The sequence below is a fragment of the Phocoena phocoena genome, chromosome 10 (assembly GCF_963924675.1).
Source record: "Phocoena phocoena chromosome 10, mPhoPho1.1, whole genome shotgun sequence".
In the NCBI taxonomy this organism is placed as follows: domain Eukaryota; kingdom Metazoa; phylum Chordata; class Mammalia; order Artiodactyla; family Phocoenidae; genus Phocoena; species Phocoena phocoena.
In genome coordinates, this window is record NC_089228.1 from 76136222 (window position 1) to 76208310 (window position 72089).

General features: G+C 42.4%; 1 protein-coding gene across 1 annotated transcript; it reads right to left on the minus strand.

Annotated features, from left to right (window-relative positions):
• Positions 1 to 8675: 8675 nt before the first annotated feature.
• On the minus strand, positions 8676 to 34806 carry ADGRF1 (adhesion G protein-coupled receptor F1). Its single transcript, XM_065885473.1, is given in 15 exon segments — positions 8676 to 8749; positions 9274 to 9340; positions 11413 to 11472; positions 12679 to 12720; positions 14498 to 15871; positions 17946 to 18134; positions 19762 to 19925; positions 21068 to 21219; positions 24627 to 24685; positions 25714 to 25814; positions 27794 to 27967; positions 28934 to 29077; positions 30975 to 31032; positions 33154 to 33282; positions 34777 to 34806. Coding segments are annotated over 15 exon segments (2817 nt in total).
• Positions 34807 to 72089: the final 37283 nt, after the last annotated feature.

The following is a 72089-nucleotide window of genomic DNA, read 5'->3' on the forward strand; positions in this document are numbered from 1 at the left end:
TTGGCAATGCTTTGTCTGTGATTCCTACCCAGCGAGATAAGGTCTTGCCAAACCCACTTGGTACTCTTTGGTGATAAATTTCTCTTCTCCCAGGGTGTTACCTATGAAGAGACACAGAATCAAAGAAAGTCAGGACTGGAAGGGATCTCTGAGCTTATCTAATTAATGCAGATCTGTGGTTTTACTGATGGGAAGTTGACACACAGAGGAGTGATGGAGGCAAGCTAGAGGTGGGCCTCCCAAGGACTCCATCCCAGAGAGAACCTTCTACATAAGCCCCATGGAGCACATCAAGGAAACGTACATGGGCACTTTTTTTTTTTTTTTAGGATCAAGCAGGTGAAATGGAGACAAATTACAGAAGAGTTTGTGGTCACCAGTGGACTCTTCCCCCATCACTTGTCCTTTTCTCAAGTTCTAACCCTTCCCTGACCTTGCCCGGGTTATCAGGAGAATCTGGAGTCGAGTGTCTGGATAAATTACTTCATGGTACAGCCTGAGGGTCCAATGTTTATCCCAAAGCAATAAATCTCTATTCACAAAATATTAGGAATGGTTGCTGCTTGCACAGAGGGAAGCGAGGAGGCTTTCTGAACAAGGGAAGTGAGGCAGAGTGGAGTGCTCTGGACCCTCCCTGCTGTGTGAAGGAGCTTACCCAAACTCTCCGAGTCCCGGCTTCCTTATCTACAGAAGGGGGAAAATAATACGCAACTTACTGTGTTGTTTTGAGGATTAAAGGGCATGATCTATGCTGAGTCTAGCACAGAAACTGGAATCCTGAGGGCTTTGGTCACCTCTGTTCCCTTTCCTACCCTTTCTGTCAATAATGTAATAGGGAAGAACAAATCTGACTCCATATTGGATCTGTCTCTTTTATTTTAATCTTTGTATTCTATTGCTTTTGCTACAAGTTAATCACTAAAGGGATGTTGCCTAAGGCTTAAAGTATACATAATGGCCCATCCTGGGGAGCCCTGCCTCCCATGCCTGAGGATGAAGCTAAAATACCTTTGTTTAGCTCACAGGAAACATCCTGACCAGGCCAACCTATGAATGGCTGCAGGAAAGAAGAAATCAACACATCCCCTCTGAGTCTGGCCTGAACCGGGAAATATCTGCAAAACTTAACACTTTTTTTAACTTTACCTCCTCACCTTCCCCTCTCGGCTCTATAAAAGAAACTAGCACCCAAATCTGGGCAAGATGGCTCTTTGGGACACTAGTCCACCAACTTCTTGGTCTGCTGGCTTTCCAAATAAGGTCCCTATTCCTTGTCCCAACACCTCGTCTCTTGATTTATTGGCCTGTTGTGCAGACAGCAGTATGAACTTGGACTGCATAACACTAACGCAAGCCCTGGCAGCAAGGGGAGGGCTGAGGAATAAATTGCAAGCAGCCCTGATCTTTCCTGATTAATCTTTGAGGACCTAGTAAATCTTTGCTCTGAATGAAGTCACTATTTTATGTTTCTTTTGTTTTGTTCCCTCCGCCCTGAAGAGTTAGGGTAATTCGTTCATGGAAGCTCATGTATGACAAAACTGTACAAAATCGGCCAAACCATTTTCCCCCAAAGTAAACAATGCATCCAAAAATCTAGGAATATCGGGCTTCCCTGGTGGCTCAGTGGTTGAGAATCCGCCTGCCAATGCAGGGGACAAGAGTTCAATCCCTGGTCCGGGAAGATCCCACATGCTGCAGAGCAACTAAGCCTGTGTACCATAACTACTGAGGCTGAGCTCTATAGCCTGCAAGCCACAACTACTGAGCCCGTGTGCTGCAACTACTGAAGCCCGAGCACCTAGAGCCTGTGCTCCACAAGAGAAGCAACCACAATGAGAAGCCCGTGCACCGCAATGAAGAGTAGCCCCCGCTCACCACAACTAGAGAAAGCCCGTGCACAGCAATGAAGACCCAACACAGCCAAAAAATAAAAATAAATAAATTTGTTTAAAAAAAAAATCTAGGAATATCCCCAATCTATTTGGTGCCTCATACTTGAATTAACTTGCATTTACCCAAGTTACTCAAGGTATATCCTGTTAAGACAACCTACATTTTAAATAAAACACTGGTTTTCTAGCAGGAAAAATCCCCTGCCAACCATGGCTGATTCCTGCTTTGCTTAAAAGCAGCCTTCAACTGTTGGTCAGCACCCTTGGGCTTAAACCCAGGAAACAGAGGTATTGTTTCCCAGCCCCAAACAGAGTTATTATGTTCTTAGCTCCCTAATCTCTTTTACTAGACAAAACAGTAGCAACACTGTAAATCGTTCCTAATTAGAGTAGTTGGATTAAAACGCCTTTCACCTCGCCACATTCTAGGCTGGATCTCAGGTGTATTTAAGCTTTGAGCAATTTGTCCAGGATTTATTTCTTGGTCAGAGCCCGCCCCCTGAAGTTTAATAAACGTAAGTACAGCACAGTTTTGCTGCCTTCTTTTAACAAAAGGCACATTGTCTTTCCTCATAAGAATCATTGAGAAAGAAATAGATTTGGGACGTTTACCAAAATCTGCATCAGGCTGGGAAACATTCTAGGTGCGACAAAATGACCATCCCTCAGCCCCTGCATTTGTTCTGGAAGCATCCAAAAAACAGGGAGAAAATTAATCTTTCTAAAATAGCTAGTTGCAGATCTGGAAGAGCTTATCCAGTATGAGGGATGGCAACATCTAAACACGATTCCGTTCTCTGTGTTCAATGTGAAACTCTCCGCTAGTGGAATTTCTTACTCTGAGTGCCTATTATATTCATACATTAATGACCTTCACATTCAAACTGGAATGGGCAAGTCGGGCTCTTTATCTTTCTTGACTCTCAGCAGTAGTTAACCCAGTTGCTGTCCTTGAACTCCTTCTTGAAATGCTTTTCTTTGCTTCTGGGTCTCATTGTCCTGGTTTCCCTCCTACTTCACAGGCTGCCCTTCTCCTTCCTCTTTACTGAATCCTCGTCTTCTCCCTACTTCTAAATGATGGGGTACCCTCAAAGCTCAATGCTTGGACCTACTCACTTCTTTCCCTGTACCTGCTAGGTGATTTCATCTGGTCCCATGGCTTTAACCATAATCTCCAGGGTGAAGACCCTAAGAGTGTATCTCTGTCCCAGATTTTCCCTTGAACAATAGATTGGTATGCCAAGTGGCCTACTGGACATTACAAATTGAAGGTTTCATAGGCATCTCCAAGAACTGAAGCAGCTGACCAAGGCTACATAAGCTTGTGGCCAATCAAATCAATCAAGGTGACTTCCTAGTTCAGGATGTCCCATGCTGTCTCCAATTATACACACACACACACATTAAACCAAAGTCACATGGATATGATTTCAAGAGTCAAATAACTCTATAATTCCCTGCTTCTCAGAGACAAACTCTTTTAACTGATTTAGCTGATTCTTTTGGTATTTATTTCTATGTTTCTAAATAACATGACTATAATGCTACTTCTTGGTTTCTCAGTTTTATTGATTTCCAAAAACAAAGAATGAGTATTTAGATCTCTTTTCCTATCCTCTCAGATACACTTCCTATTCTCCACCTTCCGAATACATCGTTATTATTTTGGTTATATCAAAATCATTTCACATTATTGGCACTCTGTATGCTCTATTCATAGCTGAGCCAGGTAGTATGCTAATTGCTCTTCCTTTTTCGCACAACATTTTATTTCTGTTAGGTGTAACTCTTTTTACTTGCTTAGATTTCTGTGTTCTTATAAAAAAATCCATACCCAACCTACCTCAAAGTATGTAGGTCTCTTCTAAATAACACTCAAGTATATCAGGTATCCTATCATTTTCACCTTGTTGAGCAGTCTCTGCTGTGGGTCCAGCCTGGACCGGCCCCACGGCTGCTGTCTGGCTAGCGACTCCCTTATTCCCACCCTAGAGGTTCCCTCTCTCTCTCTCCTCTACTGCATCTTGTGTCCCAAGTCTTTCTGGGCTTATTGCTGCCTTTGGCGTAGTCTATTCCCCAGTAACCTTTGGGAAAGGCAGTATTGCAGGAAAACGTGTCAAGAATTTCTTCGTCTGAAACTATCTTTATTCTTCCTCACACTTAATTGCTTTTAGGTTGCAGTCTTTTCTTCTCAACATTTTGAAGACATTTTCCATTGTTTTCTAGCTTATACTGCTGCTGTGAAGAGTCCTGATAATATTCTGATTTGGACCCTTCAGGTAAATCCCACTTTTTCTCTCTGAAAATATTTGCATCTTCTTTTTTTTTCTTCTGTGACCTGAAATTTCACAATAATGTTGTCTCAGTCCATTTGGGCTCCTATAGAAAAATACTATAGACTGGATGCCATATAAACAACAAATACTTATTCAACACAGTTCTGGAGGTGGGAAGTACAAGATCTGGTGAAGGTTCTTCCGGGTTGCAGACGTCCGGCTTCTTGCTAAATCCTCGGGTGGTGGGAAGGGCTGGGGAGCTCTGTGAGACCTCTTTTATAAGAGCCCGAATCTCATTCATGCAACATCCACCCTCATGGCCCAAACTCTTCCCAAAGGCCCCAGTTCCTACCACCATCACCTTGGGGACTAGGTATGAATTCATAACATATGAATTTGGGGAAGACACAAACATTCAGATGATAGCATGTCTAACTGTGGGTCTGTTTTCACTTATCATACTGGGCATTCTGTGGGCCTTTTCAGTAGAGAAACTCATGACCCTAAGTGACCAAAAATTGTTCTCTGTTTATGACTTTAATGATGCCTTCCTTTTGTTCCTCTAGTCTTTCTTTCTGAAAATCCTACTATTCAAATGGTGAAATTCTGGGTCTAGTCCTCTAATTTTTTTTTTTCATTTTACATCTTTTTCTTTTATTTCTATTTTCCAGGTCATTGCCTCAACTTTATCTTCCATCCCCTCAGTTGAAGTATTTTAGTGGTTATGTTATTCTATTTTTAGTTCCAAAGATTCTTTTTGTGGCCCCAGTATGCCTTTTTATAGCACTTGTTCATAAAGGCAATGTTCTGTTGGAGGTTAGTATTGATCCCTGCCCTTCCCCTCTTTCTAGTCACATCCCCCCACCCCCCTGCCCCTGCCCCTGCCCCAGCTTCCTTTCTCTGTTTTCTCCTTCATCTTCTAGTCGAGCTCACAGAACTGGATTCTAGGTGACACCATACTGGCTCTTTCTGTTTGTTTTGGCTTCTGCATTTAATACTGGGTGCTTTCCTTGAGAGCCTAGTGGGCTGTGACAGTTTGGCTTTACTTTTCAGAGTAGGACATTGAAGAGCTGATTGGAAGGTCTGTGAACAAAGTGCGTAGGATGGTTCTTGGCTTCACTGTAGGTGTGAACATTTCATTAGCAAACACCCAGAGTCAGTATCTTTCAGTGTTTTCTCCTGGTGATCAGATTCTCCAGAGAGGACCATCCCAGTCTCTTGCCAGGAGGAAGTAAGCCTCGCTGCTGGTGTTATATGTTAACTCTCACTGAATCTCTCTGTTTTGGAGATGGTAAACTCTCCCTCAAACGCTTCTGGAGTCTCTCAGTCCCCAAATCCCATGTTTTCCCCACATATCCATATATTCTATTGCTAGGGTGGAGGAAGGGATGGTTACTTGGTTGCTTGGGGTGAGGGAAGCATCTGAGAGTCTGTTTCCTAAACTGACTTTGAACAACCGTACGGTTTAGTTCCACCTTCACTTCACTTCTTATGGACACTGGGGCTGCCAAGTCTCAAGTCTCTTGGGGGACTCTGCAGGGTAAAGCAGCTTGCTTCTTGGCTTCCCTCGCTTCTGGCTTCATATTTAGCTTTCTTAGGCCAGCTGAGTCAGTTTGCACTCACCCCACCTGCTTTCCAAAGTTCTGTTGCTGTTGCTTCCTCTCTCTCTCCTTATCCTTAATAATTCAGGTCTGATAATCCCTTCCTGCTGCTGTTCACACCTTTATAAATCCCCTTCCCTTGAGTGTGGCCAGGACTTGTGACTCACTTCTAGCCGATAGAATATGGAAAAAGTTATAGGATGTCACTCCCCTGATCACCTTATACTGTACAAGACTCTGTCTTAAAAGCAGACTGGACTAAGAGACTCTCCTTGCAGGCTTAATGACATAAGTGGCCATTTTGGAAAATCCCAGTGGCAGGGATGTGTAGGTGACCTCTAGTGTCCCAAGGTAGCCTCTGGCAAATAGTCCGTGAAAAGCCAAGGTTCTCTTTATCACAGCTGCAAGGAAATAAGTTCTGTCCATAAACTGAATGAGTTGGAGGTGGGTTCTTCTCCAGTCGAGCCTCCAGATAAAGAGGTAGACCAGCTAGCTCCTTCAGTCTTGTGAGACCCTGAGCAGAGGACCCAATTAAACTGTGTCTGGACTCTTGACCCAGGGAAACTGTGAGAAAATAAATGCAGGTTGTTTTAAACCCCAAAGTTTGTGGCAGTTTTTTACACAGCCATAGAAAATATTCCAATGTCTTTCTCCTTTTTTAATTCTTTTATTGCTGTTTCAGTAGCATTCTGGAAGGGAGCTGAGCTGAATGTGTAGTCAGTGGGTTAGACAAACATGATATATGGTATGTGATCCAACACACTTTTAAAACACCCTAATTTCAATTAAACAGGCAAATAAAAATTCTAGCTACTTGTTATGGACTGAATAGTGTCCCTGCAAAATTCATATGTCGAAGCTCTAACCGCCAATGTGATTATTTGGAGACAGGGTCAGTAGGGAAGTAATTAAGGTGAAATGAGCTGATAAGGGTGGGGCCCTAATCTGATAGGATCGGTGTCCTTATAAGAAGAGGAGGAGACACCAGAGAGCTCTATTTGAATGTGTATGGAGAAGAGGCCATGTGAGGACACAGACAAGACAGAAGAGCAGTCTCACTAGAAAACAAGCCCAACGGCAGCTTCAACTTGGACTTCCTGGACTCCAGAACCATGAGAAAATAAATTTCTGTTGTCTAAACCACAGGCCTCTGATGTTCCATTATGGCTGTCTGAGCTGACTAATATACTCCTACAGATAGCAGTAAATGTGGACTTGGCTTACTTTTGTAATCACAGGCTGCTGTGACTTAGGACATCAGGGCTACTCGTAAAATAGTAGCTAGATGATGCCTGAACTCCTTTGCAGACCAAGTAGTCTAGGATTCTAATTACAATTAAATTAGCAGTTCCAATCCTGCTAGGCTGACTTATATAACCCTCTTCTTATTGTAATTCAACTTCCATAACTACTACCCTGGCATAGCCATTTGCCATCCATGTTGCCCTGCTCACATCTCACCTCTCTGTGCCTTAGTTTCAGCAGCTGTAAAACAGGGATAATATTATTCCCCCTTCACAAGCTTATTGTGAAGATTACGTGAGTTAATAGATGCACAGCACTTAGAATAATGCCTGACACATAGTGAGCACCCTCTACATGTAGCTGCTTCTTTTATGACTTCTTACCACCACCACCATCATCATCATCACTGCAATTGTTATTGAAAGAAATCAACACTTGCTTTAAAAATGCCACAGCAGATTTTTAGGAGACTCTGGAAGCAAGGATGAATCAAAGGGCTTAGTTCTTCTGGGCACTGTGGTCAGGACTGAAACTCAGGTGAGCCCAAAGTGATGGCAGTATGGAAGGGAAATGTTGCTTCCTACAGTGCCTTCACCTGCTGCTCTCTATCTCATCCAGAAGTAGCATTGGCCACACATGTAAATGACTTCCAAAAGTGCCAACAGTGTATTATGAAAGAAAAGCAGGTGTTTTAAGGTCTCTCTGGATGCTGACGACCAAATTCTCCCTCAATTTTCCTCTTACATAGAGAGAATTCTGGGAGTGATGAATCTCGTATCTAACCTCATAAGGCTTGCTTAGGATTGCAGGTAATTTTCAAGGCTGTTACGAGGCTGTAGAAATGGACTAGGAACCAAAAGTCCTAAAAGCGCCCTTTACTGGCTTCACTTTGGGAAGTCACTTCACCTGTCCAAGCCTCTATTTCATCATGTCTGCACTAGGTCTGCCTGGACACCTCACGTCATTGGATGGGGGACCAGATGAAAGTGCCTTGTAAACTGAAAAATAATGCATTTTATATATATATATATATTATATATATTTATATATTATATATATATATATATAAATACTGCTTTATACTTCCTAAGTAACGGCTATGAAGCTATCTGAAATGGACACTTCTATTTTGTTTCTGATTAACTTTCAAAGTTCAGTGACTGTACCTAAAAAACAAAAACAAGCATAAAATCCAACTGGAAGTTTTTGGAGGAAAACGCCTTTTCTCTAGGAAATTTCACCAGTGACTTTTTTTATAAGAGAGTGAACATGGTCCGTCAATGCATCCAAAGTGATTTCATGACATTTCCTTACTCCAATTCAGGTGATTAGAAATGTCACATGAATAATGCGATTTTATGAAAAAGGAAACCATAGTTTGTGGTAGTGAGAGGCTAGTACAACTGACATAATTTCCGACAAAAACTTAACCTTCTACGTTTATGAAGCAATTCCTTTGAATCAAACCCCATGGAAGTAAATCTCTCCATTTAATTGAAGATAAAGATGGCTGTCATGAAACTGCTGAGAGTTTCTTATTATATTCTCAGACTCCGAAATCAGAAAAATCCATTGAATATTGAGCATGATTTCTTCACTGACATTGAGCTCTAATGTCAATTTGCTCCAAAAAATTTTCCTTGATTTTAGGGTTCCCTGTCTTATTCAGTTGATGAAAACTGAGTTAGCGTGATATCGTTTGAGGACTCTCCAGTATAAGAAAGTACATAGTTGCCTGAAAGAGGAAAAAGAGGATAAGAATTATTGCTACTATGTTGGAATCGAGCATAAGACCAAAATGAAAATAAGCCTATGCAATTCCTTACAATTCTGGACAGTGTTAGGAAGAGGTTAGGGTGTACAGCATCTTATTAATGCCATGGAAGCTTACATTTGTCAGATAGCTCTCATCTGAGAAGAGAAGCACTGTATTTTCAGACGTTGGGGAATGAGATTGGTTTGAGATCACTGAATGTTACTGCTGGAAGGAAGCTTAGTGATCTCTTAGTTTTTCTTTTTACTGATGAGGAACAAAGGTCCAAAAAGGTAAAGAGATTTATTAAAAGCCCTCAGGCTGGTGGCAGTGATAACAGGACCCAAAGCGTCTGGATGAGCCCATTGAGCATTTGGGGAGGGAAATATGCTTTTTCAAGTTCCGACACTTGAACTTTATCTGAGATCCAAAGAATTTTGATTGCCCATGATGGATTCATGTTCTTTCTTCCTACCCCTTAGAACCTTTGGTTTGTCGTAACTCACGTTTGTGTTGGAATGGGTTGAAAGTCTTTTTGAATCTGGGTTTGAGAGATGAATCTGATGAGTTTTACTGAAACTCAAGTCACTTAGGCACCAAAGTATTCTTTTAGGTGCCTGCTTTTTCACTCAAACTCCCTCAGAAGGTTACAAATACTCAATGTTTCTTCTGCCAAATGTGCATTTACTTTAAAGCAAATGAGCCACCTACCCAGAAAACAAAATCTCATTTTTGTCACCTAATTTGAAAGTGAAACTGGAGAAGGGGTACAAATCCAGAAGATGCAAAGCCCTCACTGACCACTGCTGCCTTCTGAAAAAGGTCAACAATTTACATTAAAAACAGGGAGATAGGGCTTCCCTGGTGGCGCAGTGGTTGAGAATCTGCCTGCCGATGCAGGGGACACGGGTTCGTGCCCCGGTCCGGGAAGATCCCACATGCCGCGGAGCGGCTGGGCCCGTGAGCCATGGCCGCTGAGCCTGTGCGTCCGGAGCCTGTGCTCCGCAACGGGAGAGGCTACAACAGTGAGAGGCCTGCATACTGCAAAAAAATAATAAAAATAAAAAAAATAAAAACAGGGAGATAAACCACTGTCAGGCGTCTTTACTTTTGGTTTTGGTGTATTTTCCTTTTCAGTGTTTTTCTCTCTTTGGCCTTCCAGTGAGAAAAATTCTGACTTCCTGCTTTGTAGGGTGGGGAGTGTCCTGTCTTGCTTTACTAACTAAAGGTTTGACTTTAATGCAGTCACACATGCTGTAACTCCCTCCTTTTCTTTTTTTTTTTTTTTTTTTTTTTTTTGTTTTTTTTTTTTTGTTTTTGCGGTACGCGGGCCTCTCACCGCCGTGGCCTCTCCCATTGCAGAGCACAGGCTCCAGACGCGCAGGCCCAGCGGCCATGGCTCACGGGCCCAGCCGCTCCGCGGCATGCGGGATCCTCCCGGACCGGGGCACGAACCCGCGTCCCCCGCATCGGCAGGCGGACTCCCAACCACTGTGCCACCAGAGAAGCCCCCTCCTTTTCTTAAGAGTAGAGAATGATTCATTAGTTTCACATTTTCTGGTTCAAGGGATTTTAGTTCTTCAAGACATAAAATCAAAATCACAGAATATTAGAATTTCTGCTTTGAGTAACTAGTCTAACACTTAATTTTTACATCTTGAGAACATTGAAACCAAAAGGTACTAAGTGACTTTCCCGAGGTCACACAGCCAATTGGTCACTGAGTCAGAAATACAGTCAGGTCTGCCAGCTCCTGGGGTCACAGCTTCCTAACCCACAGCCCTCTCCTATGAAATGCAGACCCAGGAAAATTATTTTATAAAAATGCCAGAGGCTAATTTCCTCACTGTTTTTTTAATTTCAAAACGTTATATTATCCTTTGTTAAGAATCTCTAAATATCCATGTAGTTTTTCATGCACTTAAATCGGCTGATTTTTATCACACACAGAAATTTCTGCTTTAGAAACCCTTTCTGAAAGGCCCTCCGTGTCTTGCTAAAAGACGAAAGTCTGAGTTAACGTCAAAAATACAAAACCGAGAGGCAAGTACTTTTGCTCCTAACTATACTGTTCCTTAAGTGGATTGCACTTTTGTGGCAAAGAATGAAAACAAGAATCCTTTGTTTCCATACAAACTTGTCAGTTTGTAGACTGAAGAGCTAAAATTGCAAGTGACAAAGTCAGGTACACCAGCATAAGGGAAAATTCATAAAGATCATTTTACATATTAGAAATTAATGAAGGCTTCCCCGTCTGATTTTCTGGAGAAGGAAAAGTGGTCTGCAGGAGATCTAGACAGGCAGGTAGAGAAAAGGACCCTACTGATTCTAGATATTGGGAGACAAGTCAGACTATAATAAGCAACACCGTTGAAACGTACTTGCTCACAAGAGCACCACAGACCCCCATGCCTGAGCATCCTTGAAGCTTTCCACACCCTTGCATCCATTCATCCATTCACTCATTCATTCAACGGCTCTTTAATGAGTATTGACCACGTGCTGGACATCATGCCAGATACCAGGAATATAACGTGACAGAAACTCAAGGGGTTTACACAAAAGTGGGCTTGCCGCGGGACTGTGTAAAAAAGTGCAAAACTGGAACTTCACGAATTGCCTCCACGGCTGCAGGAGATGATTACCTTTGATGCTTGGTTCCAAAAGCTTAAAGGAGACAACTTGTTGAGTAGCAGCTGTTGCAGCTACAGGGCAAAAAAGAAATAGTGAGGAGCTACACATAGGCAATCGTACAGAGGCAAATCAAGAGCAAAACAACAGAAGGGCTTCCCTGGTGGCGCAGTGGTTGAGAGTCCGCCTGCCGATGCAGCAGACACGGGTTCGTACCCCGGTTTGGGAAGACCCCACATGTCGCGGAGCGGCTGGGCCCGTGAGCCATGACCGCTGAGCCTGCATGTCCGGAGCCTGTGCTCCGTGGCGGGAGAGGCCCGCGTACCACAAAAAAAATTAAAAAAAGAACAAAACTGAAGAGTGTAATTGTTATTTAGTAGTAGTATTTCCCGGAAGCATTTAATAGACGATAAGCATGTGGGTCTGATGAAAGGATTTCTTTTCTTTTCTTTCTTTTCTTTACCTGTAAACAAATCTAGAATGAAACAAAGAGCAACAGTCCCCAAAACCATAATAATTCAGATTCTAGACATTAGTAATTGGCAATAATGGCTAAATCGAAGTTTGAAGTGAAGAGTGTCCTCATCAAGTGAATGGTGCAAACAACAAGATTATTTGGTCCAATCAAGAAGGAGGCAAATTGCTTCTTTGTAAACAGGGGTTTGGAGGCATGGGCAACAATTATGATAATTATAAAATATCCTTATCTTATTAAAACAGAGGCTACATCTTTTAGCTTATTGTCTTTACCTCTCTGCAGAATTGCTCAAAGCTTGGAAAAATAATGAAAGAAGTGGAAGTATTTTTCTCTTATCTTTTACTTACATTGGTCATCCTTCATTAGGAATTCTATTTAATGTTAGAGGCGATGTAATATTTACTACATAAAATTCTAGAAACATACAAATAGATAGGCCTTTCAGCATATTCTAAGTGAATGAATAAATTACGTAAAGGAGCAAAAAAGAAATTCACCCCTAAGGAAAGTTTTTCTGCTGGTTAATTATGCCAAATCATAATTTAAAAGTAAAAACAAGTTTCCCCTTTTTTTCTACAATGTTCACATTATACGTTGTGGTTAGTTCTCTACAGCTCTATTTTCAGCAATGAGTGTTTAGTTTCTTTGTCTCCTGACGGAACCTGCCTTTTGTGAAATTATAGAATTTTATTATGCAGGTACCCATGGTCTAACTTCTTATATATGAATAAGGGCCCTAGAACTGAAGGGGAGGGACTAGGTGCCTGGGTTAAAGGAGAAAGAGAGAAATGAATACACATACCTTACTATCCAAGAGCATTCCAAAACATAAGATGAAAAAGCCCTTAAAAAAAAGAATAAGGCACATGTATTATCTTTTCCTTTTCCAGTAAAGAAAGCATTTATATGTATTACTATTCTATTATATCCCCCAACATTGAAATTATTTCCTTGTCTGTCCCCCTGTTGACTGTGGGTCCTTGAAGGTAAGGATACTGTGTAAACTCCACGATGCCTGGATTAACACAAAGTACACAAACATTTTTTTTTTGGTTGAACATATAATTAAATTATTGTGTGAATAAAGTCTGAAACACACGTGGAGCACCATTTTCCCCTTTGTGTTATCCTAAACCCAAAACAAAGAACTTCCATTTGCTTCTATGTCTTAGTCTTTCTTTAGGCATTAAACAAACATTAACTAAGCGTCTATGATGTCAGCAGTCACTGAAGTCCGACCCCAAGGCCAAGTAGAGGAAGTTGACTGTATCAGCATCCTTTCCATCAGGTCCATCCAGCCCTTGGGTAACCCTTGGCAGAGCCTTTCTTGGACCTTGAAATTCTCCTCCCAGGCAGAGGACCCTCAGTTGGTGCCTGTTCAGACAGCGTGTCACCAAGGGCCCTGGACAGCATTTCCCTAAACCTGCCACCATTAGGTGTGTGCTCTCCGTGATTGCCCTCTGTGCCACCACCTAAGTGTAGCCTGGTTTGTTGCAGTAGGTGGAGAACCAACTGGATTCAGGAGATACCTACTGAGCACTTACTCTGTGCCAGGCACTGCACTAAGTGCTAAATGATCTCATTTAATCTTCACATTTACTCTAAGATACAGGTAATACTATTATCAGATAATTAATATTAATAATATTAATTAATATTAATAATATTATCAGGTACTTAATATTACAGGTAATTAATTAATTAATGAGAGAATTAAGGTATAGAGAAATTAAATAATTGAGAGAATTAAGGTATAGAGAAATTAAATAATTTGTTAGCAGTCACACAGTTGGATAGCATGACTCATTTGAGCCCAGAGCTATTTAACTCCAGAGCTCAAACGTTTAACCACCACTACCCTCAGTCGTTGTCCAGAGGAGACCCAGCAAATATTTCTTGAACCAGGACTGAAGGCTCTCTTCCAGATTCACCAAAACCTAAGGATTGCTTTGCCCACCTACTCTCTGAATACTCTCTGATCACGGCATGTAAAACCCATCCTTGGCAGCAGAGTTTGGCAAACTTTTTCTGTAAAGAGCCAGAGAGTAAATATTTCAGGTTTTGCAGGTCATCCAGTCTCTTACAACTGCTCAGTTCTGCCTGTGTAAGGAAAACAGCCACAGGCCCTATGTAGATGAATGGGCATGGCTGCGTTCCAATAAAACTTTATTTACAAAGACAGTGCTGCCTACAACTGGCCAGGCCCTGCTTTATGGCACATTAGGGACTTCCTCTGCACCATTCAGACTCAAAAAGCACTCTGGGTTTATTTCCCTTTCCCTGTGTGCTTTAACAGACGTCAGCACAAGACAAAGAGGACTGGGTCAACGGCAAGAGAGATCAGTGTTAGCTATGTGAACTCTAACAGATTTAAAACCCTGGAACGGATTACTGAAGAAGCCCAAAATTCTGCTTCGGTGTGAGAATCACTGTTGGGAAGACTGGATCTTATTTTATTTTATTTTTTTCTATTCACTGTTGCCAGGCAATTTGGGTTATAATAGTCCTGCTAGAGGCAGGGAAATGAGATCGATCGCCCCCAGAGTGGTTTTCCCATCCTCAATTCTCTATAATTATTCCAATTACCCGATGATGTAATAGGTTGTTCTCACCGCTCTCACCTGGGATGCATTGAGTGATGCGAAGATAACGTGCCAGGCCACATTCCGGCTGTCAACCATTGTTCCTATGCCAAACCCCCAGGTGAGCCCTAGAAGGGGGGTCAGAACGAGAAGGCTCCTCCCCACGCGGACGACAGTGGCCTTGCTGTCCTGAGCCAGCCTTTCTCCAACAGCGGGCCTCCAGAGCTTCGTGAGAACTAACAGGACCACCACCAGATTCACAGCCACAATAGTCAGGGCGGGACCCGCAAAGGCCAGGAGAGGTTTGCTCCCATCGGACCAGTTAAGCCAACACACATCTTTCCTTTCATAGCCATTGCTGGGTTGTGTGACCGCAATGGTGACGATGGATATAATGAGAGGACACCCATAGCCCAGGCAGAACCCGACAGCCACCAACAAAGGCGTGGTCATGTGGTGGAACACCAAGATAACCCGATAAGCCAGCAGGAAGCCGAGCAGAAGCATCCAGAAGAACAAGGAGAGGTAGAAAAAGTGTGTAAAGAACACTGCAGCTGTGCAGAGTCCAGACGGGTTCGCCGTGGTGTGCACGGAGGCAGCGACAATAAACCAGATGTCTGCGATCAGGAGGCACAGGGCTATGTTCACCATGCAAATGTGACGCGTGTGCGAGGTTTGGCTTCTGTTGACCTGCTTCCAAAACAGAGCTTCGATGGTCAGGCATAAGACGAGACTTCCGATGGAGACCCCCAGTCCCACAAAGGTGATCCATTTCACAACGGGAACAATGGCAGGGGGGACAGAGGGTGACATCAGCACGGAGAAGGAGGTCAGGTGAGTACAGCGGCACGTCACCGAGTCTGGAGTTTCATTCACTAGGTGGCAGCCATTATCGTTCCACTGCGAATGGTTGAAATCCCAAAACACACAATGAGGCTGGCTCAGATTTGATTCTATCTTGGAAAAAGTCAGGAAAATTTCATTGATGGAATAGTTTGGGATAACCATGGATATCATGGGCCCATTGACCTGAGCATTTCCATTTTTGGTAGCAGGTAGAATGTTCCCCAGGGTCAAGGAGGTCATGCTGATGATAGTTTCTGGAAGGGGCTCCTGGAACTGGTCTGACCTAATTAATACATGGCCTCTGATGGGAATGGAGGGGTTTTTTAGGAACATTTCAGTCTGATAGTTGTAACCCAAATTGCTTTGATTTGAGGATGCTGGAATCCCTTTCCAGTTAATGAATTCTCGAGAAAATTCCAGAGGCAGAGCTGTCGAAGGGACCAGAACACTGATGTTTTCCAGTGACGCTAGGACCTGGGACCCGGCATTCTTTTCTTTCTGTAGTAACACTGTCCAGTTGGTTACCGAGGTAGAATTAAGGATGTGGTCAGATATACTGATGACATTCTGAAATACAAGGGTGAGAGTCAGTTTGGATTTTGAGTAAACAGATCAGAGGACTACGGTGGATAGTCGTTAGTCTTAAGCTCAGGAAAACGGCCCAGAGAATTGGCTCAGTTGAGGACCACATTAAAACTCAGCAATGAATTTAGCTCTGGGGCTCCACGCAGTGGAAGCATTGGGTTAAGAAAGGAGGGTCAGGGCTTCCCCGGTGGCGCAGTGATTGAGAGTCCTCCTGCCGATGCAGGGGACACGGGTTCGTGCCCCGGTCTGGGAAGATCCCACATGCCGCGGAGCGGCTGGGCCCGTGAGCCATGGCCGCTGAGCCTGCACGTCCGGAGCCTGTGCTCCGCAGTGGGAGAGGCCACAACAGTGAGAGGTCCGCGTACCGCAAAAAAAAAAAAAAGAGAAAGAAATGAGGGTCAGCAGAATCATGTCAGTTCCACCGTGATCACCCCCGGGAATTCATACTCCGGTTGGGGCTTCGGAGGAGAGGAGGAGAATCCTGCAATGGGCGCTGCAGTGTGCATTTTCTTCCTTCTGAGATGGCAAACGGGACTACATGAGTCCTCAGGCTGAGGGTCCAAGAGTGAAACATTACTTGTAATTGCTTTCCCATATCATGTTTTCTTGCTAATATCAGAAGTTCTAAATTCATGTCATGAATGTTCAAGTTTTAATTCATTCGTATTTACGACTTTTCTTTAATAGAGGAGAATATAAAGCAAAAATCCTTAAACACTGGACATGCAACAAGGAAGCATTGAATTGTTGTGGGTTTTAAGGGTCAGTCTCAGTTTGAGATTCCTTTTCAAGGAATTCCCTGGCAATTCAGTGGTTAGGATTCTGCGCTTTCACTGCTGAGGGCCCAGGGTCGATCCCTGGTTGGGGAACTAAGATCCCTCAAGCAGTAAGGCCAAACAAACAAACAAAAACAATAGCAACAACAAAAACCAGGTTCCTTTTCCAAACGTACCTGAAAGGCAGCGTTTTCTCACCCAGGACCCTCACTCACTCTTACGGGTCTGGTTCCCAGGCATCTGCTGCGGGCGTCTATCCCTCTGGCTGAGTCTTACCCTAACTGAGCCCTCTGTGGCTTCTGGCCCGGATCCCATAGTGAGCTTCTCCTATTGCCCCAGTAACCTCTGCCTTCTTTTTGTTTGTGTTTGCTGCTCTGTTTTTGTCCTTTATTTTTTTTTTAGCCTTTTTGTGTCATCTTGTTTTAGTTGGTCTCTTGTAAACAATGCATAGTCAGACTTTAAAAAAAAAAACAAATCTGAGCATCTTTGATTCAGGGAGTTTAACTTATTCACACTTAATGTCATCTCTGATGTTATGTTCATCTTATACAGTTAAGCAGGATTGTGTGATTATGTAACAATATACATTATATAACCCAATTTTGTAAAATATTATACGCTTTAACATATAAAATGCACACGTCCAAAGTGTTTGGAAGGATATTTATTTAACAAATATTTATTGAGTACCTGCTATGTGTCCCTTGTCCATTTTCTGGGCACTGAGGTGACACGTAAAATGTAAGCAGCGGCTATTCTAGGGTGACAAGATTACATATCACTTATTTTTCTTTTTGTTTCTTTGTATATCTTATAGTGAGCATGTCTCATTTGAGTAATTTTTAAAGTTAATTTTTAAATGTCCAAAGTAAGTCATGAATTCCCCAGTCGAAAAAATGGAGCTCTTAAAATATACTAAATATGATATACTAAAGTCAGAGCTTATAGCCACGGGAAGGAACAACTGCCGACTCAATATTAAATATTAAAAAGTTGGCACCTGTGTCATTCAGCGTCATTCAGGGCAGAGGCTCACGCCTTCCCTTCAGCCAGCTGCTATCCAGGCAGTCTGCCTGGAGGCGGCTCCCTCTAACTTTGAACTCACATAATTGATCCCGGGGGTTGCTTAGACACTGCTGAGGAAGCAGTGAAGCTCACGTCAAGACTGTTCCATGGCTCTTTGGTCCTTTTCAACAGCACCCCATCAACTGGGGCGTCTGCCATTCCTCCTGCAAGATTGAGCATTTAAATTGAGCCATTCAAGCTCAGGCAGACCTTACCTCCATTGTCGAACTGGACACACTGAAGTGTCTTTCTAGGGACAGGGATGAGATATTGCCCAGAATTGACACCACAGAAGCCAGATCCCCAGCTGTGGTTGATGGGTTTTGCTGAATGACCATTGAAAGATTCTGCACCAAGGATGACACGGTTGCCTCAGTGGCGTTGCTGGCAATCACACTGAAATTCTAGGAATAGAAATGGTTATGTTCTAGAAAACAATGAAATGCTTGTGTTTCATCAGACTTAAATCAGATTTCATGGCCACGAATAACCAGCATTTGTATGGTGCATTATAACGTAGGATAATCATATAACAATGATAACAACGATATAATGGCTCTCATTCAGTGCTTTTTATTTTCCATACAGTGTGCTAAACGTTTTACTGGGGATTCAATGATTTCATCTTTACATTACCCTTTAAAGGAGGTACCATGATATTTTCATTTTATGATTAAGGAAATTGAAACTTGAAGAGATTCACTAAGAAGCACTTTTATATAAATTGTTACCCTGATTATACAGAACCTGATGTTCAGTGAGATTCAGTGACTTTCCGAAGAGTACCCAGCTAGGAAGTGGAAAGGTAGGGTCTACTTGGCACTAAATTCTATGTTATATCCATTATACTATGCTGAGAAATCCCTATAGAGGATTTAGAGGGACCTACGTGGAGATTTTGCCACACTTGGTCACTGGATTTGGGGTTTTACTTCTTCCTTGACGCTCCCGTCTGCTTCCACGACACTGAGCTAATTTGGAAGGCAGCCAAGAGGGATATTCCCTTTGTTCAAAGCACATCAACCCAGGATCCCAGATCCCCCCTGTTTTCCTTTTTACTCTTCTCAGCTGACAGAGCTGTTTTCTGCCTAGGGCGCCTGGGATCTGACTGTCCTCACACCCTGGGGTGACCTAGTCCCAGCTACGATTCGTGTCCAGAAACTGGGCCAAAGAAGGCAAGAACAAGGATGAACCTCAGAAGACATCTGCTCCAATCTCCCTCCCCAGTTTACAGATGAGAAAACTGAGGTCCAGAAAGAGAGCAGTAAACCTTCCACGGTCCCTTGGTGAATACTGTGGGGTTCTCTGCTTCCAAAGCAGGGTCTCTGGCTGGGACTGAAGTTCTGCTCACTATGAACTATTTGCAGGATAGTGTCTGTGAGCTGGTCCTGGAGTTCCTCTTCGATGACTTGGGTTTTAAATCCTCACCATTTGCTTCCATCTTTCTATCTACTACATCTTAAGTACTTGAACCTTCCTAAGAGAGCATCACGTGAAGGTCATAGCACTGGACCGGAAATCAAGTGACCATGTTTCTAGTTCAACACTACTGCTACCAGAGGGACCACTAGCCCCTTAGTCTCCCCTTTTCTGATCTATAGAAGGAAGTTGGTGAGGCACATGGCCCTGGAGAGCCACTGAAGTTCTATCATTCTATATGGCTGACTCATTCCCTGCCCCGATTTCTGACAAATGTACTAAGGTTATAGCTTCTGACTTATACCTTCACTTGGATCTTTGATTCCCAGGCTTTCAGAGGCCATCTTCAGCTCTCTTCAGCATTGATTCACACCTCTGCTGTGCCCTCCCCCCAAAACCACCCAATCTTACGTTTCTGAGGTTCTCGGCTGCTACCTAGACTCACTACTCACGCCTACACTCCCTGGGTTTCCCAGGGTCTGATGTCACTGACTTCTGACCAATGAGACAAATTGATACATTTTACCTTCCACCCAGCCATGCTCACTGGGAGACACCCACTGTGAAACTCAAAACCAGGGCAAATCTGCAAGGTGGAAATGCTTTTTTTACCTTCTTCAGTTCTTCCAGCTCAGAGAGCACACACGTCTCCCTGAGGACATGCCACCCAGAGGGTTGGCACCTGGCCGTGATGCTTCCGGAGTAGCCGCTGCTACAGGGAATAGTATACTCATCATTCTTAGACCCAAATCCAAAGACTATGCTGTTACACTGGGCTGGAAAAGAATGGAAACGAAGAAGAAAAATGTCTCTGAATATCTTGACACTCTCTATAAACTATAAAGCAGTACTATTTAAGTCATGTTTTCAGACAAAACCCAGGAGTAGGAGAAGTTTGTCTTTGATGCCCAGCTTCACCCCATCAACCCCTTTTCCTCTTTCCTGATGTCCTACCCTCCCCAAGGCTGGCTCCCTTTCCCTCCAGGTGTCTCATCTATGCCAACAATCTGAATTTAACGGGCTATCAAATAGTTAAGTATTCAGTGAAAATAAGACAGGGTGTGATCCCTCCCAGGAAATATTTTCACTCTTCAAGGGAATGCTGGAAAACCAGAAAATCTTCAAGACACTATGGGACAAAGCAGGCATGATAGGGTTAAAAGATGGGCAGTTGCCATTTGGGGGTGACATGTCCTACTTTGTACCCCTTTAAAGGCTTCTCACATCGTGATCAGCCACTAGTTCCTCTTGCAGCTGGCCCTTCATAATATATTCTTACCACGTTGGGACTGCGAAGAGGAAGCCTTGAAAGGAAGAACCACAAGGGCTATGAATTTTGTTTCTTTTCCCCACTGCTGTGTCTTGAGTGCCTAATCACTTTGGATACTTAGTAAATATTTGTTGAATAAATGTTGAAAGTGGCACAAAGCTTGGTAAGAGAGGTTTAAAACTGAATGTAAAGAATTTTTTAAACATCTGAAGAAAAGAAGTAGGGTGTGTGTGTCTATGTATATCTGTGTGTGTTTGTGTGTCTGGGTGTATGTGAATGACCTGGAAAAAATGCTTTCTCTCCTGGGTCCCTTGGATTATGATTTAGGAATTTCATCAGCCCCAGGGCTCTTCCAGCATGTATACCAGGAAACGATTGCTGACTCATTTCCATCAGCGCCTGCAGTGAATCAGTCTTGTGTGACGTTTACACTAAGAACTGGAGGTCAGCTGACCCATGAGCAAGCGTCTGAAATAGTGGAGCTGAAATTGAGTTTCATCCTGGTCGGGAGGAGAAACAGCTGCTTGTTTCTACTAAAAGTCAGTCTTAGAACAATTCTGTTTCGGGAACATCTCGAATATACAATACAATCTACTAATTAGGCTCCCCTAATCTACTTTCCTACAGAGGACAGGAATCCAGTGTTACCTTTTCCGAACACGCTGAAAGAGTTGTCTTCTAGTGGAAACAGCCGATGCAGGCACGTCTTAGCCTCCTTAGCCACCTGCCCAATGCCTGACAGCAGTTCAGATGTGCTGCTGGAACCAACAACTTCATACCCAGCAATGATGCTTCCATTTCTACAATGATGACTTGGAAAGAAAAATGAGATTCATTCATTCAGTCACTCAAGGCTTATTCTGTGTGGGGATGGCATTGGGTCCGTGGGAATAGATCAAACAGATTTGGTCTTTGCCTTCTTGGAGCTTACGTGCCAGTGGAGAAGGCAAGGCAAATAAGAAACAAATAACCACTATATCTATATCTATATCTATATCTATATCTATATCTATATAAAATCATAATTATATATATATATACAATTCCAAATTTTGTTAAGTGTTATGAGAGACAAGTTCAGGGATAGAGTTACAGATGTCGAAAACAAATTTATGGTTACCAGAGGGTAAGGTGGGGGGAGGGAGATTGGGATGGACATATACACACTCCTATATATAAAATAGATAACTAATAAGGACCTACTGTACAGCACAGGGAACTCTACCTAATACTTTATAATGGCCTATATGGGGAAAGAATCTAAAAAAGGGTGGATATATGTATATGTATAACTGATTCACTTTGCTGTACACCTGAAACTAAGACAACATTGAAAATCAACAACACACCAATACAACTTTTAAAATAAAATAAAGTTTTCTTCATGTAGATCTTTTTAAAAAAAGAATATCAAGTAGACGTGAGGCCCACTTTAAATAAGACTGGTCAGGAAAACCTTCTCTGTGCAGAGGATCTTTGAAGCTGAGACCTGAAGGATGAAAAGAAACAGCCAGTGATGCAAAGAGAATTGGTACAGCGTGGCCAGCACCTGAGAAGGGCTGGAGGCAAGAAAATGCCTGTGAGTCTGACAAACTTCAAGGCTAACGTGACTAAAATTCAATGAGCAGGTGAGAGATGGATAGGAGATGACCCTCGAGAGGTACCCAGGAGCCAGATGGAACAGGGCCTTTGAGTCTGAATTTCATCTTTTATTAAAAGGTTTTATTCTTTTTGAAAAGGCATGGCATGATCAGATTTATAATTTAAGATCATCACTCTGGCTGCTGTGTAGAAAATAGGTGAAGGGAGGAAGCAGAGAAGCAGGAAAACTAGTTAGGAAGGAAAGGGTGGTGCCCTGAACGGATTGAGTAGCAGTGTGTGGGGGGAGAAGTGAACTGGTCAGTTTCAGGTTGTGTTTGAAGATAGAGCCAGAAGACTTGCTAACAGAGCAGATTTTGGGTGTGGGAGAAAGAAACCAGGCAAGAACGACCCCAGGGAATTGAAAAACAAATTGTAGTATATTCATACAATGGATTATTACTGGGCAATAAAAAGGAAGGAATCACTGATACTCAAAAAGCCAAGGATGAGTCTCAAAGGTCTTAGGCTGAGTGAAAGAAGCCAGGCCCCCCAAAAAAACTGTACACTACATGATTCCATTTAGGTAAAGTTCTAGCATAAGCAAAACCAGCCTATGGTGATAGAAATAAGATCAGTGGTTATTTCTGGTAGGGAGGTAGGAATGTGCATGGAGATTGGCTGGAAAGGGGCACAAGGGAACTTTGGGGATAATGGAAATGGTCTGTCTTGATAGGAGGTGGCATGTATTAGTATTTGTCAAAGCTAATAAAGCTATACAATTAAGTTTTGAGCATATCACTGTATGTAAATTATACTTCAATAATTAAGTATAATTTATTGGAAAATAAATTAAGACAGGATAGCTCTAAGATTTGGGTCTGTGCAATTAGAAGAACAGCATCTCTGGAAATGAGATGGGGAAGACAGTGGGAGAAGGAGATGAAAGCTTATGATGGGGGGCAGTTGGAGGACTCCCATTTTGGACATGTTACGTTTGACATGCCTACTAGAAAATCACCTGGAGATGTTAATAGGCATTGGATATTGGAGTCCAGAGTTTGGGGGAGAGGCTGAGGTCAAGTAATAAATTCAGAACCCATCTGTATACAGATGGTATTTGAAGTTATGAAAGCAAGTGAGATAACATGGATTAATTTAGGGTTATTCTCATTTTATAGATAAGAGAACTGAGTCCAAAAGAAGTTGGGTCAAGTCATTAATTATTAATTGAGGGATATGAACCTCTGGCTCTCTAAAGCTCAAATTCTTAATCACTACATTGAACTACGTTGAACTCACAATAAATAAACCCAAATACCCTTTTATGCTGTGATGATCACAATGCCTTTTCATTGATACAGCCCTTCTATAGTGTTTGAAAAGTATTTTTCTATTATTTCATTTTATGTAATGAGGTTAACTCAAATTCCACAGGTGTTAACAGTCCTGTTTGACAGATAAATAAATTGAGACTGTGAGAGACTAAGATTTACTTTAGATCATGTACGTAAAGGGTAAAACCAAAATAGTTGTATTTTATAGACTTATATCTACTTTTACTGTGATTTTGTCTACAAATTATCGGAGACAGTTTGTAAGAGATATGTATATATATATATATATATATATATATATATATATATATATGATGGAATATAAATTAGAAATATAAATAGAAAACCAGGACCAAGGAAAAGAAACATGTGAATATTAAATACAAAACTGTTGATTGAGTTTCAATGCTGTCTGTGAATTCAATGATGGCAAAGTCAAAAACATAAGTTAGATTAATTATATAGACCTTGATATAAGAAAAAAGAAGCAGTGTTTTTCCTAGCACTGAATTTTAAAGAATATTATACATGTGAGCCTTTTTATAGGTACATGAGAGGGCTTAAAGGATAATGTCCAGGACAGTATATTTATAGCAAAAGCTACTGAAAATTTCCTATAGCTATTCTTTAGCTGTGAAAAAAGTATATAAGAAGTTAAGTTCTCTGACCTCTAAGTCACTTCCTCTATCAAGCAGACTATAAATAGCTGGTAATCAATACACACACGGGTAACTAATCAAATAACTTTTGAATTAAAGTGTAAACAAAAGGGTAATTTCCTAATTATCTCTTTATTTGCTGTAGACAATGACTACTGGGCTTTGAACTACGGTGCATACATGATATCTACACAAAAATATAATATTTTACCCAAGGAGCCCCTTCTGGCCCCCAGTTATACAACATCACACCCTCTGTGTTCATGGAAGGAGAAAACGCATCCCTCCTCAACCCACAACCCTTGTCACCACCACTCGCCCCTTCCCATGCATGCACACCACGTCCTCCTGCTTCCTTCCAAGCCATGCGGGTTTCCAATTCTAGTTTCTGATCCATGGCTTCGAGAATGCCATTTAATATTTATATTCGCAAAGGCATTTAAATGAGAATATAGGCTTTCTTCTTAAGATTTTTTAAAGCACCACAGACTTTTATTCAGTTTTAGTAAGAATCCTACTTCAAAAAGCAGTTGACTTATTTTCTGTCAAGGTCACTTGGAAACAGCATGAGGCATCCTGCAGGACGGGTGCATGATTCCAGGGATGCCCTTCTAAGACGATTGCGTTACTTACCGAAATTGGGTGACTTGAACTGACTCAAAACCTTGGATACTCTTGTATGCTTCTTTAAGCTTTACAAAGAGAGCAAAGAGCAATATGTTGATCTTTGTTCCCACACAAGAAAGACATTTGAGCAAAAAATGGTCGCAGACAATAAATAACCAACGGAAGCACCAAGAAAAGGAAAGAGATATGGTGAGAGGTAGTTGCATGTTGTAGAAATACATTTAAAATGATAGCAGAAAATGTACACACACACGCCTCCGTACACGCATATAATTTAATTTTGAGGTTGCTAATAAAGAATGCAGAACCAACTGCTTAGACTAGAGGATGGGTCGGGTGCCAGATAACGTAATAAATTCACCCAAAATCTATTTTCTCCTTCCCCTAAATAAGCCATTGATTTCAATAGATGCTTAAACTGAATCTGCCTGCGGAGTGTTTCTGCATGTCTTCAGTTAGGACCACATCTAAACCACCATCCCAGGTAGAGGTAGTTTTATGTCACTTCATTATGAAGTCCAAAATTTTGGTCAGTAACCCTCTTTAGCCTCTAACAAGAGAGGCTTCTTTAAGGAACAAATCCCAAATGTTAACAATTGAGCTTAGATCATGAGAGCTTTCTTTTGACAAATAAAAATCAGAAAATAATCAAGACGGCTTGATTCACTTATCTTGTTATGAGAATAAGGTGTAACTTTGTGGCTGAAGACTTGCAAAGAATAAAGATAGTGGGAACTTTTATTCTCAAAATAGTGACATTCCCTGCAGCCACAGATTCAATATCAGACCTGAGAATAAAGATCCTTAGTACTTAAAAAAAAAAAAGAAAAGAATCAAGATGGCTTGGTTTAATATTACCCTAACAAATGAGCAAAACTAAACACTAAAGAAATGGGAAGAAGTCAATTGCTTAATGCTCCTTGAAAGAAAATGTTCAAAGTACATCACTTGTGGGCAGAGTGATTAACTACTATGTAATAACTCATTGAAAATGAAAAATTAAGAATATGTGTTAAATAAATATGTTGAATTGGAAACACCTGAACTTACGTTTAGGCAATGATTTCTTTTGTAATAAGTAGAAGGTGCTTACTTGAATTTCAATTCCAGTGGTATATTTGGAGTATATAGCAGAAGATGAATCCAAAAGATCTTTTGTAAATCTTTCATTAATTTTGAAAGTGCCCCAAACCTCTATGGAAAATAAAAAGAAATTTACAAAGATAAAAATTACTCACTTGATATATTATAGCTTAAAATGACAGAAGTCTAATTCAGCCCATCTATTTGACACTGGTACTTCAACTCCTTTCTTTCTTCTTTTTTTTGTCAATTTCTTTTTATGATGAATGTTCACCTAAAGTAATATAGGAAGCATCCATAAAACCAGAATTCTCTTTTGTGGATTTGGAACATAATGGGAAAGTGCGATAATCAAGATGACCTTATAAGCAGGTAAATGAGTAGCCACTCACATGTGGTTATAAAAGGCAGTCACTTATCCCAGTCTAGGCCCTGAGCTTAAACATTGTCCCTATTTAAAAATTAAAAAAAAAAAAAAAATCACTACTTGCTAACTCCAACTTACCCCTTGCTTACCCATCACTGGTGCTTTTCTCCTCTGGGACAGGTTATTCCCCACCTCTGGATGGACAAATCCTGTGTATCTTTCATTCAGGACTTAGTTAAATGTGCCTCTTTAGCAAGACCTTCCCTGGGCCCCAGATGAAAAGAGTCTTCCTCTCCTTTAAATTCTTACAGTACTTTATCCATACCTCCCTTCCAGCCTCTTCACCTACACATCTATCTGTGAACACACCTCATGAATGTGTGTCCCCACTCTACTTTGGGAATCGCCTTGTGAGTGTAATCCCTGTCTGATCCATCTTTGTATCCCCCAAAGATGGATCAGACTTGGACCACTTTTCAAAGTGTAGGCTTTCATCAAAATTTGTTGAAGAGATCACATTGTCTTCTTTTATGTGTTAACAGCCTGGCCTCCCCAGGTAGCTTGCTAATTGATCGACAGCAAGATAAATGCCTCACGGTGACCTGCCAGAATTTGCCCCAGATCTGGGTATAAAGATGGTGTTTAATAAATATGTGTTACTTGAGGCAGGAAGGATTAGGAGTCTGGGATTAGCAGATGCCAACTATTATATACAGGATGGATAATCAACAGGTCCTATTGCATAGCACAGGGAACTGTATTCAATATCCTTTGATAACCCATAATGGAAAAGAATATGAAAAAGGATAGATAGATAGATAGGTAGGTAGATAGATAGATGTATATAAAACGGAGTCACTTTTCTGTACAGCAGAAATTAAACACAACATTGTAAATCAACTATACTTCAATCAAATTATTAAAATAAATAAATAAATAAGTGTTACCTTAACCTGAACTGCTGTGGTTCTGGGAAAGGGATCCAGGGAGACCCAGGAAAGCTGGGCTATTTCAGGTCCTCCTTCACTCTTTGCTCCACTCTACCAAAATCTGGAGCTTCAAGATAACTGGACTAGTCTTTGGGGACGTTTCTTAAAGTCCTTCAAGCTGTCGGAGCCCACGTCATGCGGCTCACCCCATCATCCACTGGACATCAACCTGAGTCAGCAGTAGCTCCCTCAGCGTCCACTGGCTCCTAAACTAGACTTCAACTTTTGTTTGGTTTTGGCAATTCGTTCAACACACATATTTGTTGGCAATTTACAGAATTTCTTTCAGTGTAATCACTAGGCAACCCTCCCTGCCTGCACACCTCTAAATTTTTATTTTCTGGAAATTGATGTTGGCCAAAGAAGTAAACAGAAGGTGGGAAGAAAAACGTTATTTACACAAGCTGTTCCCCTACTTGGAATTTCAGGGAATCTCCCTAAATCTCAGAAGGATCGTAGAATTGTCGAGGTGAGCTGGAGGTACCTCCAGGCTGAACTAGCGCCCAAACATCAGCTCGCATTTCTGAATTTTCTGCACTTACGGAGCTCTCGCTGTGTCCAGCCAAGCCTAGCAGGGTACGTCATCACTGCCCTTCCAACTCCCTGTAAACACTGGCTCTTCTCTGGGAGGCAAAGAGAAACACTGGGGTACAGACCTGGTGGTCCTTCTCTCTCTGTCACATGTGGAGGTGGGAATGGCCCCAGCTCCCCTCTTGGTATCCTTACACACTTACTTGTTCTCTCACAGAAATGGACACTCTGGGTGAGGTTGTTGAGATGACAATCACAGCTCTGGAGAGATCCCTCCGTGTGAAGGTAGCATTTCTGGGGATCAAGGCATGAGGGAGGAAACCAGGAGTAGCCGTCGTCACAGGCACAGCGCAGGACCCCGTTCTGGATGCCACAGTCTGCACAAAAAAACAGAGCTTGGTCTCACGGGACCTGGTTAATAAACTGGCTATGGTTGAGTTCTCATCTTTGGTTCTGATATAGAATCTGAACCGAAAGCTAGAGATATTTCTCTCCAAAAGCTGTAAGGATGAAAACAAGATGGAAACAAGTATGTTTAAGATTAAAGAAACGTCCCACTCGATAGATACTGAGGTTGGATCAGAAACCCAGCTAACATAACAATCAAGTGTCTGGGGCTAGCGTCCAAAAGAAGGATGTGTGCCCAGTCGGTACCACTCACATGGAGAAAGAAGCAGAAGAGGATATGTCGACCTGAGAGTTATTTAAAGGGTTCTAGATGGTATTTGTCCACTGTCTTATCGGAGGCTCCCATCCACCTAGCATCACTCCCCCAGAGTCCCTGTTAGCAATATGGCAAAGGCAGAGAAACCTTTTTGTTGAGAGTCATGATGAAAAATTTTATTAACCAATCCTGTATGCTTGCATTGGACCTAAAACTCCTACTAAGAAACCTTTCCTTTACAATAGACCAAAAAAAAAAAAAAAATGCGGCAAAGTCACCACATACGGTTGTGAAAATATGCACAGTGGTGCGCCATAAATGGTTCTCAAACCTGATCATGTGCCAGAACCTTCTGGGAGGGGTCTCATCCCAAAGTGTATGATTCAGTAAGTCTGGAATGGAGCCAGGGACCTGCACTTCTTTTAAGTTCCCTGATGCTGCTGCTACTGTCGGTCTGGGTACCACACTCTGAGAACCCTTGCTTTAGATAAATCATTTAACTTCTCCTAACCCTATTGTGGTGGTCATTAGTGCTGTTGGCCAGATATCTTTCACAAGCATTTATGCTTTTCAGCCACAGATATTGGGGGGATGATTGATTCCCCAGCATAACCTAACCTCTCCCGACTCACACACCACCTTCCCCATTTCCACTCCCAGTTACCAAAGACTGACTCACACGTGGTGGCCTTTGCTCTGATAATCTTCACCGGCCCCAAAACAGGGCAAGGCTCCAAAAGCTTCAGAAAGTTCTTCACGTCTCTTTTCTCCTTGGAATCTCGATAGGCTACCTGAAGCAGCAGCTCGTATTCCTGGATTGGACCTAGAGAGAAAGAGAGACCGTCGAAGGCTTCTTTTCTCAGGCTGGGAGGGAGATACTGCAGAGCAAGTGACCTCGGAGCGCTTGTCAGATTCAGCCTGAGGGTCACGGACATGGCTTGGTCGCTTCCATTCATCCAGACATGGGCTAAAAATGAACATCCCGAGCAAAGCATCAGATGGTTTACAGGTGCCTAAGACACCTCTCTCCTCCGACTTCAGCCAGGCCAGCTGCTCCGTGCTTTCTGACGCACCCCAGCATCGCCCTCCTGACTTTATATACTTCTCAGGTCACATCCAGAGTCAAGTTTCGGGGTCAAGACTGAAGGGAGAAGAGGTGAGAAAGTCCTGGTCACTCTCCCCGCCTCCTCCCCCATTTCTGGTCTCCTGGACGTATCTCTGATATAAAACCCCCAGTCCCCTCTTTCCTCTCCAAAGAGCCCTTCCTTCTCCTGTACAAATGTTCCACTAATTAGCTGAGTTTGATACTGAGATGAAATGCACAAATAAAACCAAACCAAACCTTACTTGAGCCTTGATGCACCCTCACCTCCACCTTATCGTTTCTGAGCAGTACCTTTTGTTTCCCTGAGAAGAGACCATTAGGTGTTTTGGGCTGGGAGAGAAGAGGAATCGCACCCAGAATTCACTTGGGCACATTCACATGAAACTCTGTATGAAGTTCCATGGGGTCTCAAGATCCTCCCAAGGTCCTCTGTGGACCCCAGGTTAAGAATGTGAAGGGCCTCAGAGAAAAAGAGGCAAAAGGTGAATATCCTTTTTTCCTGGGTCTCATTTTGTGATCATCGGCAGTGAAACCTCTTAGAATCCCTTAGATCTCTCAGGACGGGACCATGCTTTCTACAGGCACAGGTGAGATGGGGAGCTTCTATGAGACTGTCCCATTTCTTAAGGGTTTGGGGGAGCTGGGAGATTTATAGGGAAGAAAAGCAGCTGGATCAATCCCTAGGCTTCTCAGAAGGAAATCCAGAAGCTGCAGCATGTCCCGGGACATTTACAGGAGTCTCCTGCCTGCTGTAGTTGCCACCAACTCACCCCTCCCTGCATCTCCTTAAGGCCGGAAACTCTGTCCCGGCCTTGGGAATTACTCCAAGGGATGTAAGCTAAGGGGAGGCCCAAGCAGGTAATAGGTGGGGAAGCGGGGAAAGAGGAATGGCTCTGGTTCTGGAGCCAGACTGACTGGGCGTTGAATCCTGCCCCACCTACCCACCGGCCTTGTCTCACTATCTGTAAAATAAAGATGGCGATTGTACCTAACTCAGAGGATCTTTGTGAGGATTTAATTCATCTAACACACTTAGAATAGTGCATGGCACTGGTAACAGTTCAATGTATACGTGTGCTTTTACCTTTCCATGGCATTCCAAGTTGAAGCTCTGGTTTCATTTTCCCAAAGAATTGTAGCCTTGCTACAGCATGGTAAGGTCTATGGCCCTATCAGCACATTGCTGGATGGCAGATTCATGGCACCGTAAAAAGGCTTTTGAGGACTGACCCAGGAACCTAACCACCATCTGTGTGTACCATTGTTTCCATGAGGAAATATATACAATGCTTGAAGCATCAGACCCGCAAATCAAATTTCAGACCACAACTCATTCCTAGACTGAAGTCTGTGCCATTCATTACATTATTGGGATCAAGGTGAAGAGGGAAAGGACGAGTATGGAGCAGCTACTGGCTGGTTATGGGACAGGATGCTATGCCTTTATTATATTATTTCATCCTCACAAGGAATTACTGTAATTACCGTTTTATGCATTTGAGGCATTTAATGATGTGCCAAAGATCATAAAACCCCTCAGGAGCACCCCTGGGATTTGAACCCTGCTCTCTGGGCTCCAGGGTGTGCTGTACCATGCTATCTGAGGGAGTCTCACCTAGAGGCTTTTTCTGATTCAAAATGAGTTCTTGCTTTGTTTTGATGCCATCATCACTCTGTTAAGAGAAAAAAAAGAAGAAGAAGAATTACAGCAAGCCTTGATCATATTGTATTTCATAAGGCCTCGTTGGATTTCCCAGATAAACTGAAATCATGGATCTAAAATGCAAGCCAGGGATGGTGGGGGAGGGGGGCAGAAAAGGACATCGCTGAGGCACCTTTTGAGCACAAACCTGAAGGAAGCAGGAAAGTGAGGATCCCTGAGAAAGAACTTCCCAGGAGGAGGAAGGAACAGGTGCAAAGGCCCTGGGATAAGAATATGCCTGGCACGTGAAGACCAGAGTAGCTAAGTGGAGTCGGGGGGGCGGGGCAGGAAGTGACGTCAGAGTATCTCTGGGGAGGCAGGTCCTGTAGATCCTTCTGGGCTGTGGCAAGGGCTTAGCTTTTGCTTGAGTGGGATGGGAGCCTGCTGGAGAGTTCTGAACAGAGGAAAGATGTGCTCTGCTCCACTTTTTAGAAGGCTCAATCCTGCGGCCGTGTTGGGAATAGACAAGCACCGAAGCAATGAGAGCGTTTCAGGAGCTACCGAGATAATATAGGTGAGAGATGATGAAGGTGTGGATCAGGATGGTAGCCATGGAGTTGGTGAGAAGTGTTTGGATTCTGGATATATTTTAAAGAGAAAACCAGAAAAAAAGACCTAATGGTTTAGACGTGGATTATGAGCAGTGTCAAGTGTAATAATAATTTTTCTGCTTAAGCAGCTGGAGAGACAGTGATACCACTTGCTGAGATGGGCAAGGAGAAGCAGGTTTGGTGAGAAAAAACCGAGAGTTTAATTTTGGACATATTAAGTTGAGGGGATATTGGCACCCAACTGGAGATACCAAGTAGGTAGTAGATAGGTGAGTGTGGCATTTGGGGAACAGGTGTGAGAAGGAGACACAGATTTTGGAGTCATTGGCATGCAGAGAACATTAAAACCATGACCCCAGATGAAAGCATCAAGAAAGTGAGTAGAGTGTGGAGAGAAAGGAACCCTCCTACACTGTTGGTGGGAATGTAAACTGGTGCAGCCACTATGGAGAGCAGTATGGAGGTTCCTTAAAAAAACTAAAAATAGTGTTGCCATATGATCCTGCAATCCCACTCCTGGGCATACATCCAGAGGAAACTCCAATCTGAAAAGATACATACACCCCAATGTTCACAGCGGCACTATTTACAATAGCCAAGACATGGAAGCTAGCTAAGTGCCCATTGACAGATGAATGGATAAAGAAGATGTGGCATAGATGTGGAATATTACTCAGGCATATAAAAGAATGAAATAATGCCATTTGCAGCAACATGGATGGACCTAGAGATTATCATACTAAGGGAAGTGTGTCAGAAAGAGACGGACAAATATCATATGATATCACTTATACGGGGAATCTAAAACAATGATACAAACGAACTTACAAAACAGAAACAGACTCACAGACTTAGAGAACGGACTTATGGTCACCAGAGGGGACAGGGGCAGGTGGGGAGGGATAAATTAGGAGTTTGGGATTAACAGATACACACTACTATGTATAAAACAGATAAACAACAAGGACCTACTGTATAGCACAGGGAACTATACTCAAAGTCTTATAATAACCTATAATGGAAAGGAATCTGAAAAAGAATATATATATGTATACATATATATATGTATAACTGAGTCACTTTGCTGTATACCTGAAGCTAACACATTGTAAATTAACTATGTAAACTAAACTAAAATATGTAAATTATTATTTCAATTAAAAAAAGGTTATTGGGGAAAAAAAAGGAAAGTGAGTATAGATAGGGAAGAGGCCAACAAGGACTGCTAATGTCGATCTATATGCTTTTCCTCCATCAAAGAGGCCATAGGAGAGGATGCGCTGAGTTAGAAAACATCTCCAGTATGGCTTAGTCCAAGATCCTGGTTTTTGCAGTCAGGTCCTCCAAGCTCCAAGACATGAAGTGACTCATCCAAGGCCACACAGCTAATGCTGGTATTGTTGAGACAAGAACCTAGCACTTTTGATGCCAAGTCTATGAAATTTTGTCACCGCAGTTGCCTAGAGAGTGACAGACGCTCAAAGTGCCAGAAGGACAGCGGGGAGGTGGTAGAGAAGAAAACGGGACGTACGCAAACTCACCCCCAGGAAGCCATTCCAGCCCTCGGTGATCATGAAGAAGGAGAAGAGCCAGGGCGCAGGAACTCTCATCTTCCCCTGGCCCCTCCTGCTTCTGGACAGGACAAGAACAGCTGGAGTCACAGTCTGTGACTAGACGTGTGCGCCATGCAAGGCTGAGGCACAAAAACAAGTCATTCAAGCCAACATTTTTAAATGCACACAGGGGTAAAGCCTAGCTGGGCTCATCAGAAGCCCTGAGCATATGGTTATATTTTTCCACCAGAGACAACATCACTTCCACTCCCACTGCAGAACTAGTGAATTTTCCTCTTTACAAACCTACTAGAAAATTTCTCCAGAACTCTCTTCTACGTTTAAGTTTGATCTAAGTGATCAAATTTGACTCAACACAGGCTATCTTAAAATCATGGCTTGCTTTTACTTTGTAGTTGGGTGCATTTAACATCCAGCCTTTTATATTTCACTGAGGTTTTCTTTTCATCTCAGTAAAGACAGGCATTCAAATAACCAAGGACCCTAGAACCATTAATATAAAGATAGACTCTGAGTATTTCAGCATAAAAATAATAGTGAACCAATCCAGCAAATTTCCTTGTTCATAGTTCATGTAATCAGCAACCAACTGTGCTCAAGTTCATGGGTATCTTAGAATAACTTAGACAAAACTCAGCCCATAGTCATGGTCACAAGATTTAATCATTTACACACAGGTTATTTGGTGGCAATGAAAAAAATCACGAGTTAGAACTGTTCTGTCCAATGTAGTAGCCACCAGCCACATGTGACAGTCTAATTTTAATTAGAATAAATTTAATTTTAATTAGAATAAAATGGAATGAAAAACTCAATTTTCAGTCATACTAGCCACATTTCAAGTGCTCAATAACCACATTGGCTAGTGGTTACCCCGTTAGGCAGTGTAGACACAGAACACTTTCATCATTGCCAAAAATTTTATTGGGCATGGAATATTACTCAGCCTTTAAAAAGAAAAAAAAATTCCGTCCCGTGCTATGATCATGGATGACCCCTAAGGGCGTTATGTTAAATGACATAAGCCAATCACAAAATGGCAAGTACTATATGATTCCACTTATATGAGGATCTAAAGAAGTCAGACTCATAGAAATAGACAGAAGAATGCAGTTGCCAGGGGCTGGGAGGAGGGGGTAGAGGGGAGTTGTTATTCAGTGGGTATAGAGTTTCCATTTTGCCCAAAGGAAAAGTTCTAGAAATCTGTGGTACAACAGTGTAAAAGTATTTAACACTGCTGAACTTTACACTTAAAAACGGCTAAGATGGTACGTTGTATGTTGTGTGGGGTTTTGTTAACAAAAATTTTTTTTAAAGTTTTATTGGCCAGTATTGACAGAACATGAAGGAATACTTCCCTGTGGCCTTCCTCATAGTTGATGTGGTTAGCAACAAATTGTCCTCAAGTTCATGGTTATCTCAGAATAATTTAGACAAAAGTCCGTAGTCATGGTCATAAAATTCCCTTTCTCTTTACATCTCCATAGGAAAAGATGAAGAGCTATGATTCCCAAGCTCAATAACCCACCATTGGAATAAGTGCCTGGGGACAGCAGCACAGAAGCCCAGGGTTGGTTCTCCAGCCCTTACCTTGCTTCCCGGGTGCACTTTAAACTTCATACACGCCTTGCCATCCCAACAGTGCGGCCTCAGGCTTTGCTCTCTGACCTACAAGAAAAGAGAACAGGTGGGAAAGGATGGAGTGAGAGGTGGAGATTAGCAGATGTAAGCTTTTACATATAGAATAGATAACAACAAGGTCCTACTGTATAGCACAGGGGACTGTATTCAATGTCCTGGAATAAACCATAATGGAAAACAATATTTTTAAAAAGAATGTATATATACATATAACTGAATCACTTTGCTGTACAGCAGAAATTAATACAACATTGTAAGTCAACTATACTTCAATTTAAAAAAATATTGATTAGAAAAGAGAAAAGGCATTAGAGACAGGGTAACGACTCCCACAGATGTGGCCTACATGTCAGCAGAGATTCTTTCTAGGGCTTTCTAGGGCAGCATGAAAAATAAACCATGAGACACATACCCGTTTTTTATTTACCTTCTCCCCTTAGTGAATGGTCCTCGCGTGCTCCCATCCACCTGCCTGCCAAGACTCCCCCAAAATCGACTGCTTTAATGTTCTTTGGGCAGCTGTCCAGTCTCCAGATCATTCTTCCCCATCTTCCTTCCCAAAATCTGCTCTGAGTCCTATTTGCTCTGGTCTGTGCTTTCTGCATTCCAAAAGTGAGGGATGTTTGTCTCTGGAGTGGTGTTTTTCAAATATTTTTGACCCCATAGAAAGGAACATATTTTATAACACGAGGATATAGATACACACATAATAAAATGTGTATATATCTGTATTATGTATATATATATATATATATACACATATAATGAAAATTTTATATCTATGTAAAATAACTGAACAGTTTTGTGAAATAGAACTTCTTTTTCTGTGCCCTTTGGATATTTTCTATTTGTTTTTATTTATATATTTGTTTGTTTGTTTATTGGTGAACTGCCACGTCCTGCTAAATTTATTTCCCAGTACCCTCCTGGAGTGCAGCCACATTGCAGACGGAGCTTGTGCTCTTTCCAGCCCCTTTCCCAATTTTCCTCCACTTCCAGGGACAATTTTTAACATGATCTACCCTCTCTCTTGTGCCAGGGCCTGCTTCCAAACAGGAGGCCTGGGCCTCATATGGCTCTTTCTCTCCATCTCTCTCTCTTTGAAAAATCTCTTTCTCACATGTAGCATTCAGGCCTGAGGCTGCAAACCCACCGTGAGGAGGCCTGGGTGACAGCTCCAAGCGTGTGAGGAAACTCTCACCCTCTCAGCCTGTTAATTCTCTCTTCTTCCTACACTGGAGGGTGGAGCCTGGGCTGTCTCCTTGGACTGGCTAGAAATGGTCAACTGGAACTTATAATCAGGGTTTCAGACCAGTGATTCCCAGTCACTGGTCTATAGGCCAGTCATGAATAGCCGGACTATGAAAAAGGGGGAGGAGCTGGGAAGGAGACAAGGAAACACTTAGGGGCTCGTTTGAAAATAATGGTGCCCCTATCCCACAGTAAGCCTACTAAATCTTATGCAGATCAGGCACAGCCATGTGCGTTATTGAAGCCTCGCAAATGGGCTTCCCTGGTGGCGCAGTGGTTGAGAGTCCGCCTGCGGATGTAGGGGACACGGGCTCGTGCCCCGGTCAGGGAAGATCCCACGTGCCGCGGAGCGGCTGCACCCGTGAGCCATGGCCGCTGAGCCTGCGCGTCCAGAGCCTGTGCTCTGCAACGGGAGAGGCCACAACAGTGAGAGGCCCGCACACTGCAAAAAAAAAAGCTTCGCGAGTGAGGCTGTCCCCCAGACAGCTTCAAGAGCTGTTATTCTAGACTGCTTCTAGCAGAGGGAAAAAGAGTTCTGCCCTGAGGCTAATACTGTGATTTGAATTCTCCTCTGGGATTTGGGACCAAACGTCAAATTTATCAAAATGTTTTCTTTGCTTCCTTGGTGCGCTCAGCTCCCTCTGGGGTAGGGTTGGAAGATTGACTTTCAGATAAATAACAAATAATGTTTTAGTGTAAGTATGTGCCACACAATATTTGGGACACTATTCATTGTCCAGAATTACAGCTGTTTTTCTGAAATTCAAATTTAACTGGGCCGTATTTGACAACTAATCAAAAGGAGGAAAATCGTTATCTCCGGGTGCATGGGTCAAAACAGGCTCTGTGGCTAGCCTGCAAAGGCTTCAGGTCCTGGCGTTTGTCAACCGGACTCCTTTTGACATTTTTTTAGGCTTTCTATGCCTCGGTTTGCTCGTCTATAAGATGGGGAAAGTCTTATCTAATTCAGAGGTTCTTCGGAGAATTGAATGAGTAATTGAATATAGAGGACTCAGAACAACGCCTGACAGGTGGTGAGCCTCAATGATTGATAGCTGCTAATATTAGTACGACTAGCGTTTCAATCTCACCACCAGTTTTTGTAGTTACTTGTTGGATTGTGTCAGAATTTGACTTCAATCTGAGGCAAATTAACTGATCAAATAAAAGGTGCTCCTGGGTTGATAGCTAGCACTGTGTAAATGGAGGGATCCCAGCTCGGAGGTAGTAAAAATACATTTTTACAGTAACTTAGTTATCTGACTCTAAAGAGGGTCAAGAAATACTGTGTGTGTGTGTGTGTGTGTGTGTGTGTGTGTGTGTTGAGGTGTAATCTTAAATCCAACTTGACTTTGCCTTCACTAGAGGCAAACCCCGTGGTATTTTCAGCACATCCCTTCTGAACTGGAAGGGTCCTGATTATTTAAAAAAAAATTCTCAGAATCCATGTTCCCTTGCCACAGATGAGAAGCTGTTTTTGTCATCAGAGTGTGTGTGCTTGTTTACAACACACGTCTCTCTGTGCGGCTGGGGGCCAGCGATGCCTGACCTACAGCTGTGTTGGCCCGGGTGTCCATGGGAGGCCCTGGCATCCATGGGAAGACTTGGCCGTGGTGGGACTCCCCTCACTTCCTTGAATTCATTCAAGTGAATTCATTCCTGATAATCCCTGTCCTTCAGTTTTTAGAGAACAATCATTAGAATTTGCTATTACGCCTCTGGAGACGGCCGCCCATTGTCTCCTCAATCTTCCAGTTATGTATTTATGGATCCAAATATCATTTATTTATATCAACAGCTGTCTCCTTATCAACAGTGGTGCTTCACCAGCACTGCTCTCACATACATTTTCCAGCATTTTTAGTAACATTCTATTCTTAGGCAGAGTTAAACTCTTGGGCTGTTTTCCTGGCATCAATATGTATGGGATTATGTTTCTTCCTCTATAAATAGAAGAATTCCCAGTAGAACTGTCACCCTCCTCTCTGCCTTGGACTCACATGTGCACACATGCATCACACACACACACACACACACACACACACACACACAAATGGAAAGAACAGATCTCCAGCTGGGATCTGAAAGAAATCAGGATTCAAATAGAACTGATTAATAGGCAGAGGACCTTTAAAATCTCGGTTTTATTTTACGTCTTATTTTATAAGTTTTTGGTCACATTTTCATTGGGATCTGCCTTTGTATAGGAGTCCTTGGGCCATTTGCCTTTGAGAAGAGTTTCTTTGCATTCCTTTCAGTAGGCAGATATGGTAAAGACAGGTGGGGATATAGGTGGGAGACAGAAAAGATAACCAATGTCATATATGGAAAAATGTTTGGTGGTTTGGGACTTTTTATGAGCTAGACCAACTTCTTTTGGAAGGACTATGAAGTTATTTAAAAGTTAAAAGTTCAATGAGTGTCTGTATAAACATGTGTTCCCAGTAAAGTTTTAAACACATATTTTATATTGCAGTATGTTTTTAGTGTGTTCACGTTGAATAAACTTAGTGGGAAAAGACCTAGATGAATTAGACCCTAACTTCAGCATTGTCCCTTATCTGCTAGAAGTCGTGAAAGTTAAAAAGAAAACTTGCTGGACTCAGTTTCCTTTTCTATAAAGCAAGGAAGAAAATAGGGTGAGCTCAGATCTGTTCACATTCAGATTCCATTATTATATGCCCATTTCCCAGTTTCTATTTGTATATGTAATTGTTCTTTTCATTAGTGTCTGTCAGTCATCAAATCTGAGTCTAGAAAGATTAAACTGTTTTTACTGGACTCTGTTCCTGTGTCCTCCTCATACTGGTTATTATCATTCCTGAACGTCTTTTGAGATGGGCTGAGAACCTGATAAGAATTAAGCCCTTCGGTTGAGAATAGCGGTAGGTTTTTTTAAGAACTACGGAGTTGTAAGGCTGGAAGGGACAAAAGGAATTACTTAGCTAAGTTGTCCCTTTCCTGGCAACACTTTACCAATCTGCTAAACTTTGATTTGTCCAATCACTTGTGTATCGAGAGCCTTGTGTATTGAGCGCCTCCAATTTCCCAGGCAGGGTGTTCGTGCCACCCACTTGGGGAAACTCCAAGAGCCATGATCAGACCTACTTTTGAAAACAACTGCTGGGTTGCTGGGGTATCTCTGTTCCCTATTTAAACTCTCTGATGTTTCACTGAATGGATCTGCCTTCAGAGTCCAGTTTGTGACCATGCCTCTTATCTGATTCTTTTCCATCCAAAAATTGAGATACATTTCTGACGAGGCCTTCTGTCCTTTGCCACGAATTGGAACTTCAGCTAGAGAGCATTTCTCCTGTTGCTGGTGCTGTCGGCCTAGCTCAGCTGTCTGCTCCCTCCTCACAAGGATTCTGGTTTTTTTAAATTCATTTATCTCTGCTTTGTTTCTTAGAAGAGATACAGAATGACTCATGTTCTTAGCTCATCACCCAATACTGCTTTGGGTGTACTGGTTGAGTTTATCGCTCACAGACAAGTCTAGCTCAAATTCTGTTGTAAAAAGCCTGACTGCCAGCCTCAAGGGTTGGCTCTATTCCAACCCCCTGTAACTGAGGATTTGCTCCTGTCACTCATGGTTCAGTAGAACACAAGTTACCACCAAGCCCTTAAAGCATGATTAATGGCATTCTAGAAAAGGTGCCAAGCTCTTTCTTCAGCCAAGACTTCCGCTTAGCAACTGGGGACCCAGCCTTCCTGGAATCCCCAGGTCATTGTTTCCCGTCTTCCCCACTCGAATTTGCTTACTGTCAATCAGTAAAGCCCAGAGAATTTGACCTCTTGGACTTTTTGCTTGAAAAATGTACCAGAACCGCACTCAAGGGCGGAGATATTTACATAAGAAGAAATAGGATAATTCTTTCTAATTTACAAAGTACTTTCATATGTATTGCTTTGATTATTGGGCAATTAAGTGGGAATTATTTGGGTTTTACACTTGTGTAAAATGAGAAGGGTAAACCTAAATTCTAAATAAAAAGAACGGATTGACTATTTCCTTAAGTTTCTCTCCCCAAGGAACTTGTTATTTCTCTCGGACTCTGGACCCAGTTCGTTTTGTTGCTTAGGCCATGATTTTAATAGAGTCACAATTATTAACATGATCCCCATCCGAGTTCCTGACAATTAAGCTTTCTTTGTTCAGGAAAAAGAAGAATATATGTTTCAAAGCTATCCTCCTAACAACGTGAGTGCCACCAGTGTCCAAGGAAACTCGGCTCTTCAAGGGAGAAAACACAATTCATCAGGCCTACTGGAAAGAACCTACAGAGCGGGCTTTGTGGGGTCTTCACGGGTGAAAGGTCAGATTAAAGATGCTACAAACTGTTCTTGCGTGATCTATTTTTAAATAAGAGTGAAACAATATCTGACTTTTCATTCAGTGCTTACACTGCTAAACCTCAATTGTTTCAAATCTACCAAAAAACACTCATTCTTTAAGCTTCCCTAAGCATATTAAGTGTTTTCATCCTAATTTCCTAATAAGTAAAAGCACATTTTCCAATGATATTCCCCAAATGATTTTTCTAGAAATAAAGCCAGTGGCCTGGCATTCTACCTATCCCGCAAATACCATGCCAATCCACATTCAAAAACCTTCTGGGCTTCACGTCATGTACAGACGAAAATCTAACACATTATCATGGCAAATTTGTTATTTAGACTCCTATAATCTGCCTCAAATGTTCCTTCTGTTAACCTTCTTCTTGTGCATCTTTAATTCCAGGTTATTACATTTTGAGTTTTGATAGACATGGCCAAATGGCCCTCCTAATTTGTACCCATTTACAGTCCCTGGTAAGGTGTAGAAATGCCTGTTTCATCACACTGGCCCCAACATCTTTATAATATTTGCCAAACTGATAGGCAAATATTTATCTAATTGCTTTAATTTTTATGCCTTTGATTATTAATAAAATTAAGCATTTTTCAGATGTTTATTGGTCATTTATATATATTTTTTTCCGGCTTGACTATTTAAGTCATTGTCCAAAGTGTTTCTATTGGAATGTTCACCTATTTCTTAAGAACTGCTTCTAGGAGCTCATCATAGCATGGATATCAGCTCTTTGTCACTCGTGTTATAAATATGTGCTCATCATTTGTCTCTGGTCTTTAACTTTTTACGTTGTCCTGTTCAGCACAAAAGTTTAAGACATTCATCAATGAATGTCTCTGTCAATCCTTTCCATTATGGATTTTAAACTGGGGTCATGCTAAGAATTTTTTTTCTATAAAAAGATGGTAAACATATCCTCCTATATTATCTTCTAACACTTCTTTCAGTGAGTTAGTTCATTTGTTTGTTATATACTTTAAAATTCTCAGTCCTTCTGGAGTTATTTTAGGTTCCGGTATAAAATAGGGGTTTACTTTCATTTTCCTCCAAATGAATAACCAGTCATGCTAACTACATTTCTTGACTAAACCATTCTTTATCAAGACCACCTGTAAAATTCTTTATCAATTTTAAAGGTGCACATGGTCATATAATAAAATTCTAACCTAAATATTTTTTAAATTCTATGATGTCTGTGTCTTTTCTTTTGCTAGTTACTTGCTTAATTGGCATCTTGGTTGATGATGTAGAAGAGTGTTATATGCCTAAGAAATACGTTGTTCTCTTCTTAGAAATAATTAGCCCGATTCTCTTAAGAGATGAAGCACAGGAATGTTTAAGCAAAATTAGGCTAACGTACAAACACAAGTGTGAAAAGTCATCATGGAAAATATAATCTGCTTAATACAAAACCTCTTTACGCGAAACTTTGCAGATGTGGATCTGTTCTGTTGTGACAAAGCAGTCCTAACACCACAAATTTAGAGTAAATGCCTGCTTATCCCTAATAATAAAGGAATTCTTATGATCAGGTTTTTAAAAACTTTGTCTTATGAGAAAGAAGCAAGTGATAAGGAAATTATCTTCAAGACTTTACTTAAAGTCTTTAGTTTAAAAGACTTTCTTTAAAACCAAACAAAACACTAGAGTTTCCATGGTTTGTGAGCCTCTGGGGATTAAAGACTGACATTCTCACTGAGGACCCAGAGACACGATGAAGACCAGATGACCTTCATCAACAAGATTTAACTATATTTTGCACGTTTTAGGGCTGCATACCTCATGGCTGTTCACCTCTGCATTTTATTCATTTAACTGACTGTGCATGGGAAATTTACTATAATTCTAGGAAATGCCAGGGCACTTTCACACTTATTAATTCTTATGGATCTTTGGCCTCAACATGCCAGAGCCCAGGTTTTCATCTGCCGTTGAACTGGAGCCTTGATGAGATTATCCGCGGCTTGCTGGGGCCGGGGTGGGGGGTGGGGGGTAAGAAGCCCCACCCCACCCCCACCCCCACCCCCACCCCACCTGCCTCCCCACCCAGTTCTGTGTACTACAGTGGTGGAATTCAGCAAGGCTAGAACCAGCTGGGCATGGGAGAGAGGATGATATTCTAGATCTTTTGCACCATCCCTCCAGGTTTCTAAGATTATTTTCATAGCCATCAGGACCGTGTATCCAGTCCAGAACTACGGAGACCTTGACATCCTGTGAGCACATCTCTGCTCAAACACACTCTATGTAGCTATGGGTATTCCCTGCCAAAGACCTTTAGAAAGAGAACAAGGCAGACCATTTTGAAAGTGGCAGAGACATACGTTTAGATTGGGTAGGACGTGGTTTCTTAAGGAGCGGCTGTAAACAAAACTGTGAATTCAGTGACACTGTCCTAGGGATGCCATCCCTCTACTTTCTGGGTCGTTCACCCTGGGGACACACTGCTGCCACTGCTCGTGTCCTTCCGTATCCTGTACCCTCTTGCTTCATCCAGTTCACACTTGCTCCCAGCCAAGCTGCTAAAAAATGTCACTGACACCCTAGTTTGAATGAATGTGTTCATCGACTTTTTCTAGGAGGATATTTGTATCCCTTTAATTGTGGAATGAATGACACCAGAGGGCACATGGATGCCAAAGTATTGTGCTCGCCTAACCCTCAGCACCACAAGAGGTAAACCCTGTGATGGGAACCCTGTCCTTGCTTTTAAAAAGGAATAAAGAAATACACTGTCTTTTTAGAGAAGCAAGACACATGTGCCTTTGAGGCCTGTCGGCAACAATTTCCATCAACTTGTGGTCATGCACAGAATAGGAGTGTTTGAAAGTCAAGTTTCTAAGACTCAACACAGACAGGCTCTCTTTTTTTTTTTTTTTTTTTTTTTTTTTTGCGGTATACGGGCCTCTCACTGCTGTGGCCTCTCCTGTTGCGGAGCACAGGCTCTGGACGTGCAGGCTCAGTGGCCATGGCTCACGGGCCCAGCCGCTCGGCGGCATGTGGGATCTTCCCGGACCGGGGCACGAACCCGTGTCCCCTGCATCGGCAGGCGGACTCTCAACCACTGCGCCACCAGGGAAGCCCCAGGCTCTCATTTTAACACTTCATGCTCATGGCTATCATTTTGCAAATCAAGTGACCAGAATAAGGAAAGCTAAATAATTTGCTCAAGATTATGTTCCTTGTTAATGGTCGGATAAAGTACTATATGTGGCTACATAATATACAATCCTTTTAAATTTGGGTTATGGTTGAATAATTAATAGTGGTTTTATTAAGAACATAACAAAAGGCTTGTGCTAATTAATACTCTGATAAATCATAGAATGTACTTTTATCTATTTTTGTTTCTTCTCTTGTCTCTGTAATTTCCAGCCTATGTGTGTTATTATCAGGTTTAGTTTAATGGATTTCTCCATGGAAATGCCAAAGTCATCATTTTTCCACATTTCTCCACCCTGACCTTCTTCCTATACATCCTTTGGTAACTTCTCATTATTTAGTATCTGGCCTGGATGGATTACATAGAATATCAGGTTTGCATAAATTAATTCTTCATGAAAAAGAAGAAAAGGGAAAAGAAAAATGACTAATTTTCAAGGACTGTCAGAAAATATAGTGTATCACTTTATATTTATTTGGGGAGGGAGCAGAGGAAAGGATTAAAAGGGTCAGTTTGTGGATTTTTTAGAGTCTAGGGAAGGAGTTAAATTGGCAAGCACTTCCTGGAAATATACCAATTAGGTCAAAGCTTAAACTAATTCATCTTAAAGTGAAAATAAACTTGATCTTATCAAGAATATTTTTATTTCAAGAGATGGCTAGGGGAAATCTATGACTAATTCATGGAAGCCGCGAGATTGACGTTTTTAACAATTACCCTTGGCCAAGCCTTCTTTATTCCAGTCAATCCATTTCCCAGGCACACCCCTAAGAATAGGGGTTACCGTGCTGCAATCGACAGAGAGAAGGCTGTGCTTTGAGTCAGCAAACCTCTAGTCTGAGACTCACCAAACATCTCGATTTATATAATTACCGAGAAGCTGAACTCTGTCGTATCTGCTCATTGTTTTTTCCACTCTCTGTTCCTTTAGTTACCCTTCTTTAGGAAATGGGTTATTGAAATCAGAGTTTTCCCCATGCGGAGGGGAAAAATCATCTCAGGTTAACAGGTAATAAGGATGATAGTAAGACACATTCTAAGGAATCAAATCACAGCTTTGAGGCTTACCTGTGATTCCTCTCTTCACATCACAGCCCCAGGGAGCCCTTCCTCTGGTGTAACCGTGGCTCAATCACTTCTTGTTCTGTTGGGAAAGATCATCGTAATATCTGAGCCACAGGGGCTCGCTGGCAGGTGTACAGGCCACTGATTCACCAGCAACTCCTGCAGCAACGTTGCTGCCCAGTAGGCAGACAAGCCCAGACACACCCCCTTCAAGAAGGAAGAGAGAAATACCTTTATGTTGACTCTCCCTCCCACTTAATTCCCTAACAGGCCTGGTAACAGGAAAGAGCTCAGAGCCCAAGACCTAATGATTCTCCCAGCACACAGAAATCACAGAAGGAAAATGGGAGAAAAATGCTCTAGGGGAATGCAGGATACTTCTGTCCTAGATTCACGTGTCACACGATGCCACTCTGTCAAGCTTTCACATCCAGCCTCTGGACACCCAGGGCCATAGCCCATAAAGCAGAAGGAATGTAGCCTTTCATGCATAAATTTCAGCTGGGGAGAGGTAGGTCGTTCCAGTGAGGTATGGGGAGAGGTAGATATCATTTTTCCTTTTCCCACTTTCTCACTCAAGCCTGAAGAATCAACCTGCTACTTTCCCAGACAAAGGCACCTTGGACTTTTGGGTGGAATACTATGTAATGGGGGTGGGCAAAAGAGAGCAACGGCGTCCACGCCCCGGTCAAATGCTTTCGGTATATTCTTTGTCCTTAGAAAACCTTGTACTAAACCTTACTAACTTCTTTCATAAGTTTCTTTCTAAGGAGTCATCTGATTTGAAAGCTGACACTCCACATTTACCAATGACTTGAGGTAGTTGACACTTTAAGCCACTCTATAACTTACAAATGATTTGAGGCGGCTTACAATATTAATACATAAAATTACATTAGAATAGAAATAAAGAAACATAAACGTTCTTTACATAAACTATATGTATGTACATGAACTATAAAAAGGGGAAACTATAAGAGTGGAGAGTCACAGGAATAGTGACGTAGACATAGAGAACAGACATGTGGACATGGTCCGGGGGGAGGGTGGGATGAACTGGGAGATTAGGTTTGACATAAATACGCTACCATATGTAAAATAGATAGCTAGTGGGAACCTGCTGTACAGCACAGGGAGCTCAGCTTGGTGCTCTGTGACGACCTAGATGGGTGGGATGGTGGGGGGAGAGAGAAGTCCAAAAGGGAGGGGATATAGGTATACATATAGCTGATTCACTTGATTGTATAACAGAAACTAACACAACATTGTAAAGCAATTTTACTCCAATAAAATAAAAAAAGAGTAGGGAGTCAACTAAGAAAAAGAATGTAAATAAAAACCTATGAGGTAGTTACAGTGTTTTGTAAATTTAAAATGTAACTCTAGGGACAGAGCTTCCTAGCAATGAAAAGAGGAAGCTAGTCAGATACATTTTTCTTATTATCAGAAAAGAGGAAGCATCCATTTTCTCAGGAAGGACAAAATGGTCTTCGGGGCACTAAAACCTAACAGAAGTCTCTCTCTCTCTCTCTCTTTTTTTTTTTTTTTTTTTAGAGTGAACAATATTCCCAATATATTAGGGTCTATATTTTCATTTTGAATACCTTTAGTGCCAATCAGGCCTAAACTCAATGTGACCCTCTTGTTTCCAACACCATCTGGGCCACTTGGTCCTCATCCTGTCTCTTCATGACCAGGTCTGGATCTGGTCCAGTGGAAGAGCTGTCAAGAGAACAAAGCCATTCTGACAATCTCCAATAGTTCAAGGGCATCAACCATCTCTCCTGTGTCCCCCACCAGCCTGGGTGGAATAAAGCTGATCTCATCATTTAGTCAAGTTAATTCCTTTCTCCTCATGTGCTTTTTCTGCAGGGTTCTGCCTGTTTTCGGGATCCACCAATGGTACGTGGAGACCAAATTTCCATTCAATACGAAGGGTCGAGGACTTCTAGAACTATATAGTCTTACTCAGTTGATCCAATGTCTAACATCCTAGGATTAGACGCCATGTTTTCAGTTCAGTGCTGCCCTTTTCCTATTGTCTGTATGAAAATGCAGGAGCTTGTAGGAACATATAAGTCACTGACATCTCAGTGGGAATGTGTCTCTAAAATGGACTAATAATTTATTAATTACTTAGGGAGAAAGTAGCTATGGAATTGGGGGGTGGGCGAGGGGGAGGGGTAAGGAAACAGCAGAAGAGCAGACCAAGTGGCCGACCAGTGTGGAGCTCAGCGTGGTGAGGGCTGGCAGCTCGTACGGCAGCTCTGTTATTCACTTCCAGCTCTTTTTGTCATGAAGCCCAGCAGCTTCCTAGGGGCTGGTGTATAGCCCTCAGAACCAAAGGGACCCCTACAGTGTCTTCTTAGATCAAAACCATTCAGCAGATACTAGAAAGTTAGGCAACCAATAAACATCAGTGATTTCATGAGTGCATTGATTTTGGTGAAACCCTGAATTCAAATAAATGTATGTGTTTAATAGTTAATTCCATATTTTATAGAAGGAGATCATAGTATGCCCAGTATTTCGGTTGTTTCACAAAGAGGGTTACCGATGACTCACCACCAAGACATTTAATCACCCCTTCCAGCTTCCTCCTAATAATGTGCTAACGCACGCGATGCTGAATTTTTCATTATTTCCTGGTTAGGGGATGGGGCTCCCCCATCACTGCAGAGGACAAAGACCAAAAGGAAGAAGCATGCTTTGAGCCTTGTGGTGGCATTGTGACATGTCTTTGTTATGAGCCCAAGAAGAGCCACCTTCTGCGAAGGCAGAGCTGAGGAAGTGTTGCTGCTCTGGTGTGATGGCAATGCTCCTTCTGCCCCCAAATCTCACCCACTAACCTACGAAGCAGAAACAAAGTTGTTCACCTGAGGGTACAAAGGTGGCTAAACCAATGCGTTTTGGTCCATCTGGTCAACCTGACATTTTTTTTTTCCTCTGTTGAACTTGACCACAGAGCTTCCTTGGTGAGTCTGCGTCTAGCATCCTGCAAATGCCGAAGAAGAACAAGAAGAAAGACCGGGGGCTGAGGAAGAGCTTCAGGCCTCCTAACTCCATCTGTCTGTTTTGGTCTGATGGCTTGGTTTCCCAGCAAAAGAGTAAGCAGCAACAAGACTGAGGCCTAGGAGAAAGGAAATAACAAACAGAATCGTGTTACTGGAACTAGTCATCTAACTCTTATGACCTCAGCAATCTTTCCCTGAGTGACGGCTGTGGGTTTGAGACAATATCTGAATTTGATCAGCAGGTGGACCTGCGAAGGACATGTACCCACTCTGAGGAGTGTCCTTTCATCAGAAGTGCTCGGTATCCTTTGCGTTTGGTCTTTGAGAAGCTCTGATCCAGGGGCTGCAAACACAGAGGGCCACGTTGAATGACATGGTGATTCAAGGGAGGGATAGGTCCTGAACTGCTTCCAGTGGCTTTATTCCATAATTGTGAAAGGGTTAAATGCAATTTTTAAAATTCAGGTATAATTAGAAAGAAAAACTGAAAGGAGGGCTTCCCTGGTGGCGCAGTGGTTGAGGGTCCGCCTGCCGATGCGGCAGACGCGGGTACGTGCCCCGGTCTGGGAAGATCCCACGTGCCGCGGAGCGTCTGGGCCCGTGAGCCATGGCCGCTGAGCCTGCGTGTCTGAAGCCTGTGCTCCGCAAAGGGAGAGGCCACAACAGTGAGAGGCCTGCGTACCGAAAAAAAAAACAAAAACAAAAAACAACTGAAAGGAGAAGTAAAGGGGGGGGGAGTTGACTGTAAAATGTAAATTACAGTGAGTAATATGGTAAGTCTTACAGATATGGTAAAACAATCAAAACTGATGTAGTCTCAATGGTGGGCCAGGACACTAACACAAGCTGACTTCAAACTCTGTTTTCTGAACCTACACTCCATTGCTTCTCTAAGACAGAAGAGAAATGCAAAGAGAAGTGTCAAACACTTGCAAAATAACCAAAGAAAAGATAAAGGCAAGGCTATGTCTCAGGTGCTAATGAGACACAGCGTTCTTACCATCTGAACCTTCCATAATAAGTCAGAAAGCCACCAGAGCCCCATAGAATCCACAGTTCCATTTTATTCAAGTAGCTTCAAGTATCATTAAATTCAAGGCCCTGGGTGCATTTAACAGGGTTGGGCAATCTTCCATCCATTGCCCTTAATCAGTTCAGAATGTACTGTGTTTGAATGCCAGAGGTAACACTGAGAAGAGAAAGCCATGGGCTATAAAAGTATTGAGCTTTTTTTTACCCCTTACTCTGCCTGTCTTTAAAATGCGAATTATAGAGCACTAAAAAAAGAAAGGGATTTCCATGGCAGTCCGGTGGTTAGGACTAGGTGCTTTTACTGCCAGGGCCCAGATTTGATCCCTGGTCAGGGAACTAAGATTCTGCAGGCTGCGTGGGTGTGGCCAAAATAAGAAGAAGAAGAAGAAGATAAGAATTATACAGCACCAAGCATTCCACCTTTCCAAGCTCAGCAGGCCCTCACTGGGCACACGAAAGACACAACCACAGGCACCAACATATCCCCTGTGTTCACGGGATGCTCAGGAATTCAGATGAGCATCTGGGCAGCCTCAGTGGGGAAGTTTGTCCTGATACAGCTTACAAGAATTCTGCTTTTACTACACAGGTTCTAGAGTCCCAGACCCTTAACAGTAAGATGCATTTCTCCACCAGCCGAAAGCAGCAGAGAAAAGTAACACCAACAAGACTTGTGGAGAACACTCATGAATCTGCTGGATTAGAGGCTAAAACCCAACAGACTGTCATTCAGTGCTCCCAAGGGTGCATTCCTGTGGATAAAAAATTCTCCCAGAACAAAATAAATCTGATTCCATCCCTAGGCACTTTTTCTTTGATATTGTGGCTGTCTTCAGCTTCTTCAAGAGGACAAACATATGTAGAAGATGTGGCCTGAGATTAAGGCATTCTTTTTTACTTAAGTATTGTTTCTTTTTAGCAAACCACAAGTTGAACCCAGGGCTCCAGAATGTCTTTTAAGCAAAGCGAGACATCTAGTGGCCAAGATTCACAACGTGGAAGAGGCCACCTGTAAACAAAATCGGGTACAAATGTTCAGCTTGCCATGAGTGCACTGGGGGACTTGGGGGGTTGGGGGGAGGTAACCTCTGAGAACCTGAGCTACTTTGTCCAAATATTTGGCAGGGATTCTATTTGCAGTGGAGTTCATTCATTTATCTACTTATTCATTCAACATACGTTCATATGAAATGTCTACTAGGTACAAGATACTGTGCTAGGCCCTGGGGATCTCAAAATCTATAAATATTTCTAACTTTATAACTTAATAGAAAGGCTTGAGTTTAATAGAAAAACTAGGCCACCAACAATCAATTAAAATCCTTTGTGATACAGGCTGACCACACTATGGCTGCCCCTAGAAGAGGCACTTAAATGAATCTTTGAGGGTAAGAGGAAAACATGTCTAAACCACAGGTCTCAAACTGGCACCCTGAGGGCCCCATCTGGCTCACAGATGTGTTTGCTTGGCCCAGGCAATGTTTTTAAAACTCTGAATTAGTTGTTAACATTTAAACATCCAGGGATTTCACATGAAAATCCAGATTTCAGCTTCTTTTGAAAAATGGGCAGGTCTGACAATACTGTTTCCATATTTCTGCCTTGGTGACATTTAACTGAAGCTGAGCAGAGACTGTCCATGTTCCTGTTGCTTTCTTTCATCACAGCAAAGAATTTAATTAGTTCAATGAATTTTTGGTAGATTTTACATGAACGAGGTACAAAACTCAAAATTACAAAAATATATTCATTGGAAAATTAATCTTCTACAACTCTTGTTCCACAGCTCACAGATCATCATCTACAAAAACACCCACCCTCACCAGTTAGGTATTGTATAAATATGTATCCCGCCCTAGCAACTTACACCAGAATCAATTTCATCTGGGTTAAAAATGTTAAAACAAAATATGGAACTATAAAGATACCAGAAGGAAACAAGGAGTTGTTGCTCTTATATCCATTCATTTGTTGATTTAATGAGAAAACCCTTCCAAAGTGAAACCATAACCCAGAACGACAAAGAGAAACAATTGGTATTTGACTATATAAAAAGGTGTGGGAGGGGATTCTTCACGGCAAAAACCACAAAAAACAGCATCCAAATATAAATAATTACTTGGAAAAATATTTTCAATGTATGTCATAAGTGAGTCTTTTATTGACTATGTAAATAGTTCTTATAAATCTATAAGAAAAAGTTATGTCTGTTGAAATAACTTTCTGGGCCCAAAATGCATCCACTTCCGCCTGGAGTGCCACAGCAGCAAACTCAAACTTGGGTGACTTCTGTGTCCTTGTAAATACTCCACTTGACGTGAAATGCAGTCTATCCTGTTAGCCAAACACCAAGCCAGCTCCGGGATCTACCCTTATTTCCTTGTTCTTTTTCACCCCAAACAAGGTAGACTCTGCAGCCCCAGTCAATCAGATAGGTTTTCTTTTTTCCTCTTCCTTATTCCTTATTCTTTACCTATAAAAGCTTCCTGCCTTCTACCCCATTTTGCACCTCTCCGAATGGAGACTGTCTACTTCATGAATTGTTAAATAAAGCTTGTTTGGATCAACTAAATTGTCTTCTTTAACCATTGTTAATACAACCAAAGAGAGAAATGGAAAATGGGATATGAAAAAAAAAAATAGGTAAAAAGACTTCTGAAATATATGAAAAGCAAGGAAAAGTCTAATCTAACTTGAAAAAATAAAACATTAATGAAATATTACATTTCACCTCTCAGGTGAGGCAAAGATCAAAAAGGTTAATTGTTGCAGGTAGGAGGAAATAGGCAGTCTCATATATAGCTAGTGGGAGTATAAATCAATAAGTCCATGCCAAATTTTAAAATGTACATATCCTTTAACCTAGCAATTCTATTTTCTAGAAATAGAACCTACAGATATACTTGCCCACGTGCAGAATGATATCTGTACAGATATGTCCAGTGCAGAATTACTTGTGATATGTGACAATTGAAAGCAACACAAAATAGGTGTCGTGGCTTCTATTTATTTAAAATATGTTATATGCACAAAATATAAACCTTTTTTGTTTTAACAACTGAAATTGTTACCACCATGAATCAACTTCATCTGGGTTAAAAATGTTAAAATATGAAACTATAAAGATACTAGAAGAAAACAAGGAGCTGTTGCTCTTATGTCCCTTAATTTGTTGATTTAATGACAAAATCTTTCCAAAGTAAAACCATAACCCAGAATGACAAAGAGAACCAAACGGTATTTGACTATATAAACAGGTGGGAGGGATTCTTCATGGCAAAAAACCACAATAAATAGCATCCAAATATAAATAATTATTTGGGAAAATATTTTGTATGTATATTATAAGTGACTCACTCTTGTTCATTGTTACCACCATTGACTTAGTTGGCTAATACAGAAATTAGTTCCAAGAGTGGGGCAAAAAGTTCCATAAGAGCAATTTGAAAATTAATTGCATTTGCTTCTGGTCTAGCTAACGGGCAGCAAAGAAACTGTTACAGGAGACTAAATTGAAGGCAATCTATGTATTGCAGTAAAACTTTTGTGAGAACTTGTCTGGTAGATAATAATATGCTGAATAAGCTTGTGGTCTTAGATAAAGAAGTTAGAACCCCTTTTAGCACAGCTAGTGGCTCTCTTGACAGTGTAACTCTCTTAAAAACGTAGTTGGCTTTTTATCTATTTTATTCAATTAGCTTTATGTGCCGATCGTTATGCCCCAGTTCTTTTCCAGGCAGGTGTCTTGAGCGTATCAGGCTTTCGTGGGAGAGCCGTACCTTTGGTGTATTTTCCCGGAGCAATTTTGTCCAACTGAAAGGATTTACTTAGAACCACCTTAATTATTCCAGATGTTTAAGCAAAAGGTTTTGATGGTCATACCCTTGACTTGCTTCTTGTCATGAGGTTCAGTAGTAATTGGCCTTAATCACTCAAAGGCCATCTCGGTTTTATATTTTTCCAGTTAGAAATGGGAATTAGTTACATCTTCTGTCTGACAGATCCTGGAGTTTGGGGACTTCTTTTTTCGTCCTTTTATTCCTTTTTGAGAACAGCCATCTTTTTCTTATAATGCATAGTCTAAACCAGCCAAAGCAATTAAAGCTAGTAACTTTTTCTCCAGCTATGTACCCATCTGTTCCAACACTGTTGATTGAATAATTCATCTTTTCCTTATTGATTTGAGGTACCACCTTTATTAAATATGAAATTCCCATGTTTCTTTGTGTCTACGTATGGACTTTACATTCTTTGCATTCATCTGTATGCACTCAAGAACCAGCTCAACACTATTTGCTGTAGCTTCATAACACTCTTCTAGATATTTACCCAAGGGAAATGAAAATAATCTATCCACACAAAGAATTGTATGCAATGTTCATAGCGGCTTTACTAATAATTGCTCAAATCTGGCAACAATTCAAATCTCCATCAATGGCACAGGGACAAACAAGTTCAGATATAGCCGTACAATGGAATACTACTCAGAATATATATAACATTCTTAGCATGATATCTGAGCCCATAGGGTATAACAAGGAAGTTGTCCTCTGTGCAAGAACAATGCTGTACAAATACAAGGTATGCCTTCTTTGGTTTACATCTGTACTCATCCTACTTTGAATTATAGTGTCTCCATGCCTGTTTGAATGGATGATAAACTCAATTCTATTCAATAAGTATATACCGAGACCCTCTATGCACGGAGCCCGGCACAAAGTACTAATACCTAAATACTATTAGAGACACAATAAGAAATAAACCAGGTCCCAGGATGTAAGGAGCTGACAGTTTTGCATGGGAAAGAGCACTAATGCCTTAAAAAAAAATTGAGAACAATGTTATACGTTACAATGAACACTTCCAATGCCTGTTGCCTGCTTACATTCAATAAAAGCAACAAGCAGAATAATAAACTCAATATCATAAGAACTTAATCAAAACCTTAAGCTATGCCACACTTGCGGGTCCCCTCTCACTTCCACGTGGTGGGACAGCCAATTTGCCCTACGATGTCATCTTCCACAGATTGGGGCTCTAACTTTTGGTTTTCCTGCTTATTTTAGTAAACCAACAAACACAGTGTTATCATATATGAAATTTTTAACCCTTTGCTGAACTTACTTTGTCTTCAGCACGTGGCGGCATCTCACGGAAACAATTTTAACGCCTCTTAAAAGAGTGCCTTTAATTTGCCTTAACTTGAATTTTTAGACCTCAAGGCACACTCGTATGCAGAATAGTCTCCAATTTACTGCTTCTTGCGTGTATTCTGTCTGCCTTTATTCCTAAAGTGCTTGGACACAGTCTCATGCTCACACTTTGCAAGCTGGCGACCTAGTTTGTAACTTGTCATATGCAAAACTTTGTAACAAAAACTTTACAAAAAGATCCACATAAATTTAGAAGCTTTTAGGAGGAGGTCTAAATTTATCTTTATAAATCCATCTTCCCTTTCTTGGTTCCTTCTCATAACGGCAGCTCACTGTTAGGCAGCAGGTCAGGGTTTGGGGTGCAGGTACTTAAATGCAGAAAAGCAAATTTAAGTGACCCATTGAATGCCTGAAGATACTAACACAGCCAGACAAAAGCATGCACAATTTACCAAGTGTAATTAGTCAGGGTTCTCCACAGAAACAGGACCAATAGGAAATACGTATACATCTATATAGATACAAAGAGATTTATTATAAGGACTTGGCTCACGTGATTATGGAGGCTGAGAAGTGCAAGATGGGCTGTTGACAAGCCAGAGTCCCAGGAGAGCCAATGTGTAGCTGCGGGCTGAGTCCAAAGGCCGAAGAATCAGGAGAGCCAATGGTGTAAGTAAGTTCCAGCCTAAAAGCTGGCTGTCTCAGGATCCCAGAAGAGCAGAGGTTTCAGTCCAAGTCTGGAAAACACCAAGGTCCCATCTCAATCAATCAGGCAGGTGAGGTTCTCTCTATTCACAGGAGGGTCAGGTTTTTTGTTCTATTCCAGTCTTCAGTTGATTAGGTGAGAGCCACACATCACATTAGGGAGGGCAATCTGCTTTATTCAGTCTACCAATTCAAATGTTAATCCCATCCCAAAACACCCTCATCGACACAGCCAGGATAATGTTTGACCAAATATCTGGGGACGCTGTGTCCCATTTGACTTGACACGTAAAATGAACTGTTGCACCAAGCTAACTAGCTATAGACGGTCCAGCCCAGGGTCTACAGTTCCAGATTTTTCATGCTGTTCTTCCAGGGCTCCACATAATTTTTACCACGTTCCTTAAAAATCATAAAATTACACCCTTTTGTTGCGACCCATCTAGTTACCCCATCAGAGATAGATAAGAATCAAGGAGGTACAGGCATAACACAGAAGCCATCAATAGATCAAAACCTGCTATCCTTTGTCAATGGTATGGAAAGGTTCCGGCACTTCACCTGCATCACCTTAGCCACCCTGATCCCACAGATGACTCCTACGACCTCAGTCAGAGGACACACAGCACATGAAGGGCCCAACACTACGTCCAACTGCCCCCAACAACTCTGACTAACTAAACAACATCTGGACCGTTCAGATTTACTCACCAAGCATCATTACTGTGTTCACCATGACCCAACATCCCAAGAGGTCTCCAAGGGCAATATCTTTTCAGAGGGACCACTTAGGCATGGGGAATACACTCAGAGGTACTCATATAAGTTCTAGTCATTAGGGCACTTTCAGGTATTGGCTTGCATACAAGATGCCAGAAAAAAATCCAAGGAAAAGAAGCTTTCGGCTGAGGGTAGACCATCTTGGGTGGCTTTTGGGAAAGAGGTGTAATGATTCACAGAACAGGTTTCTGTACTAAGGAACAAGGAGAATCGTCCTTCGGCGAAAATGTGAGGATTCTCCCTCTCTCTGGGGCGGGGGTTCGGGACGGGAGGCAGTGAATTTCTTCAGGGGTAACAGCACCTGTGCGCTTCCCCCACCGACTCATGCAACACGTTAAAGTGGTTTTCCATGCCGTTGTCCCACAACAAACACACCACAGCACTTCCTGCACCCACCCAGCCTCCTTTGCCACCTACCCCTTCCTAGGAGACGCAAACAGCCTCTGAATGAAAATAGCCGAGGCAGTACCACTAATTTATTTCATCTTCTAATTTCACATTTACGGGACACTGCCTAGTGCCCGGGAATCCTCTGGATATATTTTCTCAGTTAAATTTCACAACAACCACCTATGATGGGTTCCGTTTTTTCTTCCCTTGCACAAGGATGAAACCAAGCCTTTGAAAGTTTAGCCAGCTCACCCAAGGTCACACAACCAGTGGCAAAGCTGACCCTGGAAGTCAGGTCTATCCACCTTGGGTTCCTGGGCTTTTCATGACTGATCTTGAAATCATGCCTTAGTGCCTCTCTGTCCAAACTTAAGAATCACAAGACCTTAAGTACATGGTTAAAAGCAAACTTTACAAGAAGTCTTGAGACATTTCAATGGATGAATCTCCTCTCCAATATGCACAATGCATAAAAGTTTGTGGACCTATTGGTTAAAAGAGATGTCACTTCAGAGGTTTCATTTGGGTCCCAGAATATAAATTTAAATTGCTAGATCCTTTAAGGATTTTAGATCCTTAAAAGGCGTTCAACCATTTGAGAAGGAGACAATGGAGGCTTTGAGTCTAACTTCTCTGTAACTCTACTCAAAATCACGTGGCTGAAAATGAATGTTTTCTTCTTTTTCCAGCTTTATTGAGATATAATTGACATACAGCATTGTGTAAGTTGAAGGTGTACAATGGGATGATTTGATATATGCATATACTGTGAAATTATTACCACTAAATAATCTGATTTCATTAATTCAACTTGAGAGCCCATGGAGAGTTCCTTCCATTACTGAGGGACTTACTGAGCTAAATACTAACAATCTTCATCCTCAGGGAACATACAAGTTAAAAAAGGGCACGAACAGATAGACAGAAGGGTGACACCACGTCACTTATAACAGGAATTCGGGTCTAAAAGGACTGATGATGAGCAGATTCATCCAGGTCATTTCGTTAGCCTCCCAGTGAATTGACCCTACACCATTTGAACCTGAATTTGGAGGATGCCGTTTCCATTGTCACAGCAGAATTTTCTAGAGTGTTAGTATCTTGGCTAAGTGTTAGATCAGCAGGTGCCCAAGAGAGTACCGAGCACCTAACCCATGTCTGATCACAAAAAATGTATGTCAATTGCACCCACTCTGCCAATCAATCTCCACTCCCATTTCATCTCAGGACACCCTCTTGTCTCTCCTGTTCCACCATGAGAAGCAGTATAGGGCAGGGGTCAAGAATAAGGGCTCAGGGAGACATCCGTTGGGTTAATCATCTGATGATGCTGAATGAAATATTTCACTGCCTCCCCCCCCCAGCCTCATTCATAAACCTAAAAAAATTCATGCCTACCTTACAGGGTTGTTGTGAAGATCAAATGAGGTAATGTGTGTAGAGTGCTTTGTTAATGACTAGCATTTAATAAATGCTTTTAAAAAGTAGCTTCCTGGGCTTCCCTGGTGGCGCAGTGGTTGAGAGTCCGCCTGCCGATGCAGGGGACACGGGTTCGTGCCCCGGTCCGGGAAGATCCCACATGCCTCGGAGCGGCTAGGCCAGTGGCCATGGCCGCTGAGCCTGTGTGTCCGGAGCCTGTGCTCCACAATGGGAGAGGCCACAACAGTGAGAGGCCCGCGTACCGCAAAAAAAAAAAAAATAAAATAAAGTAGCTTCCTGGAATGCCCATTTCCCTCTTCTCCATCTCCTCAAGTCTTACACAGACTTTGTGGATGAAGAATGTCGCCTGCCATATCAGTAAACAAAGGATATTGCCGCCATCAAGCCACCAGCCACTGCAGCCAGCCCGGGCTGTGTACCCTGCGGGGTTCAGGATGGAGAAAAACAGGATACCGGCCTTAGATAATTAAGGTGCATATCAAAGGAGTGATTTCAACAAGCCCAGACTCTTGTATCTTCCCGTACATAGAAAAGTGCTAAATCATTAACTTGAGATGTCTGGTTTTCTTTGATTAACAGTAGTCTTTTGATGTTCCAACTACCTGGTTTTTGTTGCAAAAATTCCTATATCCTGGCTTTTCCCTTACCTCTTCAGAGCAGTCCCTCAGAGCTGAGAGGCTGCCTCCTGGGTTGTAGTCCTCAGCAAGGCCAAGTCTGTGAATCAAACATAATTCTCAACTTTTAGGGTGTGCATTTTTTTCAGTCGCCAACTTTAAAGCCTGAATCAAGTTCTCTTCTCCCTGGCTACTTTCTCCCTGACTACTCCAGCTCTTACGGGAATGACTTCCCCTAAGTAACCCACACTACACACTTAAGTCTTGGATAATAGGCTTATTAGATGCTGACAATGCCTGAAATAGAGGTGGTGGCATTTGGATGGGTTGGAGTAAATATGGGGCAGACAGGCAAGCATTATTTCCCCAGTGTCGCTTATGCTGGTCCAGGCTGGCCAGGTTGCCAGAGTGTCCCCAGGAGGGGACAGAGGGGACCACAGACTGCATTTCTACTTTACCAACCTTCTCCCTCAATCTACTTTCTAGCTGTATATCCCAAGATAAGGCCAGGCCTTGGTTGCTGGAATGCCCTGTAAACTGGGCAAGCTCCCATTTTCCCAAGCTGAGGTCAGAGAGTGGAACCATACCCGAACGTAGGACCTCCTCCGGCTCCAGATCTGGGATTCTCCTGACACGTGTGGCCCTGGGTGTCGGAGGCTACATCACCCTGCAGCTGAGCGCCCTGTACATACGACCACGCCGGAGGCCTCCATACTCTCTGAGTGAACAGGACATGTTGTTCTTGTTTCGCTCAACTCCCTCCAAAATCTGGAATCTCTTTCCAATCAGGCCACGAGCCAACAGCTACTAATACCCAGGCTGCCAGCAGGGCAGTGCCCAGAGCTCACTGATGTAAACACTGAGAAGGAATGATTGAAGATTGGCTCTGCCTGTCCCTTTCTATGCTATCCTCAGCCAAAGGCCTGCAGGCTTTCATCTGCTGAGCTGGGCTGTGTTCAACAACATTTTTCTTCCTGCCTGCCTTGACTCCCACCCCTTCCTCTGGCTGCTGTCTCAAAGGAAATAACCAGCAAGGACAGGACAGCCCCAGCCATTTAGACTTCTTGTAAATTGGAAGGGTGCTGAGAGAGACAGCCAGCTCTCTGCTTCCTTTAATATGGACCTGGTGACAAATCTCAAGGAGGAATGAGACACAGACAGAAGAGGCGACTGGAGACTTACTTTGGCTGGAGAAGAGGGAGAGATTTGTGATCAAAGAGTCCTGACCCAATCTGTAACCAGGCAAGGCCTGTGTGCTTCCAGGTCTCGCCTAGGCGCTGCAGGAGAAGGTCCCTGGTGACAGTGACCGGCAGTCAAAAATTCATATTTTTATGGCAAGACAAGAAAAATTTAAACAAAAACTCTTCTCTGCCCTTTGGCCTCCCCCCTCCCCGCACCGTGCACTGTGTATCTGCATTTGGCGTCGACCAAACCTCCCCCGTTGGCAGAAATACCTGCTCGATCATAAAGAGCAACATTCTCCTCGCATCAGCAAGACAACTCCTTAAAGATAACACGTCTCCTGGATCTCGTAAGGGGTCACGTGACCCACCGCAATGGCACTTAGATCTGGACGATATAAACTGTCAATAATAGGTCGTTTGATGTACAGTCCTCTGTCTCAAAAAACTTACAGAACTGTGCCTTGACTTCTAAGGGGCAGAACAGTTCTCAGAGCTTTCTGAGATGCTCTTCCTGGGTTATAATCCTCCAATTTGGCTCGAATAAAAGTTTCCATTTCTTTCTTAGATCAACTGATTAATTTTTCATCAACAAAGCAAAAGAAGAAAAATCACACCATCATATTAACTGGTGCAGGAAAACATGTCAAAATTCAACATCTATTTATGATGTTAAAAATACCTCTCAGAAAACCAGGAACAAAGAGGAACTTCCTCAACTTGATAAAGAACATCTACAAAATGCCTACAGCTAATATTACGCTTAGAGGTGAAGGACTGAGCGCTTTTCTCGGATCAGGACAAGGCAAGGGCATCCACTCTCATCACTCTTTTTCAACGTGGTGCCAGAACTTCTTGCCAATGCTAAAAGGCAAGAAAGGAAATAAAAGGTATACAGAACAGAAACTAAGAACTAAAACTGTGCCTCTTTGCAGATACTGTGATTATCTACATAAAAACCTCTCAAGGAAGCTAAAACTCACACACACACACACCCCTCCTTCAACTAATAAGTGAGTTTAGCAAAGTTGCAGGATCACCACACAAAATCAGTTGTATTTCCATATGAAAGCATTCGTATTCCTGGGCATTTGTATAAACATATGGTCATACAAAGCACTGTATATGAATGTTCATAGCAGCTTTATTCATAACAGCTCCAAACTGGAAACAAGTCAAATGTTCTTCAACAGGTAACTGGTTAAACAAACTGTGGTACACCCATACCATGGACTACTATTCAGCAGTGAAAAAGCTATTGATACATGCAACAACCCCTGGATGAATCTACAGAGAATTATGCTAAGCAAAAACAAAAAAAGCCAATAAAAAAAATTACATACTGTATGACTCTATCTATATAACGTCCTTGAAATGACACAACTGCAGAAACAAAGAACAGAATAATGGTTTCCAGGGGTTAAGGAGGATATGTGGATGGGAAGAGAGTGTATATGACTATAAAAAGGCAACACTCGTGACCCTTGTAGCAATGCAAGTGTTTTATATTTTGACTGTATCCATGTCAATATCCTGGTTGTGATACTGAGCTATAGTTTTCCAAGACGTTACTCTTAGGGGTTAACAGTACACTGCGTTATTCTGTACTGTTTCTTATAACCCATGTGGTCCTATAATTATCTCAAAATGAAAAGGTTAATTTTAAAAATGTAGTATCAAGTTTTTAAGAAAATAAACAAAAAATAAAAGCCGTGCAAACTCACTCTTACCCAGTTCTGTGGGTTCCAAGTGAGTCATAACACCATTCCATGCTCAAGGAGAGGGGAATTAGATTCAACCTGTTGATGGGGTCAGAAACAACACAATTTTCCCCTTTAATTGGTTCTAGGTCCTATAACATGTGGACAGGAACACATGACTCATCCATTGACTTGCCTTATTTCTTCCTTTGAATGTTTTCACTTCTACTTTATGCAGAGTCTTTAAGGTGGTGGCTTAATATTCGAAGTCATAGAACATTTGAGCTGGAAAGCACTTAAGAAATCATTGTGCCCTACCTCCTCTGACTCTGGAAATCCTCCCCTTCATACAGAGAGCAGTTGAAAACATTAGGAAAGCTTAACCTAAAGCACAAACTCAAGGATCACAAGGGCCTTAAGGTAGTTGAAAGATTCTCCTTCTCCTTTCTCTGAACTTGGGGGATCAGAGTCCAAAAACTTGCTAAAGGTCAAAACATCCCAATGTTAGAAAGTGCTGTTTTCTGTTACGGAATGTGCTCACCCATGGACAGAACAGACACTTCACCTGGATGCTCTAAAGGGGTTTTTGAACCTCAAAGAATTGTAAGATTTAATGACTTTGAGTCTTTTTTCTACCCTGGGATTCTAGAGCTGTGCTATCCAATAGGATGGCCACTAACCATCGAGCACTTGAAATATGGCTCATCCAATGTATAAGATACATATTATTAGCTTTCAAAGACATAGTAGTAAAAAAATGTAAACTATCTCATAAATGTCTTTTGTGTTGCTTATATGTTGCAATGACAATATTTTGAATTGATTAGGCTAAATAAAGTGTATTATTAAAATGTGGTTCACCTGGTTCTTTCTACAATTTTGCACTGTGGCTCCTAGAAAATTTTTAATTCCATATGTGACTATGTGTCTGACATGATATTTCTACTGTTCTAGCTAATCTGAGGCACTTTCCCACCTCCGGGCCTCTCACTTTCCTTACGCTAGTGTATCTTCCGGCCAACTGTGACATGACCCTTTCCCACTTCATACCTTGACATTTATCCAAAGACTCATCCTTTGGTTAAATGACACTGACACTGTGTGACATCATTTCAAGAAGGCATTTAATACAAATTTTCTATATGAATGGGAAAGATAGAGATTCTCTGACTCTCCCCCATTACTCGTTAACATAGATTATTTTATAAGACTGGAAGATTAGTTTATTCGACCTTGAAAAGAACATCTGGCTCAAGTTGAATTTCAGAGGTGTTGAATTTCACAGGATGAAACAAAGTGACGTTTAGGTCATCAGGAAGCATGGAAACCAGTGGTGAAAGAAGCAGGGTAGAATGACACAACCAGGTCTTTATGTTGGGTGGTTAGAGAAGGATGGAGGTCTCAGGGCAGAGCAATACCCAAGGTGATTGGCAGGTACCAAAGGCCATTGATTGGCAAGGGTTCACAGATAAGCACCTTTGCCTCCTTACCACACTCTGTCCAAAGACATCACCAAAAGCAAAGCAGCCTCTTGATTAAAAAAACAGAAAGATAGATCAATGGAACACGATAGAAAGCCCAGAGATAAGCCCATGCACATATGGTCACCTTATCTTTGATAAAGGAGGCAGGAATGTACAGTGGAGAAAGACAGCCTCTTCAATAAGTGGTGCTGGGAAAAATGGACAGCTACATGTAAAAGTATGAGATTAGATCACTCCCTAACACCATACACAAAAATAAGCTCAAAATGGATTAAAGACCTAAATGTAAGGCCAGAAACTATCAAACTCTTAGAGGAAAACATAGGCAGAACACTCTATGACATAAATCACAGCAAGATCCTTTCTGACCCACCTCCTAGAGAAATGGAAATAAAAACAAAAGTAAACAAATGGGACCTAATGAAACTTCAAAGCATTTGCACAGCAAAGGAAACCATAAACAAGACCAAAAGACAACCCTCAGAATGGGAGAAAATATTTGCAAATGAAGCAACTGACAAAGGATTAATCTCCAAAATTTACAAGCAGCTCATGCAGCTCAATAACAAAAAAACAAACAACCCAATCCAAAAATGGGCAGAAGACCTAAATAGACATTTCTCCAAAGAAGATATACAGACTGCCAACAAACACATGCAAGAATGCTCAACATCATTAATCATTAGAGAAATGCAAATCAAAACTACAATGAGATATCATCTCATACCAGTCAGAATGGCCATCATCAAAAAATCTAGAAACAATAAATGCTGGAGAGGGTGTGGAGAAAAGGGAACAGAAAAGGGAACACTCTTGCACTGCTGGTGGGAATGTGAATTGGTACAGCCACTATGGAGAACAGTATGGAGGTTCCTTAAAAAACTACAAATAGAACTACCATATGACCCAGCAATCCCACTACTGGGCATATATCCTGAGAAAACCATAATTCAAAAAGAGTCATGTACCAAAATGTTCATTGCAGCTCTATTTACAATAGCCCGGAGATGGAAACAACCTAAGTGCCCATCATCAGATGAATGGATAAAGAAGATGTGGCACATATATACAATGGAATATTACTCAGCCATAAAAAGAAACGAAATCGAGCTATTTGTAATGAGGTGGATAGACCTAGAGTCTGTCATACACAGTGAAGTAAGTCAGAAAGAGAAAGATGAATACCGTATGCTAACACATATATATGGAATTTAAGGGAAAAAATGTCATGAAGAACCTAGAGTTAAGACAGGAATAAAGACACAGACCTACTAGAGAACGGACTTGAGGTTATGGGGAGGGGGGAGGGTGAGCTGTGACAAAGCGAGAGAGAGGCATGGACATATATACACTACCAAACGTAAAATAGATAGCTAGTGGGAAGCAGCCGCATAGCACAGGGAGATCAGCTCGGTCCTTTGTGACCGCCTGGAGGGGTGGCATAGGGAGGGTGGGAGGGAGGGAGTTGCAAGAGGGAAGAGATATAGGAACATATGTATATGTATAACTGATTCACTTTGTTATAAAGCAGAAACTAACACACCACTGTAAAGCAATTATACCCCAATAAAGACGTTTAAAAAAAACAACAAAAAAACCCCACTGCTGAACAGGAATCCTTCTACCGAATGGCATGTGTAAAGCCTCTTTCATAAATGAACCCCTGCATCCCGAGGCTATTGAAATGATTGAATGAAAGTGCCTGGTACAGAGTATATGCAGAGTATATATGCTCAGTACGTAGTCGCAGGTATGATGTGTCTTTCTGCTGCCACCTTTATTTCACATGGATGAATATTTCACATGGATGAACCTGAAGATGCATTCCTCACAGCCTCACAGGCTTTCAGTGAGCCTGTGCTTATGAAAAATAAAATAGCAGAACACACATTCAAATTAGTTGTGTTGCTAGTACATGACAGTCAAATACAAATCCATTTGCAAAAGTCATAAATCCAAATTGCAAAAGCGTTCCCTGACCCAAAACTGTAATTTTATCTTCAAAATATTAAAGTACATTAAAAGCGCTTAGCCATTTTAATGTTTGACTAACAGCAGGGAATGTTTTGTGCTAGCTAACACTCAGTAAACACTCCACAAATGCTAAGGAGGAGAAAATTCATACTCTTGATTATTAAAAATATTGGGTAAGCCAAATGGCTTTAACTCCTTTCTCATAGCATACATCCTCTCAGGCGAAGCTCTTCAGTGGTTAATACTTGAGACTTGTAAGTTACACGTGTCCAACTGGAAATGGTTGAGAGTCTATTCATTCATTCGTTCCTTCATTCATTTATTCACTCACTCAGAGAAACATTTATTCAGTTTTGGCACTGTGATAAATGCTGAAACAAAATTGAGCAATGCTGGTAATAAAGGGCTATGAGTCCATGTGAAAGAGTGTACGAGTGCCGTGAGACTCAAAGGAAGGTACCCTTGGTGGCGCCTGGAGGTAAGGGATGGGTTAGTATTCAGGAAAATTCTCCTAGGGATTAGAGGTGAAATAACTCTGGAATTGGGTCTAAAACAGATATGTAGATAATGTGTCACTGCCGTGGGTTTAGGGTGGAGGGAAATGGACCAATAGCAAGTTGGAAAAGTCAGAAAAGGGACAGCATAATTCTGGGCAAAGTGAAAAGAGAGTGCATGTTTTTTAAAAAATTTATTTATTTTATTTATTTATTTTTGGTTGCATTGGGTCTTCCTTGCTGTGCACGGGTTTTCTCTATTTGTGGAGAGCAGGGGCTACTCTTCGTTGAGGTGCTTCTCTTGTTGCAGAGCACGGGCTCTAGAGCGCAGGCTCAGTAGTTGCAGTGCACGGGCTTAGTTGCCCCGCAGCATGTGGGATCCATCCGGACCAGGGCTTGAACCCATGTCCCCTGCATTGACAGGCAGATTCTTAACCACTGTGCCACCAGGGAAGCCCGAGAATGCATGTTTAGCCTGTCTCTGTGGGGAGTGGAGTGCAAGAGGTTTAGATGAGAGACTAGAGAACTGAGTGGTAGGCGGGGACTGCATGATTTCTTGGTCCCACTAAAGAGTATGGGCCTCATATTAAAAGCAATAGAGAGCCACTGAAGGAAGTTCACCCCAGATGCTTTGTAGGAGGTAGACTGCAGACGAAAAAAAACAGGAGGCAAGAAGAGCATTTTAATAATCCAGGGAAAAGTCAAGGATGGCGGAAAAGGAGGGCAGTGGATACATAGCAGAGGTGCTGTGGAGGTCAAGTCTACAAGATTTGGTAACCGACTAGCCATAGAAGATGAGAGAAAGAGAGAAAGCCAGGATGTGCGCCCAGGTTTCTGACTCAGGTGAGTAGATGAATGGTTGTGCTCTTTCCTGGATTGGGGTACAGGAGGAAGAGGGGTACAGGGTACAGGTTTTACAGGAAAGATGAGTGCAATTTTGAGTATGTAGAGTTTGAGCTGCCTGTATGGTATTCCAGGAGAAGAGATCTTGAAGGAAGCAGTTGGAACTTAGGGCAAAACATGGGGTAGAGATACAAACATAGGGGTCATCAGTACGCAGGTAGGAGGTGAACCATGGACATGGGAGAAATTACCAGGAGAGACTAAGAAGGGATAAGATCCAGGGATCCTGAAGAGCTTCAACAGTTGAGGGTTGATGTGGAAAGGAATCACCAGAGAGGGAAAAGGAGAATTAGGAGGTGGTGGTGTCTTAGAAATGGAGAGTAGAATTTCCAGAAGAAAGGGGTGACCATGGAGACAACCACTACATAAAATCAAACAAGCTGAGGGTAAAATGAGCTCCTTGCCTCTGACCATTAGGTCCTTAGTGTCTTCTTCCCATCGTTTTCGTGGCCTTGGGGGCTGGAAGTGGGAAGCTTGTTGTCAGGGAGTTTGAGGGTTTAAAGAGGATACCGTAGTCGTGAAGAGTGAAGCAGGTAAAGTGTGGATAGAAGTGGAGGTGTTAAATATAAAGCATCCTTTGAAAGATCTTATCTGGGAAGGGGAGAGAAAGGGAAGCTATCAAGGGAGATGGGGAGAAAGACAGGTTAAGAGAGGGTGTTTTTAAAAGATGAGAGAGACTTGAGCATCTTCATAGGATATGGAAATGGAGCCAGGTGACGAAGAAAAGGACACTACAGCGCAGAGCAGACATACCTTGGAACCAGCTCCTGGAGGATACATTTGGATGAACAGCACAACAGGAGGCACCAGCAGTAAATTGGAGAGAGGCTGCCTTTGTCTGAAACCGGAGGAAAGAGCCAAGTATAGGGTTCCAGGTGGCTTCATCTTCCCCCCCAGGCTAGAGGCCAGGAGGTTTGCTGCAGAGGAGGCTTGAGGGGAGGGAGGAAGGCTTAGGAGAGCAGATGAGGAAGAGGAAACATGACCTTTGTCATGATGCTTGGAATGAAACTACCTAAGAACACTCTGTTAAAAACTGTTTTGGCTACAGCCCCTAGAGGAAGTTTTCCTCCGAAGAGATAACCAGCTTCCTTGGAACTTCTTTTGCCCTTTATTTTTCCACACTTCTGTGTTCGTTTTAATTAAATTGGCCTTTATTTTGGTGAGTCATCAAAGAATATTCTGGGATGGAGCATGTTACAGCATGCAAATCCGCTACACTCATTTCTCCCCATGGATCGAATTAGGGGCCACCCAAGGCTCATCATCACCTGCTAATTCAAGTGACATAGCTGTCCTTATGGTGGAGAATTAGTGTAAGTCTGGTTTGGCAATCCGCAGAGCTTGTTAAGGATCCTCGTGAAAGGGGCAATGTTCCTGGTACTGAGGGGACAGATCTGCTCTGTGTAACATGATTGTGGCAGCAAGGCTCAGACCAAAAAGGGCACAACATCTCCTTTGGAGACCAGATCATGGGGCCGAGCAAGATGTTATCTGGCCCTGTCAGCCTCAGAAAAAAAAAAAAAAAAAAAAGATGGTCTTGAAACAATTTGGGCAGGGAGACAATAGAATTCTTTATTTCTTGGCACAGAAATGAATGAATCTTTATTCCAAATGCAAAGCAGGCATTAAATCCAAGGACAATAAATGGTGAGACCAGCATTCCAGGAACAATCATGGGCTTTCTCTGTGCCTTCACAGTGAAAACAGCCCCATGGGGCTTCAAAGAGACGTGAGCTTCTTTTCTCTTCTTAAGCAAAACAAAATGAAGAGAAAACAAGCACTTCCTACAGCTGTGAATGCCCAGAATTTCTCCCTACCCTATCCCAACCCTGACCCCAATCCAAGGAGCCCTCATCCTCTCTGGCCTAAAGCAGCGCAGTACAGCGAGTGACCTTGAGGTTGAATGGGAAGCTTTCTGGGCACTGCTTTAAGACCAAGGTTGAAACATTCTCCAAAGCATAATGAACTTTCCTAACCCCCTGTACTTCACGGCCTCTTCCCTATTCTTTAAAGATAAATTTATACGTCTTTGAAAAAGGCCCAACATTGATCATGTGATCGTGTATGCTTGCAAAATAGATAAACTTGGAAAGTGCGGAAGGTGAGATGGTCCATGTTGGAACAGTGTGCACTGGGGTACTTTGACTTGCCAGCTCTTTGATACCTTTTTTTTTTTTTTTTTGCGGTATGCGGGCCTCTCACTGCTGTGGTCTCTCCCCGTTGCAGAACACAGGCTCCAGACGCGCAGGCTCAGCGGTCATGGCTCACGGGCCCAGCCGCTCCGTGGCATGTGGGATCTTCCCAGACCGGGACACGAAGCCGTGTCCCCTGCATCGGCAGGCGGACTCTCAACCACTGCGCCACCAGGGAAGCCCAATTTTTTTTTTCTTTGATGCATTTTAAAAATTAGTTTTTATTTAGAGATATGTGAATCTGGTCTTGCAGGACGAAGAGACACAGCAGTATTCCTTGAGCTCAGGTTTTCCCCTCCTGAAGGAGAAACGTCATGCTGAAACTGAGCCTAGAAAAGCTGGTGCTGGTCAGGATGAGACCTGCAGTCAGCTGCCCCTTTGTCCTCCACTTCCGGTCAGGCTGGCAGGGGGACTTCTCCATAAAACGTCTTGTCTTTGAAGAGGCCAGCAAGGCTCTTCGTGGGGTCACCTCTTGCTACCGCCCAGAAGTCACTCCTGAGTCAGGGAATTACAAACAAAGTTTGCACCACATCACATGGTCCCCTCCTCCCACAAACATCCCCCCCTTGAATCCCACAGTTTACATATTCCCACAAGGTCAAGTCAAGGACATTCAGTCAGATGCAGAGTTATGGAAACAGCACGCAACATGGGCCGGCCACACACCAAACTCAGAGATTAAAAATTTCTCTTATTTCCATGTAAGATTTCACATGGGACTGCTTCCCTTTGATAGAGAGCTGTCCTTTTCCCAGAGCAAGACCACAGTGTGACCCATCTTTAGGACAGACTATTCTGGTTCAGTTCCATGAATATTTCTGTCCTGGTCCTACCATTTGCTAAATATGAAGGTCTTAAAAGAAACTGAAAACCGGGTCCGGGTCTTAAGGGCCTTACAATCCAGACAAAAAAACAAGAAACATACACACACACATGAAGTAGTTTGTTGATTCATTCATCCAATCAACAAATTTTTGTGAAGAATCTCCTTTGTACCAGGCACTACAGGAGATACTGGAGAAACAGCAAAGAAGTCCCGATTCTGTCCTTAAAAGGCTTGCAGTCTAGCTGATGGAAACAGACCCATCTGTAAGCATAACCTCTATTGAAAGGAAATGTGTCAGGGCCGGTGGTGGCAGGAAATTGTTAGGGGCAGAAATGACATACAATAAAAGCTGTAGGAGTTCGTAACTGAAGAACAGTGAGAGATCAGGAAAAACTACATGGGGAGATAAGGTTTGATGTGGTTCTTAAAGGGAGGTTAGAATCTGGATAATTAGAGAAGAGATGAGGCCATTCCAAGAAGAGAGACCCATCTGAAATTACAAGCATAGTACTTCCCCGGACAGGGAGGGGACAGTCACAGCTGGAGTGAATTACTATGCATACTTGAGTCCTTTAAAATGCAGCAAAGTATCCAGCCTCACACTGAAGCAATCTGCCACAAAGAAGTAATCATTGAAATGATGATTAAAATATAATGTAGACATATATAACTCATCTAACTCTGTCGCTTATTTGCTGTGTATCCTTGGATCAGTTATTAAACTTCTCTGGGCCTCAGTTGCCTCGTTTTTCATGGTAATGTCCACTAGATAGGACTGCTGTGTGACTAAGTGTGTTATACATGAAATGTATTGTTAGAATCGTGCCTGACACATAATATGTGCTCAATAAAAACGTGATTATCAAATATATAAAAAAGCACTGGGAGATATGATAATAATGGCTAGCATTTATTGAGGGCTTACTGTCTGCCACGGAATGTACTAAATGCCCTATCATTAGTATTAGATAATTTCACGTACACCAAAATATTAACGTCTCTGGGTAGTGGAGGCACCAGCAGATGGCACGGAAAGATTTCTCCCCTGCACTACTTAAAACATCCATTAGTGCCTGTTCTTGGTCAGGTACCTAGTTATAGAGCTTGAGACAGGGATTCTAACACATGTGAAGTATTGAGGGTGCTCTCGGGAGAAAGGTGAGGAGAGAAGGAGATGGGGCAGGGAAAGAGCTAGCCTAGGATGTGACCTCACGGGGGATCTAGCCTTAGCCTAGTCCCACAGGGACCACCGGAGTGTGAATTGTACCAGAACCAATGCTGCCTTGAGGCAAGGGGACCACCTTTTGTGACAATCAGTCATTGGCTGCAGGGTGGTGGACATAACCTCCCCTGTGACCCCAGCCAGCCCAGGGCAAGTCTGTGTGGATAGGGCGTGGCCACAGGATCTTAGCAGCCCACACTCATAGTAGCTGGAAGATGGATACACCGGCTTGGGAAGAGGGATTCAGGCTCCACATAAAAAAAAACCACCCCAAACTAAGTGGCTGAAAACATTTATTTTCCTTACAAATCTACACTCTGAGCAAGGTTTCTCTGAGACAGTTTGTGTTACATGGCATCAGCTGGGGTAGCCTGAAAACCAGAAGTGACCTGACTGGGTACCAGGACCATCTGAAGACTCATCCTGACTGGAAGTCGGTACTGGCTGTTGGCTGGAACTCCTACCCATGGCTTCTCTGGGAGGCTGCTGGGCTTCCTCCCTACTCCGGATTCCAAGTGTGAGCATCCCAAGAGGAGAAGGAGAATGTGCCTGGCATTTTTGTGGTTAGCAGTAATTTCTTGATGTCTGACTACACGGCTTATTTTTTTTTTTTACATGTTTTGTTTGTTTGTTTTTTCAGCAAAAAAACTTCTATGTACTCTAGTTCCTCCCTTACCTCTTTGGAAGAGTTCCTCAGAGCTATCTGAGAGGCTGTCTCTTGGGCTATAGTCTTTGGAAGAGTTCCTCAGAGCTATCTGAGAGGCTGTCTCTTGGGCTATAGTCCTCAGTAAGGTCCCCAAAGAAAGCATAACTCAAAACTTTTAGGCTGTACAAGTTTTGTTCAATCGATGGAGCTCACTACAGCTCTACCGGCACTGTATTTCCATTGTAGAACTAAGAAACCTGAAGCTCAGACAAGTTTTACAAAACAGACCGTGGGGCTCCCCTGGTGGCGCAGTAGTTGAGAGCCCGCCTGTCGATGCAGGGGACGCGGGTTCGTGCCCCGGTCCGGGAAGATCCCACATGCCGTGGAGCGGCTGGGCCCGTGAGCCATGGCCGCTGAGCCTGCGCGTCCGGAGCCTGTGCTCCGCAACGGGAGAGGCCATAACAGTGAGAGGCCCGCGTACCGCAAAAAAAAAAAAACAGACCGAAACCACACAGCTAGTAAGAGGTAGACGTGCGGAGTTCCACCTTGGATCTGTCAGACCCTGAAGTTCCTTCCCTTTCTGCAGTTCCTGCTGCCTCCCTGCCACCTGTGTTTTAAGAGAAGGCTGTTATGTCCTTGAAGATCCATAACAATTGAATAACAGCCACAGTAATCAAGAGGATAACAATTCTAATAAAGATGACAAGGACCTTGTTGTTGTTTTGAATACCAGTAGAATTCATTCTCTTCCAGTCCTGGAATATTTACAGGTCTGGAACTGTCATATTTCTCTGAAAGGAAGGCCCAGCTGGCTGCCACTGGCTCTTGGCCATGTGTGGACAATGCCTGGTCACTTCTCAGTGTTTCCCAGGGGTGCCTGCTTCATGTTAAAATCCAGACAGCATGCCTCATTTCACTGTATAATTGTACTGGCCATGGCAAGGCTGACTAAATTCTCCTGATGCTTCTGCTAATTCCATGAACCCTGCAGGTTTAAAGAGCCCAGAAACAGAACAGGGCACACCCAGAAGTGCAATCCAAAGGCTGGAGGCTCCTCTGGTTTTTTGATGTGAGTAAACTTTCATTGTCAAAATGTCTACATGAAAATACAGGTAGGGCTTTCTTCTCAGCTTGTATAGAATGCTGAGACTGGAAATGACATCAATGATCCCCTAATACAGTGTTTCAAACTGTACTCTGAAGAGCCCTGAGATGGTGGAGTCAGGAAAAGCTGAACAGGTCAGGGTCTTGGTTTCACACCCCAAGTTCAACCAAATCAGCCATACTTCTAACTATGGCTGTCACATTAAATTTATTTGGAGAAAGGGCCCCCAGCTAAGGCGAGTCAGAAGACACTCTATTTTACTGGTGTAGAAACTGAGGCTTAGATAGGGTTTGCCGTGGCCGGACCATGGGAAGTTAGAGCCAGGGCTGGAATGAGTAGCTGATTCCTCGGCCAACGCTCTCCCCGCTATCTGGACTCCATCACCACTCGGAGTCCACCTGTCTCCTTTGTTCCGGGCTCTTATTCTTATGAATTTGCAGCCAGTTATTCCCTGGCCGCTCAGCTGTGAATCAACTCATCCTGAATTCTCAAAAGTCCCTCTGTGAATCAAGGTTTCAGTCCAAGTGTTCTCGGCTTTTCCCTACTCAGTCCTATTTATGGCACACCTTTCTCA